Genomic DNA, 72,089 nt, shown 5'->3' on the forward strand with positions numbered 1-72,089 from the left:
GGAGACCAATCAGCTAGTCGAGCCTATAACAGTAGGCCATGCTGCACCAGCATCCTGTTAAACAGCAACCGGATCAGTCCATTCAGCCTCCTCAAGTCTGTAACATAGGAACTGGAAGAGGTCACACAGTGACTGGGGATTGTTACGCTGGGATAACAGGAGGCCATTCAGACCCACCAAGCCTATTGCAAGGGAATTGGATAAGGATAAAAACTATCTGAGACTTCTTTCATGAGAAAGGAAAAGGTAATTTAGACACGTGTCTGTTGTATGGGAACAAGAGAAGACCAATAAATCCCTCGGTCCCATCTCCGGGATACATGAGGAGACCGTTCAGTATTTCCATCTGTTATGGAGAAGTATGATAAGATCCATCAGCTCCTCACAATGTTACCCAGCAACAGGAAGATTCCATAATCTCCCAACCTTCGAAAGTATCAACAGGAGGAGGGCATTCTGGCCTTGGAGATGGCAACATGGGAACACCAGAAAGATGTCAGCCCATCGAGTTTGTACACCAGCAGGATGATGAGTCCATTCACCCACACGTGCTTTTACACAGCAATTGGAGCAGATCTCTTAAAAACGTTTGCCCATTAAATAGGAATTCAAAGAAAACATAAAGGCTGAGTAAAGGGAAGAACTTATAATAATGTTATACATTAGGGACTAAAGTGTAACAATAAACTATTGTAATTTAAAGCAAATTTTAGAGCCCATTGTTCAGGACATTTGCCATGTTAAACCACAATCCATCAGAGTCAACATGGTTTTACGAAACTAACCCGTGTCTGAATTATTTGCTTAAGTTATGTCACAACCAAAGGGGATCATGGGAATCCTGGAGATGGAACATATCTGGTCTTCCTGAAGGCATCAGATATGTCACTTCTCCAAAGAGTAAGTGGTAAGATCAGACAACATGGGTTTAGGAGTAATTTATTAGCTTGGATGAAGGATTGCTTAACCAACAAAATGGAGTCAGATGGAATAAATGTGTCATTTTCTTTTGGCAAATGCAATTTGTGGGGTGCCATTGATTTCAGGACTCATGCCTCATACATTTGCGATCGATGGTATTACTGCACTCGGTTGATGGGATAGAAAATGCGATGCCACATTTTCAGATGACACTAACATTGGTAGGAAATTACTTCGGAATGATGATGCAAGAGATTTAAAACTATATGGATAGGTTTGGGGAATGGGCCAACATTTGCAAGGAAAATTAAAGTGAATAAATATGGGGCTATTCAAGTTGGCCAGTATAATAGAAAGACAAATTATTATCTAAATGGAGAGAAAGTTCAAAGTGCATAGGTGCAGAGGGATCTGGGTGTCTGCTTGCATATCACAGAAAACCTGCCTGCAGATACTGCAAGTAATGAGAAATGCAAGCATAATTTCAGTGTTTATTTATAAAAGGATAGAATAGAAAGGTAGGGAGTGTTGGTGTAGCTAAGCACGGCATTAGTGAGGCTGCCACTGGAGTACAGTTTGGGTGTCCTGCAGAATGAGATATTTCCATTGGAGGCAATTCAGAAGAGCTTCATTAGATTGATTCCATTTTTGAAGTGTTTGTCTTATGAAGAGAAATTGAGCAGTTTAGGCCTATACTCTTGAGTTTATAAGAATGAAAGGAGATTTCCTTGAGGTCCGTAAATTGCTAAAAGTGTGCAGATGTGGAGTGGATTTTTTTTTCATGTGACACAATCTACAACAAGAGGCTAGAGTTTTAGGATGGAGAGATGGCAGGAAAGTGGACCAGAGGCCGCGTTAACATCAGCCTCATCGAGGGGTTGGATTCCTCACAGATGCTCCTTGTTCTTATTCAACTCTACGACTGTGTTGGACAGGAATGGGGGAATACTGGGTATCATACAGGAAGCAGGCACTCAGGATAAATCAGTCTCAATCAGTTAGACAGAACGTAACCAGTAAGGCCACACAGTGACCAGCACTGGGTTCTCAACTATTTACAGTCTATATTAATGATCAGGAGGATGGAACAGATATACAGATGCTGAGTTTGGTGATGTCGCTGTGGTAAGCAAGAGACTAAATTATCAAGAGAGGGTGGAGAGTCTACAAATAGATTCAGAGAGGTAAAGGCAATAGACAATTGTTTGGCAGGTGGAATTTAACATGATATAACCTGTCATTTCATTTACAAGAATAATGGAAGGCAGTATGTTACTGAAATGGACAGGGATTACAGGATTTAATGATACTGTGTACTGGGGGGTTCACTCAGATCCGTTCAGACATGGGAGGTTTTGCTCCATCCCTGATCGTCTGCTCCTTGATGCTCCAAGTGACCCCATTGCTCTCCGTACACATGGAATACTTTGATGTGGTTGATTGGTGGTGGGGATGGTATTTTGAAACGTGCATCAAGGGGACAGAAGTTATCCAAGATATATTCATTTCTTTCTACGTGGAGACCCGATGACAATGGGAATGGCTGACTGCTTCTGAATGAGGAGGCCGTGACTGCTGCCAGGACAGTGGGTATTCACCAACATGATGTACTGTGCATGGTCACACTGTAACATTAACAGAATGAGAACTCCTTCAGTTCCTCTACCTCTCCGCATTGACATGCGTACTCTGCAGATGGGAGAAACAATGTAATACCTCATCCATCATATATATCCTCCATCACCGAATGGTGACATTGATGTTGAGATACTGGGAAATGATGGATATGTCACTAGTCCTGCCTGGAAAGTTCTGGATCATAGAAGCAGAATGAAACTGTGACCCTAACAGCCACTGACAGCACCATCCTCCCCCTGGTGTGAAGCTGCAGCTCGTGGTGAAGGAGGTGACACCGCTTTGTGCCCAGCTCCTTGTTCAGTCAGGGTCCCCTCACTATCTGCTCCTGGGTTAAGTGTAGCTTGGGAAGTTGATCCTGGAATACTTGGGGTGGATATCGCAGATCCTTTTCCCCAAACACACTCACTTCGTGGTTTCAGAGCTTCCCCTCTCTGCAGCCTCTGCTTCATGTGTTGTTCATGTTGCAGGCTCAGATGGTGTAAATAAAGTCCCCATGCTCCATCCAGAGTTGAGTCACCAAATCCTCAGGTCTCCCTGAATGTCTGAGGCAGCTTACAGCACAACTTCCAGCAAACCATCCCCAGCCACTCCACCAATTTTTTTTTAATAACATGAGTCAGTCAGAAACCCCTTGGTTATAAGTGTTGTGGACCAGACCAGATCGCCGCAAAATATTTTAAGAAGGCCGCTTAGACCCAAACCTCCCCTTATTTTGAATATAGATGTGAATCGTGCTTTCTAGATATATTGTGACTGGTCAACCTACTCGACATTCAGCAAAATATAATCTATTCAAATACTTTAGTTAAAATACAATCAAAGAAAAGAAAAAAACGGGATGGCTTATATGTTGGAACACTTGCACCAATAATAGATACCATACCATCTTGGTTTACACCGCTTGGCACAAAGATATATTCAAATGTATTCAGATACTTACAACAGTTTTCCAATCCAGGAGGAAACAACATCAACAGAGATCTCAGAGAGAAAAGCAGCTGGGGATCATGTATTCAAACTTCCAACTCTTCTGGGATGCCCAGCAGCTTCTTAATGCTGCAGCTAAAAACAAAACGCGGAAACCAGGTCTGGGAGAGCTGGCCACTGCCCTTCCATTGTTACCACCGTTTTAATGAAACCTAAAGGCTTTCTAAGTTATTTACTTAAACTGCTTTCAGACAGCAGTTCCGCACCTCTGCCTTTAAAACCTCTCTTCAAAAAAACCCAAGAGAAAATCACCTTTTTACAGTGATAGTATACTCACAACTACACCATCAATAAAATGATCCATCAATATACAAAAATGGATTAATTTTAGACCTCCTAACCTTCCTCTATTAGCAGACTGAAATGCATATATATTACGTTGACTCTGAGCATACAAATGTTCACAACTAGATTCGATTTCAGTCATTTTACTCCTGCCACAGAATGCCTTTGTCTTTCTTCATCCAAGTCTCCACAACGTGTCATAACTTAGGTTTTCTCGCCCTGTAAACTGTATAATTTCAAATTGAATGGCAGCAATTATAAGCTCAATCGAAACAGAATGGTATTATTCTCTCCAAACCTCTCCAAAAACTTTAAGGGGTTACGGTCAGTTAAAAAAATTGCCTCAGGTATGTTATTCACAATTTAAAAGCTGAAATGTTGTAACGCCAACGTCAAGCACAAGGCCCCCTTCCCCATTGTGGAATAAATCTGTTGATGTTTCCACTGGACGCTTCAACCACACGTTACATAATGGAGCACTTCTCATCTCTCCAATAGTCCCTCTGAATGACATAGCTCCTCATATTTCAGCATTAAAGAATTACATGCTTCTGTGCCTCTCAATGCTGTAACCTCTTTCCCGGCTTCTCCTGGCCTATGCCAATAAACCTTACTCTCACAGGGATATGTTTTAAGAAGATCTTGCACATTCTCCTCAATCCCTCACGGAAACCAAACTTTGGTTTCAGAACTAGCAGCAGCCATTTCAGCTTCTAATCTTGGCATTTTAACTCTCTGCTCTTCCACACAAGTTCACACGACTGCAGGAAGTGAATTGTTGAGCTTCTCCAAAACAAGAATCTCTCTAAGAGTGTCATTGGTTTGCTCTGTTTTTAATACCCTTACCCACCTTTCAAAATTATTTTTTTCGATTCTTTCAAAGTCAATGTGCGTTTAACCAGGGACGCTATTTTAGATTCCTGAAACGCTGTCTGTTGGCTTCTGGCACGAGCTCACATGCACTTCAGATGGCTTTCTACATCTCCTCATACTCCTCAGATACCTCCTCCGATAGGGATGCAAATACCAGCAGCTTTGTTTGGATCAACTAATTCCACATGGTCACTGGGCACTGCATTTGTTTAGCCACTTTCTCAAATGAAATTAAAAAGGCTTCCCCGTCCTTCTCATCAAATTTAGATAATGCCTGCATGTATCCAAACCCATCCCCATCAGACCTTTGGCTACTATAGGGTTGCTCATCCTCACTAACCTCCTCATCCAGCCTACAGTCTACCTTCATCACCGCCTCCCATGTCCACTTTCCTCACGAATTGCTAACTTTTGAAGTTGAAACTCTCTGCTTTTCTTCTCTCTTTCTCTTTCTCTTCTTCGTGTCCTTTTCTTTTATTTCTACTTTTCATCATAATTCAAACTGTTTCAATTCCTTCTCATGTTCACAGTGCCTCATTTGAAATTGAATTCGAGACATTTCTAAAGAGTCTGATGACAGATCCTCCAAATGTAATTGCTGAGCTATAGCTGTAATTATCTCTCATTTTCTCACAGACAAACACAACCCCAACTCCATCTTGTCTGTCAATTCCTACAGCTTTGCCTTCATTACCTTTTGTAAGACTTTACTTCTTCGACACCCTGAAAACTCTTAGTGACTGAAAGAATCTTTATACACAAAACACTGACTAAACCAACCGAATTCAACATCTGGAACAAAAGACACTGACAGCTACCATACGCGACCTTTGAACCCAATAGCCTCCTGGTCCGTACTCTCCAGTGTCTGCATGAGCTTATTCTGGATTCTCTGGTTTCCTCCCACAACCCAAAGATGTGCATGTCAGGTGAATTGGCTATGCTAAATTGTTTGCAGTTTTCAGGGATGTGTGGGTTAGGTGACTTAATCGGGATAAATGTGTCATAATAGGGTAGACGAATGGGCCTGGGTAGGTTACTCCTCGGAGGGTCGGGTGTAGACGTGTTGGGTCGAATAACCTGTTTGTACGCTGTAGGGATTGTAATTCTAAACCCAATTACCGATGTCGAACCAGACAAGAGACCCCAGTTTGGTATAGACCAACCAGACTGTCTCAAACCATTTTAAGAAGGTAGCTTGGATGCCAACTTTTCCTTAATAACAAGATAGATGGGAATTGGATGTCCCAGATGTGATTCCACTCAACAAACCACTCACCATTATGCAAAATACACTATATTTAAACCCTCTAATGAAAATTTATACACGATGAAGAGGAGTTTAGAATAACTTAGCAATTAGAAACCTTAACTGAATATGGACACAAAACCTGCTACAAATGAACTGTTCCAATATACTAACATCACCTAAACACACCCCTTGGCAAAAATGAGCATTCAGACATACATTCTTGCATACAGTTCTCCAATCCAGGAGGAAACAGTATCAAGTGAGGTTTCAGAGAGAATTGCAGCTAGGGATAATTTATTAAAACTTCCAACCCTTCTGGGACCCAAGCACCTGGTGACTGTGACATCTGCAAGGAAAAAAAACTATAAAGCCTGGTCTGTGCCAGCTGGCCATTGTTACCACGATTTATTAAAAAAAACATAAAAGCCTCAAAAGTTTTTTCGTTGAGCCGTTTTCAGTAGGCACTTTGGCCTTTAAGGCGTCTTACTAAAAAAGTAGAAAATAACCTCTTCTTTTAAAAAATTGACAGCATTGCTACATAATTTAAATGACTGTTCCTTTATTCAAGGGGCTTCCTCGTGTTCCTGACCGCATGAACACCTGAGAATGACAAACACAGGCACAGACCAAGTTACAAGGATGTGTCTCATAACTTCTGAAACAAGCCTGTCCATGGGCCATCACGTGGGACATACCGGGAAGTGAACAACAGCCTGACACACACCATTTCACTGTTTCTGAGCTACACAATGCCAGCAATCGGTATACTACAGAGCCAAAACCCGAGACCCAGGGAAAGATACAGAGGGACAGAGAGATTCACATTAAAGACAGAAACAGACAGTTAATTAACTGGGAGGAGGTTGTGGAAATATGGGGAAAATGACATGGCAGTGGGACTAACTGGAGAAGTGAGATCTTCGAGAGTAAAATTATAAGAATGAGAACATTGAATAAAGGCATTGTCAGATCAGCGGAAATAGTTTGTTACATCAAATTCTGAATTTGCTTCACAGAACATCACAAATAGCATAAACTAGGACAAGATGACAGCCCCGTATGGAAGGCTGTGCAGACCATGCTCGAGTGTTGCTCAGTAAACTGCACTATCTGCTCAGCATGGAGAGCATTGCAAATTTACTATCATATGCAAACTATACTCGCAACAGATTACTGCCTACAATGGGAAGATTTGCTGCGTGTATGTGTTCATCAGAAACTGAGGGACAGTGCGCGTGTGTGCGTGCGCGATTGGCGTGGTTGAATGTGAAACTCAATGTTTGAGAAGGAACGCACATGGAAGAAATTATTTTAAATACGAACAACTGGCAGGCTTTTTGTTAATCAACAGAGAGAATGAGAGAAGTTTCATGGACAGATGAGGTAAAGTGTTTGAGAATGTTAAAATAAAGTCATTGCCAGACACAATAGCAATATACATCGGTGTGCACATGAATGGCAGATGGATGGGAGTTTGATGTGAGGTCGAATCAGATTTGCTTGGGCAGGTTTGAAGCCGAGAGTGTCAGCAGCAGATTATTAACTTCATTAAGACTGTACTTCATAGCTCAAGGTTCAAACAGCAGATGGAATAAACCAGTGAGATATATTCTGGGGTGGTGAGTGTTTCAAGTTAGAAATGGTCAGGGTATGGTGTCAGGAATCACCTCATGCTCAAAGGGATCACCCACAGTTGTGACTTTTCTGTTTCAATCGCAGATATTGGCCAGGGATGGGATGGAAGTGGAGTTTGTAATCAGAACAGTGGAGAGTGATCTCCATGCTGTTAATATTTAAATACCAAAGGCAATGATACAATAAATTTTAGATCTCCGCTGAAACTGAGTAGGTCAACATAGAGACCCATGAGTAACACTGCCAGAGCAGAGAGGGAGACAGTAATTGAACACATTCCTTGATGTAGTTATTAGTGGTCTGTAGAGTGAATATCTGGATTGAGATTTTCAACAGGAACAATAATAATGACAAGAAGTGTAGACTATATGAAAGAACAGTAATACAGTCATAACCGGTTTATAGAAAAACAAATATGGACAGTGACACTTACCAGGAACACCAACGATAGCCAGGAAAGGGTAATAAAAATATTGAATAATGAGAAGAGCGTAATAGATCCGTGTTGATAATGACCTCCAATAAAATACAGAAAGATACCAAACATAATAGGATATACTCCTGTCTATTTTTGGAACACGCCAGTCTAATGTTCCCAGATTCGGATACATTTTTGGAACATTCCAATCTAATGTTCTCAGATTCGGATCTCTCCGCCCCCTCTCTCTAAATCTGCTGATCCCTGTTAGTGCTGTCGGTGATGCTCCCGCTCATGTTATGGGATAACACATTGAACGGCGCCCATTTATCATTAAAAAATGGAAACCCTCCACTGGGATAATTAGAATCCATGGAGATTGGCATTAATCACAGTCACTGAACAAACACTGGGAAACTGAGCAAAGGCTACAACAATGGATGAATGGGCACCGCACAACAATCAACAGACAGGAGTGTTCCCTTCCAGTTGGGGAATACTTCATTGGTCATTAAACCCCGGACCTTCTGGTGACCATCCTTCAAGGTGGACTTCGGGACAGGCAGCAGCGAACAGTGGCTGAACAGAGGCTGACAACTAATTTCGGGACCTAGAGGGAGGGCCTCAACCCGGACATTGGGTTCACGTCACATTACAGGTGACCACCATTGCACTGTACACACACACACACACACACACACTCTTATACACACACATGTATATGGACACACATGCACACAGACACTCACACACACACTTACAGACACCCACACTCAGACAGGTATCCGATCAGAGATTTAGACCACTCTGCACTCATGCACACACATATACACTCTCTCTCTCTGATACTCAAACCACCCCCCCACCCCAGCCACGCACACACACTCCCACACTCACATATGCACCCCTCACAGACTTAAGAAACTCTACATCACTCACACACATATACACTCCCTCTCACACTCACAACCCCCAACCAAGACAAACACACACACACAAACAAACAGACAAAGACCCACATGCACGCGTATATTTTGTGGGGTGAATTTGTACTTGCAGAGTTACATTGTACTTTGCTCAAAAACTGCATGAATTCATGTAAACCTCTGAGCTCAACAACTGCATGAATTCATGTAAAACTCTATTATCTCACTTTTCAGATTTGAATCAATCTAAACATCATGGTATAGACAGAGAACACAGGGGCGAACACCTTCAACATATTGTCTAGCTATCAATCTATGTTACAGCTAACCTGAGAATGCAACTTTAAAAGAAAAAGGTTTTGTGATTTACACATGAAAGAAGTGAAACTATCATGGTATTCGAACAGATGAAAGACTCAAAAGACAATCAAGGCATTTTTCAATGTATAATTTCAGTTACATCACACTGTTAAGTTTTGCTATAAATGCTGTGCCTTAGAAGTGTGTCCTCCACTATCACCTGATGAAGGAGCGTCGCTCCGAAAGCTAATGTGCTTCCAATTAAACCTATGACTATAACCTGGTGCTGTGTGATTTTTAACTTTGTACACCCCAGTCCAACACCAGCATCTCCAATTCATGACAAAACAAACAGTCTCAGATAACCAGTTCCACACATCACTTTTCATATCACTATAAAACAGAACATTTACTGGGTTTGGATAGAATGGATGAGGGTTGCTGAGGGATGGACCATAAATCTTTAAACCTTTTAAATCTTTTTTTAACTTGTATATGAGAGTATTAACAAGACACTACAGGGGTCTACATATGTTCCACTCTGTTTATGAAAGAAGGCAATTATAAAATAACAGATCTGCTGCATAAAAAAAACACTCGGGTGGGTAAGTTTCTAGATACCTCAACACAAAGTACGGTACTTATTGACCAGTTGTGAGGCTACTCATGGTTTTAATGCCCTGTTGTCAAATCCTTACATAACCTTGAGACAGAGCAATGAGACTGCTGCTCAGAAACAGGCCGAAGCAATTCTGTCCCTATGGACCTATTACAGAGGGATAGGAGAAATCCATTCAGCTCATATTAGCCTGTTGCTACTTGAAAAGGTGGAAATCTAGAATATTGGCACATTTTGCCAACAGAATCATTCAAAACAAAGAGCTATGTCGCTGCAGCTGTATGAGGTGTTACTGAGAGGGCATCTGGAGTACATTGTGTTGTTTGTGTTTCTGTAACTGAGAAGGGATGGAACTCCATCAGGTCGAGTTTACCGGCTGCTCGTAATCCATGGGTTGCTGTGTCATTTAATGTCTCGGGTCTGTTCCACGGGGACATGAGGAGGCCATTCAGCCTTTCCAGTCTATTACACAGGGCCACGAGGAGCCCATTCAGCCTCTCGAGCCTGTTCCAGAGGGACTGGAATTGTTTATTTAACTTTCAGGTCTGTTACACATAAATATTAATTTTGAATTAGTTTTGGAATAGGAAAGACCTAATGTAAATATTAAAGTTCTAACTTTGAACAAGGGCAATTTTGAAAGTGTTATGGAGACCTGTGAAAGGCTGATTGCAATAACCTATTCACAGGTAAAGGGATGGTTGGAAAATGCAAGGCCATTAAACTGGGTTTCAGCGAGTCCAGAGCCAACGTGTTCCCATTAGAGAAATGGGCAAAACTGGTGGGTGCAGGGAGTACTGGATGGCTAGATATATTGATGCTCTGGCCAAGGTAAGAAAGGAGGCATATGACAGGTAAACAGAGCTGAGAAATTGAATCCCTAGAGGTGTATAAGGGCAGCAAGTGTATAGTCAATGGGGAAATCGGGTCAGAAAAGTGTGGACAAGGGATGGCTTTAGAAATAGGGTTAATGAGGCATTGAAGAAATTCTACACATCCCTTTATGGCAAAAGATTAACTCGGGAGAGAATATGGCCCATTAAAGATCAGTCAGGCTACGTATGTGTGGAACCACATATACATAGTTTGGAGGGATACGAAACAAGTATTTCTCCTCAGTATTTAATGTGGAGGAGGTTACAAGAGCGAGAGAATGAAGAAATATATAGTGATACCTTGGAAAGTGTCTATGTTACAAGGAGGTGTTGGACATTTTAAAACACATAAAGATGAACAAGTCCCGGGAACCTGAGCAGTTGTATCCCAGATATTTGTGGGAAGCTAGGAAAGAGATGCTCAGCATTTTGCTGATATATTTGTAACATTGATTTCCACAGGTGAGGTGTCAAAAGACTGTAGGGCTGCTAACATAGTGTCATCAGTTAAGAAAGTAAGGAAAAAACAGGTAACTAGAGATCGATGAGCCTGACGCTAATGGTGACTAAATTGTTGGAGGAGATTTCGAGGAAAAGGATCGATATGCATTTGGAAAGACAAGGGCTGAAGGGCTTTGTACTTTGGAGATCACATCTCACTGACTCGGTGGAATTTTTTGAGGAAGTGATGAAGATGATTGATAAAGACAGGACAGTGGATATTGTCTTGATGGAATTCAGTAAGAAAACCAAACTGTTCTACATGGTAGACTGGTTAGCAAGGTCAGACTGCCTGGGCTCCAGGGAGAGCTCACCATTTAGATCCAACATTTTCTTGAATACTGGAGACAGGGCGTGACAGTGGACATTTGTTCATTAAACTTGGAGACCTGTGACCAGTGGTGTGCCGCAAAGATCAACAGTGGGTCCACTGCCTTTTGTCACTAATACAAATCATTTGCATTTGAGTATATGAAGTATGATCAGTAAGTTTGTAGATAACGCCAAATTTGTTGATGTAGTCGGCAGTGAAGAATGATCTGTCAGATTATAATGGGACTTTGTTGAGGTGAACCGAGGAGTGGCAGATGGAGTTTATTTTAGTTAAATGTGAGGTGTTGCATTTTGGCAAGACAAATCAGGGCAAGACATATAGGTAGGGTCCTATCGAAATCTGCCAATCAGGGAGAACTCCATCGAAATTATCGAATCCCTCCAGTGAGGAAACAGCCTATTCGACCCATTGAGGCCACACCGAACCTCGAAACAATATTCCACTGGACAAACCCCTATCCTAAACCTCTGATCCTGCATTTCCCATGGCTAATCCACCTCGCCTAAACATTCCTGGGTACTTCAGCATGGCCAATCTACCATTATCTGTATATCTTGATACTTGCAGAGGAAAACATAACATCCGGATGAAACTCATGCAGACACGAGGAGAATGTGCAAACTCCACACAGGCAGTCATTCAAGGATGAAATTAAACCCAGATCGCTGTGCTCTGAGGTAGCAATGTTAGTCACTGAGCTACTGCGTCACCTTGTGGTGCAGGTTCTCCGTTCCTTGAAAGTGCTGTCACAGGTAGACAGCGGAGTGAAGAAGTCAGTTGGTGATCTTCCCTTTATTGGTGCGTGCTTTGAGTCTAAGCGTTTGCAAGACATGTTACATCTGTACAGGACATTGGTTTGGCCACTTTTGTAATACTGCCTTTAATTCTGGTCACCCTGCTGTCGGAAAGATGTTGTCAAACTTGAAAGGATGCAGACGCGATTTAAAAGAACGTTGCAGGCGTTGGAGGGTTAGAGTTACGCGGAGAGTTTGAATAGGCTGGGACTATTTTCAACTTTTGAGGCTGAGAGGGGATCTTAAAGAGGATTATAGAATCATGAGGAGCATAGATAAGGTAAACAGTCAACGTCTTTTACCAAGGATAGGCGAGTCGAAAATTAGAAAACAAAGGTTTAAGGTGAGAGGGGAAAGATTTAACAAGGGACATGAGGTACAACATTTTCACACAGAGACTGCTGTGTGTATAGATTGAACAGCCAAAAGAGGTTGTGGAGACAGATACAGTTACACCATTTAGAAGGCCTTTGGATGGATACATGCATGTGAAGTGTTTAGAGGGATATGGGCCAAGTGCTGGCAAGGGGGACGAGATTTATTTAGGATAGTTGGTCGGTATGGATGATCAGACCGAAAGGTATTTTTCCATGCTGTACATCTCTGAGACTCTATTGTCTCTTGAGTGTATAACGCAGGAACAGGAGGAGGCTATTCAGATTCTGAATTCTGTCAGTCAGCTTGTTTGCTCAATTACTGTGAGTAAAACACAAAAATACATCAATCAGATTTTGATGGTGTTTTACAGAAACAGGAGAAAGGCTTTTAGTCAAGAGATGCTGTAAGGAATGGGAAGAGGCCATTCAGTCCCTCAACTCCATACCACAGGAGCAGCAGGTGAGCACAGAGATATTGGAGCCTGTTACTCAGTAGCAGGAGGAGGACATCTACTTTCACAAACCTTGTATCAGGAGGCAGTCACTCAGTTGCTCAAGATTGGGACATAGGAACAGGAGGCAGTCATTCAGCTGCTTGAGACTGGGGCACAGGGAAAGGAGGGAGTCACTCAGAGCTCGAAACTGGGACACAGGGAACTCTGGAGGCTAGTGAGGCCCGAGGATCCTGTTACACAGGAACAAGAGGAGATGACTCAGTCCCCAACAGTATGGGACACTAGGAGAGATGCGGAGTTTTCTTGGAACAAACAGAAATATATGAATAAGTTGCATTAGTGATCCATTCAATTCTGCCCCACCATTCATAAAGACCACGTCTGATCTGATTATGATTCCCTCATTCCATTAAACCGAGACTGCCCTCTCTGCAGCCTCTGCTCCATTTGTTGGTCATGTTGAAGACCCAGATGCTGCAACAACACTCACCATCACTCATCCAGAAGGATGGATCTAACAGGATGAATCAGGATTTGAAGGGTCCAATCACAAGAATGAAAATACAAAATAAAGATATTGCCAGATGTTTACTTCTCTCACATTCGCAATCCAACTCACATAACCACTCCATCCATTATACTTTCAGGATGGAGCACTGTGTAGATCCGGCTAGTGACTGCTGAGTGCAACCCAGCAATATCCAGAATGGAACTCTGTGCAGCCCACACCAATGCTTGATCCATAATCCTGGACTAAATATCCAGCGTGGGGAACTGTGCAGTCCGCACTGGTTCATTCATATATAAGCCCAGGCTATTGCATTGTTCGGTAACACTGTGTTAGATCACTGCCCAGTGTGGGGAAACTTGCAGCCAATTTTGGAACTGACAGGATATGCAGTTCCCATCCATTTACAGCTCCATATCTCCACTGTACCTTGATAGGGGGTGCTGCGAATATAAAAATCACTGCGAGGAAGAGATGCAAATGGAAACAATTTAAATACCAATAGTTCTGATAAAGACGCATATCACTCTAGAATTTAATGATGAAATAACTGAGATAATATCCAATGAGGTTTTGTGAACTGGGCAAAGAAGTAAGAGCGGTATGGTGATGTTATAGTGGTTGCACTATTAGCCTCTAAATAATCAATGGGAATTAGAGGAACAAATATGCAGGGAGACTGGCGAGACTTGCAGGAGCAATAGGATTGTCATAATAGGTGATTTTAATTTTCCTAACATAGACTGGGACTTCCAGATGATTAAGAACTTAGATAGAACGTAATTTGTTAAGTGTGTTCAGGATAGTTTCCACAAGCAATATATAGAGGGTCCTACTGGGGAAGGGACAAAATCAACCTACTGTTGGGAAATAGGGGTAGGATAGGTGACGGAGGTAAAGTGGGGGAGAATTTTGCGAAAAGTGACTAGAGCTTTATTATTTTAAAAATAGTTATGGTGGGGACAAGATTGGTACACGGATTCAAGTTCTAAGTTGGGGAAAGGCGTATTTTGTTGAAATTAAACAGGGGATTGCTGGGGATGATTGGAGTAGTTTGTTTCCAGGTAAAAGGATCCCGGGCAACGGAGCGGGCTTCAAAAGTGAGATAGTTCGAGTTCAAGGTCTACATGTTCCTGTGAGGGTGAAGGGAAAGTGAGGCTGGAAGGGAGAACCCTGGATGACAAGCGATATTGAGGCTCTGACCAGCAAAAAAAGGCGTGGCTCCGTTACAGGCAGCTGGGACCAAGGGAATCTCTGGAGGTACACAGGGGATACAGGAGTTTACTGAAGGAGCAAATCAGCAAGGCGAAAAGGGGGTATGAGATAGCCTTGGCTGAGCAGATTGGTGTGAATCCAAATTCAGTATAGTAAAGAAAATGGACAATCAGAGAGAGAATAGGACGTCTAACAACCAAAATGGGCATGCATGTGTAAAACCTCAAGAAATGGTTGAGTTCCTCAATTCCCCCTCTGTGTTTATCATGAAGAAAGACATGAAGACCTGTGACCTTTGGGGCGTTAATTGTCTTATATTGGGACAGTCCATATCATTAATGGTACTAATGGACATATTAGAATGCTTACATTCAGATAAATCTCTTGGTCCTGACCAGACAAATCCAAGAACACTGCAAGAGGTGAGAGAAGACAGTTCAGGGTCTAAGGACCCGGAAGGCTGGGCCGTACCAAACATGCCCTTATTCAAGAAGGGCTGCAAATAAATGCCTGGGAAATATAGACCAGTATGCTTCACATCTGTTTTCGGTAAACCACTTGAGAAGGTTCTGAGAAAGAAGATATGCATGCATTTGGAAAGACAGAGTTTGACTTGGAGCAGTCAGCATAGCTTTGTGCGTGGCAGATCATGCCTTACACATTTGGTTAGAGTTTTTGAGGAAATGACCAGAAAGGTTGACAAGGGCAGGGTGGTGGACATAGTCTATATGGATTTCAGTAAGGCCTTTGATAAGGTTCCACATGGTAGGCCCCTCTGGAAGGTTAGATCGCATGGACTCCAATGTAAACTGGCAAATTGGCGACACAATTGGCTTGACGTTATGAAGCAAATGGCTATTGTGGAGGTATGCTTGTTGGACTGGAGGCCTATGACTATTGGAGTGCCTTAGGGGTCGGTCATGGGCCCATTGCTGTTTATTATCTATATCAATGGTTTGGACCAGAGAGCACAACGCAAGGTTAGTAAGTTTGCAGATGACTCTAAATTAGGAGGCATCATTTACAATGAGGAATATTATCAGAAATTGCAGCAGTACCCTGGTAAGCTGAGGAAGTGGGCTCAGAAATAGCAAATGGAGTTTAATATAGATAAATGTGTCGTCTTGCGTTATGGAAAGTCAAATCCAGGTTGGAGTTTAATGATGAATGAGAGGGTCTTAAGGAGTGTAGTGGAACAAAAGGAGTTTGGAGATCAGGTGCACGGCTGTGTGAAATTTGAGTCCCAGATACACAGGACAGTGAAGAAGGCTGTTGGGGTACACTGGCCTTCATCAGGGCATTGAGTATATATGTTGGGACGTTATGTTCCTGTTGTACAGGATGGTGGTAAGGCTGCAGTTGGAGTATTGTGTTCAGTTTTGATCACCTTGCTCTAGAAAGGATATTATTGAACGAGAAAGAGTGTAGAAGAAATGTACAAAGATATTTCCCGAGCTAAAGGGTCTAAATTATAGGCAGAGGTTGGACAGGTTAGAACTTATTTCCTTACAGCGTAGGAAACTGAGAGGGTTCTTATAGAAGGGTAACACTTATAAAATCATGAGCGGCGTGCATGGGGTGAATACTTCAATTTTTTCCCCAAGATTGGGGAATCGAGGACTAGAGGACATCCATTAATATTTGGAAAGGAAAAAATATATACAAAAGAACCTGAGGGGCAACAATTTTACACAGAGTGTGGTACGCATATGGACTGAGCTGCCAGTGGAAGTGGTAAAGGCGGGTACAATAACAACATTGAAAAGGCATTTGGACAAATACAGATAGGAAAGGATTAGGGGGATACAGAGCAAGCGCAGGGAAATGGGGTGAGTGTGGATACAGAGCAAGGGCAGGGAAATGGGGTGAGTGTGGATACATATCAAGAGCAGGGAAATGGGGTGAGTGTGGATACAGAGTAAGGGCAGGGAAATGGGGTGAGTGTTGATACAGATCAAGAGCAGGGAAATGGGTGAGTGTGGATACAGAGCAAGGGCAGGGAATTGGAGTGAGTGTGGATGGACATTTTGGTTGGCATGTACCAGCTGGGCTAAATGGTCAGCCATACTGGCATTCTCGTGCAGTATGACTGTAAGTGAGTGTGTTTTGGAGTGGAGACAGGGTGGGGGGGAGACTGAGAAAATATGCCATGGAAGGATATGTTCACAGGTGTCAGAATACTGAAATGAAGCCATTTCGATAGTATCATGCAACACGGGTCATTATTATGAAGAATTATGAGTGAAGGGGATATTTCTGTGAGTTCAGGCGATGGAGAGTTTTGGATGAGCATTTGTTCTGCAGCTTTGTAACTGGGAGTGAGGACAGTAGAGTCTTCGCCTCACTGGGCTGAATCTACCAAAAAACTGTCTCAGTGACATTTTCATTGACTGTGACAGAGGGGTTGTATGCACGAGGCCGAGCTAGTTTCCTGGTGCTATCTTACCAAACTCATCACATTAACTACCCAGCCCACTCCATAGTGTCCCTCTCATTCAATGCCAGCCCGGTTCTCCCACACATCATGACTGGAGGTATTCACAGTCGCCTGGATGCCCCTGGATATTCTGTGATTCCTGGCAATGGTGTCATCTATAAAAGGCCAATTGTCACACGGTTGCGCTTTCTCAGTTTGGAGCTGCCCTGCACAGTTTACCCGAGCATGGCAGCTAAGGGGAAATTACACCATGGTTTGTTGACAGCAGCACGAAGGTCGCGGTGGATGGGCTAGTACAGAGGGGGACCATTCTCTTCCCAGAGGGGGCCACACCACCAGACCCATCGAGCATGGTCTGACTTCACCACCCAGCTCAGTGCAGTATCTGTGGTCTGAAGAAATGTCCAGCAATACAGAACCTGCAACAATAACCTTCCCGGCTCTGTCAGGATAAGTCACCGTATTCTCTCTGCTCCCTCGCACTCACTGTATATCTGTTATAGCACCGACCCACGAACAAGGCTCATGCTCCACCACTCTCAAAGCTGCATGCATCATCTTCCCTCTCTTTCTCTCTTGCATTGCTAATGCCTCCCACACAGTTATAGAATATTCTGGAGAATGCCAATTATGGAATGTTCCAGATAATGTTCCAACTTAACATCTGGATAGGAATAACGTGATCAAGGATAGTCAGCATGGTTTGGGAAGGGCAGGTCGTGCCTCACAAACCTTACTGAGTTCTTTGAGAAGGTGACCAAGGAAGTGGACAAGGGTAAAGCAGGAGATGTGGTGTATATGGATTTTAGCAAGGCGTTCGATAAGGTACCCCATGGTAGGCTAATGCAAAAACTACGGAGGGATGGCATTGAGGTTGCATTAGAGGTTTGGATTAGGAATTGGCTGACTGGAAGGAGACAGAGGGTAGTGGTTGATGGTATAGTTTCATCTTGGATTGCAGTTACTACCGGTGTTCCACAAGGATCTGTTTTGGGACCATTGCTGTTTGTCATTTTTATAAATGATCTAGAGGAGGGGCTTGAAAGCTGGGTGAGCAAGTTTGCGGATGACACGAAAGTCGGTGGATTTGTGGACAGCGAGGAAGGATGTGGCAGGATACAGCGGGATATAAATAAGTTGCAGATCTGGGCAGAAAGGTGGCAAATGGAGTTCAATGTAACTAAGTGTGAAGCACTTCACTTTGGTAGGAGTAACAAGAAGATGGATTACTGGGCTAATGGTAGGCTACTTGGTAGTGTGGATGAGCAGAGGGATCTTGGTGTCCATGTACACAGATCTCTGAAAGTTGCCGCCCAGGTAAATAGTGCTGTGAAGAAGGCATATGGTGTACTGGGCTTTATTGGTAGAGGAATTGAGTTCCGGAGTCCTGAGGTCATGTTGCGGTTGTATAAGACTCTGGTGCGGTCTCATCTGGAGTATTATGTGCAGTTTTGGTCGCCATACTATAGAAAGGATGTGGAGGCATTGGAACGAGTGCAGAGGAGGTTTACCAGGATGTTGCCTGGCATGGTAGGAAGATCATATGAGGAAAGGCTGAGGAACTTCGGGCTGTTCTCATTGGAGAAAAGAAGGTTTAGGGGAGATTTGATAGAGATGTTCAAGATGATTAGGGGTTTAGATAGGGTTGACATTGAGAACCTTTTTCCGCTAATGGAGTCAGCTGTTACTAGGGGACACAGCTTTTAATTAAGGGGTGGTAGATATAGGACAGATGTTAGGGGTAGATTCTTTACTCAGCGAGTTGTGAGTTCATGGAATGCCCTGCCAGTAGCAGTGGTGGACTCTCCCTCTTTATGGTCATTTAAGCGAGCATTGGATAAGCATATGGAGGTTATTGGGCGAGTGTAGGTTAGTTAGGCTTCGGTCGGCGCAACATCGAGGGCCGAAGGGCCTGTACTGCACTGTATTTTTCTATGATCTATTATTCCCAATTTCAGGAAAACGGCTGTTCCCGAGTGTGTAACACGTAAGCGGGTGGAGTAGAGATGTACATTTTTGAAATCACACACAATTAAAATCCATCATGAGGCCATTCAGTGCTTCAAATATGCACATACATTCATTACGTTCGGTGGTGATCTGATGGTTTTCTCCGCTCCATGTCACAGGAGCTTTCATTCATTCAACCACCAGCTTCCTGTTACCGAGCAGACGATTCTCAGAAGTTTTTTTTACCCCGGTTTTCTTTCAGCTTGCGTTCAGATGGCATTTCGCATGGGAAGGGATTCTCCGAACAAAATATTTCATATACATTATAAAATCGTGCAGCAGTCAGCATGCTTTCCACAGACCAATCAAAAACATGCACTTATTTTATGGTTATCAATATCCAATCACAATTAGTCATTCTGGTGATTTCACTTGTCTTACCTTATTGTATTCAGCCAAAGACACCTTCCAAACACTTGTCTCATTATAAAATACAATTTCTAGCAGAGAATATTTTTATCCTCAGCCGTTATCATGACCGTTACATCAAATATACATTTTACCTTGTCATGAAAGTTTATCTTTCCCCTTGTCTGTGACTGATTCTGTGTGTAACAGTTACACAGTCTCCCACTCAATTGGCTGGATGGTTGGTTTATGATGCAGAGGGAGGATACCAGCGCAGGTTCAATTCCCCACGTTGACACAGATTACCATGAAGGGGATGCTCTCTCAACCTCACCCCATCACCCAAGTGGTGATCTTCAGCGTAAACCACCAATGAGAGTTCTTTGGGTCTCTATTCTATCAATGTTAGCATTTTAATTTTTGTAACAAAAAGTTTTATTGAAGAAGAGATTTTTATTATTATATTAAACCAATAACAAAGCAACTCAAATAACTGAACAAAATTACACCCTTGTGCACGTAGATCCAAAATAAGTTAAAGTCTATAAACGGACAGAAGAAAAACAAAAATAAACAATAAATAATTCGGCTCAGCATAACACAATGATAGCTCTCATTCTTCGAGAGCATTACACATTCATATGTTCATAATTCTTCATGTTTGATTCATTAGAGAATATCGTCATGGCTATATAAATGCCCTTATTACAGTGGTGGATAAACCTGTATCGCGGTAATCCAAAAAGGGTTGTCATATCTTATATAAATCTGCTTTCCGGTGCACCACACTGGTGAGAAAGTCCAAAGGGATATTTCCCATGACGAGCTTATAATGACCCAACAGACCCAGGGTGGGGGAGCTTTCAGACAGCCAACACAACAGAATATATTTCCTAGCACAGGAAGTATGGGGGAGATACTATACGAGTATTTTGCATCAGTATTTACTGTTAAAAAGGATATGGAAGCCGTAAAATGTAAGGAAATAGATGCTGACACCTTGCAAATTGTCCATATTACAAAGGAGAAAGTGTTGGATGTCTTGAAACAGGTTCCAGGACCTGATCAGGTGTACCCTAGAACTCTGCGGGAAGCTAGAGAAGTGATTGCTGAGCCTCTTGCTGAGATATTTGTAACATGGCTAGTCATAGGTGAGGTGCTGGAAGACTGCACGCTGGCTAACGTGGTGCCACTGCTTAAGAAGGGCAGTTAGGACAAGCCAGGGAAGTATAGACCAGTGAGCCTGATGCTGGTGGTGGGCAAGGTGTTGGAGGGAATCCTGAGGGACAGGATGTACGTGTATTTGGAAAGGCAAGGTCTTATTAGGGATAGTCAACATGGCTTTGTGCGTGAGAAATCATGTCTCACAAACTTGATTCTATTTTTTGAGGAAGTAACAAAGACGACTGATGAGAGCAGAGGGGTAGATGTGATCTATATGGATTTCAGTAAGGGTTGTGATAAGGTTCCCCATGGGAGACTGATTAGCAAGGTCAGATCTCATGGAATACAGGGAGAAGTAGCCATTTGGATACAGAACTGGCTCAAAGGTAGAAGTCAGAGGGTGGTGATGGACGGTTGTTTTTCAGAACGGAGGCCTGATACCAGTGCAGTGCCAGAAGGATCGGTGCTGGATTCACTACTTTTGTCATTGACATAAATGATTTAGATACGAGCGTAAGAGGTACAGTTCGTAAGTTTGAAGATGACACCAAAATTGGAGGTATAGTGGCAGCGAAGATGGTCACCTCAGATTACAATGGGATCTTGACCAAATGGCCAAATGGGCTGAGAAATGGCATATGGAGTTTAATTAAGATCAATATGAAGTGCTGCACTTTTGAAATTTTATCAGGACTTATATACTAAATGGTAAGGCCGCAGGGAGTGTTGCTGAACAAAGAGACCTTGGAGTGCAGGTTCATAGCTCCTTGATAGTGGAGTCGCAGGGAGATAGGATAGTGAAGAAAGCGTTTGGTATGCTTTCCTTTATTTGTCAGAGTATAGAGTACAGGAGTTGGAAGATCATGTTGCGGCTGTACAGGACATTGGTTAGGCCACGGTTAGAATATTGCGTGCAATTCTGGTCTCCTTCTTATCGGAAACTTGAAAGGGCTCAGGAAAGACTTACAATGATGTTGCCAGAGTTGTAGGATTTGAGCTATAGGAGGAGGCTGAACAGCCTGGGGCTGTTTTCCCTGGAGCATCCCAGTCAGAGTGGTGACACTATAGAGGTTTGCAAAATTATGAGTGGCATGAATAGGGTAAATAGGTAAAGTCTTTTCCCTGGGGTCGGGGAGTCCAGAACGAGAGGGCATAGGTTTAGGGTGAGAGGAGAAAGATATAAAAGAGACCTATGGGACAACTATTTCACACAGAGGGTTGTGCATGTATGAAATGGGCTGCCAGGTGTAGTGGGGGAGGCTGATGCAAGTGCAACATTTAAGAGGAATTCGGATTGGTAAATGAATAGGAAGGGTTTGGAGGGATATGGGCTGGGTGCTGGCAGGTGGGACTAGATTGGTTTGGCATATGTGATTGGCATGGATGGGTTTGACCGAGGGGTCTGTTTCCATGATTTACATCTCTATGCCTCTATGACTCTATGAATTATAATAATCTCTGTTTTTGGTGCACCATTCTGTTGAGAAAGTCCAAGGGGATATTCTCCATGGTGAGCTTACAAAGATCCAACCGCCCCGGGGAGTTTTCAGACATCCAACACAACAGAATATTTTTCCTAGCACAGAAAGTAAGGATGTGTATATATATATATATATATATATATATATATATATTTTCCAATGTGCGTCTGTGAAGGATACTCTGGACAGTTCCAGGAAAAGAGAAACCGGGTCCATCTCCAATTCGGTCCCCAAGACCCACTCTACCACACCTGACACAGTGCTTCAATATATATGAAGCCTGCAGTAGGGCCACATGCAATAAGTAAGAGTGTCTGTAGTCATTCTGCATTTAGGACATGCTGAAGATAATCCCACTTTGAATTTTGAGAGAAAATCTGGTGTCAGATAGACCCTAAGAAGAATTTTCAACTGCATGGAATGGGGCCTATTACAGATAAAATCCTTTGAGCATTTTCACAAATATTCTCCCATGTCTCCGAAGACGTCTAAACCCCCAACTCTCTCGCACCGACGTCACGAAGCTGCACAGTCTTGTCTGAGGGGACACTCTCCAACTCATGATAAAGGGTACTGACAGAGAGAGTATTCTTAACAGTATAAATCAACTTCTCTATATCGGATCGATAAGTGTCTGTTAAAAGTAATTTTTTAATCAAACCTCTAATCTGAAAAAAAACAGAAGAAGTCTCTACTAGATAGTCCATACTTACGAGTTATTTGATCAAATGATATCATTGTTTCTCCCTCTAGTAACACGTGGTGGCTCAGTAGTTTGTATTGCTGACTCAGCACCAGTGTTTGGTTCCAGCCTTGTGTGAGTGGCTGTGTGGAGTTAGTATATTGTCAACTGTGTCTGCGTAGGTTTCCTCCCACAGTCACAAACATGTGCAGGTTAGATTAATTGGTCATTGCTAGAGAGCTCATAGTGTTCCATAATCTGTAAGTTGGGGAATTAATCAGGGTAAATATAGCATGGTAGGGAAATGGGTCTGGGGGAGTTACACTTCAGAGGTTGGAAGTGGACCTGTAGGGTCCAAGAACCTGTTTCCATACTGTAGGGATTCTACTAATTCTAAATCACCCAAGCAATGTACCCCCCTGCCTGCCCACAGTTTACACCTGGAATCCACCATCCTCGGTTGACAATGCGGTATACCAATTATGGGGTAAGAAACATGGTTTTGGCTGTATTGCCCTCAATCTGACGCATTGTCCTTCATTCTTTAACAGTATTGATCATCATTAATTTATGACAATACTACATAAAGGTTGTCATTTTATCTAATAACAAGGCACTAATAAGGGTTCAAAAGCACAATCCTCCAGGGTCTTCCTTTCAGAGAGGTATGAGCCTCTCTTAAGGATGGAGGGAGGGATTCGTTATTGTATGAGTGACGGAAAATGTTAAACATCAGCCTTGACAATAGGTTCATATAGGAGAGCTCAATGTCTAGCCATATTGATGCCGAGACCTCAGCGGCCCAGGCACTCAAATATGATGAGAAAAAACTTACTTGATTGTTTTTAGTCGGGAAAATCAACTCCCCACAGTCTGTGAGACAGTTGCAATTTTGTTAGCTCGAAAAAGAATCGCTTCTAGTGCCAAATAAAAGAGCTAAACCAGTCATTCTTTTCCTAAAAAAAACATGTTAGATTAAATTACTTACAGTGTGGAAACAGGTCCTTTGGCTCAACAAGTCCATACCGACCCACCATTCACCCAGACCCATTCCCCTACATTTATCCCATTCACCCAACAATTTGGCATGACCAATTCACCTGACCTGCACATCCTTGGACTGTGGGAGGAAACCCACGCAGGCACGGGGAAAATGTGCTAGCTCCACACAGTCAGTAGCCTCAGCCAGGAAACGAACTCGGGTCATTGGCGCTGTGAGGCAGCAGTGCTAACCACTGTGCCACCGGGCCACCCACATGCGTCATCTGTTTGGGAATTTTCAAAGAAAGCATTCACATGGGGTGTAGGAAATGAGAAAGGACATTCATTTTAATAACAGCTATCTGACCTAGCCAGGATATTGGAAATGCCTCCCATCTTTGAACGTCTTGTTTAATTTTGTCAAACAAATGGACATAGTTCACGTTAAATAACTGATCAAAGGCAGATGTCATGAATATACTGAAATAGGGAATCCACCCCGTGACCATTTAAAAGGAAACCAGGATTTGGCCTCAGTATCAGGGATTTCCATAAGACCTCCCATAGGCATGGCCTCCAACTTTGTAAAATTAATCTTATCACCCGGAAAGGCAACAAGTGATTTAATGCATTGCATCACATGGACTACCGAAAATGCGGATTTGACAAAAATACATAAGACCCTCATCTGCATACAATGTAATCTTACGAGACTTCTATCCCACTTATGGGTCGGATGGCCTCCGCCAGTGGCTCAATCACCAACGTAAACAACAATGGTGAAAGGTGTCAACCTTGTCGGCTGCCTGGAGAAATATTGACATTACTGATTGGCACACAATTAGTGAGAACCGCAGTCAGAAGATCGCGGTAAAGGACCCTCACCAACCTGATAAAAACTTAACGTAGACCAAACCGTTCTAATGTACAGAAGAGATCCGGCCACTCAAATCAATCAAATGCTTGCTCTCATCTAAAGGGATCAATAATCCCTGGATAGATTGTTGTTGACACTCTAGATCATATTGATTAAACTCTTTACATGTCGGAAGATCTGCGGCCCTTTATTTAACCTGTTTGTTCCTCTTTAGCAACGGAAGGCAGCAAAGATTTCAGCCTTCATGCAAGTGTCTCAGATAGGATTTTGAAATCAACATTTAAAAGTGAGATTGGCGTGTAAGAAGCACAATCCTCCAGGGTCTTCCTTTCTTCAGCATCAGAGAGGTATGAGCCTCTCTTAAGGATGGAGGGAGGCGTTCGTGACTATATGAGTGATGGAACATGTCAAACATCAGCCTTGACCATAGGTTTATTAATTATTTATAAAATTCACTAGGAAATCTGTCAGGAATATATGCCTTTACTTTCTGCAGCTGCTTCACACCTGCTGCACTGACAATGGTGCATTAAGACACACAACTTATTCAGGGGTTACTCCTGGAGACTCAGGTTCTTGAAAAATGACTCCATCTTAATCCATCTATCCTCATTATGGCAAGTCTGAAAAATCTCGAACAGGAGACTTTTTTTTTAATTGAAGGTAAGTATCCCAGTACCTTCCCTAATTGAGGTAATGGTTTGAGAGGGGCTGTCGTTTTCCTGGCTAAATACTTGCCTGGCTTATCACCATGTTCAAACTGCCTTTGTTTTGCAAAAGTAAGTACCTTCTTGGCTGTCTGTGTGAGCTTGGAATTCACTGTAGACCGAAGCGTTGTGATCCTCTGCAGCTTAGCTACTGAGGGCCTATCACAGTATGCCCTCTCGGTTGCCCTCAGCTGTGCCTCAAACCAACGTTCCTGCTTCCCCTTCTGCTGCATCCTCAGGAATAGTTATTTCCTTGGCATAAACCTTAGCAATTTCCCATAGAATGGATGGGTTACTGGTTGAATCTGAATTAACGGCTAAGAAAGATCTGAATTAATTACAGAAATATTCAATGAACTAACTAGCCTTCAGAATAAAGGGATACATTCGCCGGTGTCTCGAATCTGTTATATTGCCCTTAACCTTAATCAATAAGTATGGTCAGAAATGGTAATATTCCCAATTGTGCAGCATGCCACCTGATCTAAGATTGTTGCAGGGATGGGGAAGAGATAAACCCTTGTGTGGTAGTTCAGCGGGTTAAAGAAGAAAATAAAAGCCCTACTTGTGAGGTAGATGTGCCTCCAGACATCCACTAACTCTAGTTCTGCACACAAATCTTCCAATTACTAACATTATAACGAGGATTTTGAGGGACCTTTGGACATTCTGCCCACCGTCGAGTCCATAAGACAGTTGAAATCTCCTTCTACGATAATGTGCCATGTTGCAAGATAACTGCATTTGGAAAATGCATCTACCAGGATTTTTAGAGTGTGCGCCCGGGGTGGGGGGTGGGTCGCAAATACCATTTAAAATATTGGATTATTTACCATAGTTCAAGGCGTGGGGTATTATGATCCTCCCGTGAGTATCAAATACAATCTAGTAATTTAAATGGAAGATTCTTCTTATCCAGTATGGCTTCTCCCCTACTCCTAGTATTAAAAGACGCAAAAAAAACATTCAAACCCGCCCTGTTGTAACGTCAAATGTTCCTTGTCATCAAGTTGCATTTCCTGCAATAGGAAACATCCACCCTCTCTACTTTTAAGACTAGAAAGTAAATTTTTCCTCTTGACCGGCCAGTGGATCCCCTTAATGTTCCAGGTACACCATTTAAGCACATCATTATCCCCAACACACTGTAGCAACATTTGAACTCGAGAGAGGAATAACTCTAATTGCTAATTAATAAACAAAGTCTCATCGAGCTTAACAATTACACAATCCAAAACTATTACAACTGACAAGCTCTCAAAATTAAATATATTAAAAAACCAAAAAACTGAACAAAATCGATCGGGGAATTTAAAATGTCCACAAAGTTTTTGCTTTCTCTGCACAGTCAGACAAGTTTATGGATCCATTAAATGTAATACGGGGAACTATTGGGCACCAGAGGGAATACTGATTCCCGAGTTCCCTTACTCTTCTCTTGCTCGGTGTTAGTTTTGGAAGTAGGTGAGCACTTTTGTGATAGCGATCACAATTTCTGTTATGCTTTCTTTAGTGATAGCAAGGGATAGGTGTATAGCAATGGGCAAGAGTTACAGCTGGGGGAAAGGCAATTACGATGCGATTAGGCACGATATAGGAAGCATAGGAGCGAGAAGGAAACTGAAGGGGATAGGTACATTAGAAATGTGAAGCTTATTCAAGGAAAAGCTACCGTTTGTCCTAGATAAGTATGTACCTGTCAGGCAGGTAGGAAATTTAGAGTGTGGGAGCCATGGTTTGTGAAGCAAATGGAATCTCTGGTCAAGAGGAAGAAGAAGGCTTAGGTTAGGATGAGATGTGAAGGCTCAGTTAGGGCGCTTGAGGGTTACAAGGTAGCCAGGAAAGACCTAAAGGGAGAGCACAGAAGAGCCAGGAGGAGACATGAGAAGTTGTTGGCGGATAGGATCAGGGTAAACCCTAAGGCTTTCTATAGGTATTTAAGGAATAAAAGAATGACGAGAGTAAGATTAGGGCCTATAAAGGATAGGAGTGGAAAGTGGTGTGTTGAGCCAGAGGAAATACGGGAGCACTAAATTTTTTCAACAATATTCACTCAAGAAAATGACAATCTTGTCGAGGAGAATACTTAGATACAGGCTACTAGACAAGGTGTGATTGAAGTTCACAATGAGGAGATATTAGAAATACTGCAGAGTGTGAAAGTGGATAAGTCCCCTGGGCCGCGTGGGAGTTATCCTAGGTTCCTCTGGGAAGCCAGGGTGGAGATTGCCGAGCCTTTATCAATGATCTTTAAATCGTCATTGTCTACAGGACTATTGCCAGAAGACTGGAGCATGGGAAATGTGGTTGCCCTCTTCAAGAAGCGGAGTAGAGATAATCCTGTTACTTATAGATCAGTGAGCCTTACTTCAGTTGTTGGTAAAGTGTTGGGAAAGGTTGTAAGGAATAGGATTTATAATAATCTAGAAAAGAATAAATTGATTAGGGATAGTCACAACGGTTTTGTGAAAGGGAGGTCGTGCCTCACAAACTTTCTTGCGTTCTTTGAGAAGGTGACCACACAGGTAGATTAGAGTAAACCGGATTATGTGGTATATATGGATTTGAGCACCGCATTCGATAAGGTTCCCCATAGTAGGCTATTGTACAAAATGCGGAGTAATGGGATTGTGGGAGATATAGCACTTTGGATCCGTAATTAGCTTGCTGAAAGACGTCAGTGGGTCATGGTTGATGGGAAATGCTCATCCTGGAGTTCAGTTAGTAGTGGTTTACCGCACGGGTCGGTGTTGGGTCCACTGCTGTTCATCATTTTTATAAATGACCTGGATGAGGGCGTAGAAGGGTGGGTTAGTACATTTGCAGACAACACTAAGGTCGGAGGAGTTGTGGATAGTGAGGAAAAATGTTGGAGGTTACAGAGAGACATAGATAAGCTACAGAGCTGGGCTGTGAGGTGCCAAATGGAGTTTAATGCGGACAAGTGTGTGGTGATTCACCTTGGTCGGAGTAACAGGAATGCAAAGTACTGGGCGAATGGTAAGATTCTTGGTAGTGTGGATGAGCCGAGAGATGCCGGTGTCCAGGTACATAGATCACTGAAAGTGGCCACCGAGGTTGACAGGGTTGTTAAGAAGGCATACAGTGTTTTAGCTTTTATTAATAGAGGGGTCAAATTCCGGAACCATGAAGTTATGCTACAGCTGTACAAATCTCTAGTGCGGCTGCACTTGGAGTATTGTGTACATTTCTGGTCAACACATTATAACAAGGATGTGGAAGCTTTGGAAAGGGTGCAGAGGAAGTTTACAAGGATATTGCCTGGTATGGAGGGAAGGTCTTACGAGAAAAGGCTGAGGGACTTGAGGCTGTTTTCGTTAGAGAGCAGAAGGTTGAGAGGTGACTTAATAAAGACATATAAGATAATCAGAGGTTTAGATAGGTAAGCCTTTGTCCAAGAATGGTGACGGTGATCATGAGGGGGCATAGCTTTAATTTGAGAGGTGATAGATATAGGAGAGATGTCAGAGGTAGTTTCTTTACTCAGAGAGTAGTAAGGGTATGGAATGTTTTGCCTGCAAAGATAGTAGATTCGCTATCTTTAAGTGCATATAAACCGTCATTGGACAGGCATATGGACGTACATGGAATGGTGTAGGTTAGATGGGCTCAGATTGGTATGACAGGTCGGCGCAACATCGAGGGCCGAAGGGCCTGTGCTGCGCTGTAATGTTCTATGTTCAATATCATCAAATGATTTTTTTTTCAGAATCACCGCCGCTGAAAATCCCGATAGGACATAATCCTGGAGCCCGTGATTTAAAGCCATTGGATCTTTCCCCTGGGTTCTGGAAGCTTCCATTAGCCTTTGTTTATCCCCATAACTATGTAACCGCATGAGGACAGGGTGAGAACGCTGGTCTGAGCCTGACCTGTGCACCGTAACCCGATGAACTGTCTCAGTCTTCATCCGTGTCTCTTCAGTTTCGAAGTGAAGGAATCACTGCAGCCAGTTCTCGAAAAATACTGACTGGCTGACCACCTGCTGTCTGGGCCAACAGACCGACGATGTGAACATTCTTCATCCTGCCCCTGTTCTCAATGTCGTCATCATGTTCAGTAAAGATACGGACCTGTTTTTCAGTGATGAGGATCATCTCTTGTGAGGAATTGATCACAGACTCTCTCATGCAGTTTGGCGCTTGACATCGTCCATTTTGTTTCCAAGACTGTCAAGTTGCTTCTCAAGTTTTTGGAGCGCATCTGAGAGCGGTAGTATTTCTAGCCGCGGCTGAACTTTTCTTTAATCATGGCTTCAATCATTTTACGTAACTTGATGAACTCAGTGACCAAGACCTGGGTGAGTAACTGGGTCCAGGGAACGAGCAGAGTGGGTTGCAGATATCGCCTCAGGTATGCTCGATGCTTCTGACGGGTTTCTACGTGTGTTACGACTTACTCATCCTTTTCCAAATTCTGTCATTTCCACTTGATAAAACGGGATTAATAAAGATTCTATCACCCTTTTAGTGTTGAATTTTATGTAAATTGCTGGAATAGAGTAGGTTCGGGAACCACTTTGCCCGTGCTGTGATGCAGGGCCCAACAAAGAAGACCTTCTGGATCGCCGCCATCTTGGATTTCTCCTTTAACATTTTATCGATATTATCATTTTGGTTTGCATTATATCCCTGGATGTTCTGGAGAAGTGTGATTTTGTACCACTGTCTACACTTTCCCCCACACTGCAAATTGCTGCCCATTCCTCGATAATCCTTGACCCTGTTGTTACTTATGAACCTTCTGTCTGTGCCTCAAAAATATTCAATATCTCTGCCTCCAATGCTCTGTTGGGAAGAGAGTTCCAAATAGTCTCACCATAGAGAAAACAAAAATTAACCTCAAGTGAGTGTGAGATTATTTTTGTCTCCTTACCTGAGAAAGGATATAATTAATTTGGAAGCAGTTCGGAGATGCTTCACTTCATGTATTCCAGGGAAGAGTGTTTTATATTATGAAGGCTTTAACATGTTACTCTTGGAATGAGAGGTGATGTTATTGAAACATACAAAACCGAGAGGAGAGTGGATCAGATAGATACCCACTGGGTGTTTGTATAATCCAAACTTCTCGTCATTTTTATAGAATCTCTACAGTGTAGAAGCAGGACATTCCATCTATCATGTCCACATTGACCCTCGGAACTGTATCCCCCCTGGACTGCCCTCCCGTACTCTATCCATGTAACCCTGCATTTCCCATCACTAACCTATCTAATGTACACATCCCTGGGCACTATGGGCAATTTAGCATAGATAATCCACTCTAAGCTGCATATCTTTCGACTGTGGGAGGAAACTGGAACACTTGGAGGAAACCCACGCAGACATGGGGAGAATGTTCAAAATCCAGGTTGTCCGAGGTTGGAATTGAACGCAGCGCCATAGCGATGGGAGGTAACAGTGCTAACCACAGATCCACAATGTGGTGCATCCGTTAGTTCTATTAGTTACGTGTGGCTGACTAAAGAAATCTCCCTGACTTGTTCCTATCACTGAACCTCCCCCAGTCTGAGAACTTTATCATCAGCCAAATCACCAACCTGGTTACGTTTAAAATTTGTTATGAGCAGTGGAGGAGTGGGACGAGAAAAGGAAACAATAACACCCTCCATCCTCATTCAGAGCATGAATTAGGAGAAATTCATAAAGTGATATTTCATTCCAGTGGGAATTCTCTTTCCCTGATGTTTGGGATGGCCAGATATTTATATTATACCGAGGCTGGCTTTGTCTGATTGTCTACAGACAGGTGACTCAGGGATAATGGTGCATGGAGAGCAAAGTGCAACTGGGACCACAATGAGATGTGCCACGACCTTATTTACTGGTGGAGTAGTGCCAAAGGGCCGAATGGCCCCCTCGTGTCCCTTTGTGTTCTGATGTTCCATTCAGCCCTTCGGATCTGCTACATAGGGGCAGATTGAGGCCACTCCCATGGTTAGGTGCAGTTGTGGAAATGTAGTTGGAAAATGTAGGCTGGGCCAGAAAGTGCCCCCACCACCCCCCAATCACTGTTTCCAGGCTTCCCCTCTCTGTAACGTCTGCTCCAAATGAGGGACATATTGCAGCCCCAGATCCACTGGGAATACAGCCCCATACTCCACCCAGAGTTAAAACAACAAATACTCTGCTCTCCCTGAATGCAACATTTTACAACACGATTTCCAGGAAAATAACCCATTACTTTCCAATAGCAGAGCGTGTTAAATTAATAAATAGGAACAGGAGTAGGCCAATCGGCCTCTCAAGCTAGCCCTGTCATTTAATAAAAACATGGCTGATCTACTCCAGGGCTCAGCTCCACTTCCTTGCCGATGCCTTGTATCCCTCCATACCTCTCTGGGTCAGGAAATTCCAGACATTCACTACTTTCTGAGAGAAGACATCGGTTTGCATCTCAGATTGAAATCGATACTCCTGATTCGGTATCTATATCCTCGAGTGTAACAGTCTGCCCAGGAATGTGTCTTGTATACTTCAGCAGTGTCACTCATCATTCATTTAAACCCCAATGGATGATCGCCTCACCATTTTAGAAATTCTCAATAACTAAACCCTTCCATCGTAAGAAGCTGCCTAATGCAACAACCTAGTTACTTGCTGCATAAGCATGCTAACTTTATGTTTCATACACAGGAAGGCTCCAATCCCTTTGTACTGCTCCTTTTCTGGAAGTCCTCTCCATTAAATAACAACCTGCCTTTTGATTCTCAGTGTCATCCTCAAACTCGGATGTATATTGCACTCAGCTCCCTCCTTCAGGCTATCAGTATAGATTGTCAATAACTGATGCCATTGGACTGATATTTGTGGTCCTCCAGCAGATTCCCTTATAATAAAGATCCATTAATCCTGACTCTTCGATTTCTGTGTTAACCAGTCATCATCCCATGTTACTACAGTATCCGACGTCCTAGGGCTTCTGTTTTGTGTAAGAACTTTTATTTTGTGATACCTTGTGGAAAATCTCTGGAAAGCCTGGTGTCTACCAGATCCCCTTTTATCAAGTCGACTTGTTACATTCTCAGGCATCTCCAGAAACACTTTACATGATTTTACAGGGTAAAATATAATTTCCCATTCACAAACCCACACTGACTCTGCGTGAAGCTTTTCCAAATGTCCATGCTGGGCAAGTTTTCCAAACTATACTAGTCCCATCTGCTTTCATTTGGTCCATATGCCTCTAAGTTTTTCCCAGTCATATGTTTGTCCAAATGAGTTTTAAATGTTGCAGCTGTATACACATCTACCATTCTTCCTCTGGCAGCCCATTCCATACCCACACCACACTCTGTGTAGAGACGTTGTCCCTTCGTCCCTTTTAAATCTTCCCTCTTACACCTTAAACCCATTCCCTCTATGCCTGAACTCCCCCAGCCCGTGGAAAAGATCCTGGCTATTCACCCTATCCATTCCTCTCATGATTTTATAAGCTTCTACAATGTCAGCCTGCAATCTTCTACACTCCATCTGATACTAACTTCAAGAACAAGCATTTAAAGATAAGCACTGCAAATTTGGAACTTTCTTCAACATGACAGGTAACCAACACTCAGCCCAAACTTCATACTGTTATTTGTTTTTCTCCATGTTACAATACTAAGGCGGCATGAAACGCTTACTAGTGCCAGTAAGAAGTCAAGCATCTGAATTTCTTTGTCTGAAGGGTGTGATGATCACTATAGTGAAAACGTATCTGTGGCCAGACCTATATAATACCTCATAGTCAACATTCTCCCTCCTGGCCTCCCTATGACCGTGAGTGGTTGTGTCTTCTTTATCTTGCAATCAATAGAGAGAACACCTTTCCCCCATTCACAACTTAATTTAAATCCGTTTTTCAGTATTTCTCATTCACCACTGCCAAAAGCCCGTTTATCTTTTGTTACACTCTCTTTTCCCTGCAACCCACCCCCTCTTCTGGCAAGGGATTAAAAGACCATTTTGCAATTGTATTCAGTTTTGAAGAAGTGTCACACTGGACTTGAAGAGCTAACTGTTTCTCTGTCTCTGCAGATGCTGACAGACCTGCTGAGTTTCACCAGAAATGAATAAGCACAGAACAAATTTTCAATTAAACAAATGACTATGGATACTGGAAATAAGACTATAAAAATGTTGGAGATGCTGGGAGCTTTACAGAAGGTTCACTGGACCTGAAAGTTTAACTCTGCATTCACTCCAGAAAATGCTGCAACATCTTTAGAAATTTCTTCAGCAATTTCTGTTTTTGAACAATTTCCAATGATGTATGTCAAAGATGCCCAAACATCTTGTCCACCATGGAGCGCTGTACACTGGGAACTGAACGCATGGTGCAGAAGTTCGTTGATTCTGAAATTGCATAAGGTTGGCATCACTGACACTACAGAGCTCTGAATCATGGTCAGGGAGAAAAACAGAGGGAAACAAGTTCACGTTGAACACAGAACATTGGAGGCGTGGCACCAAGGAAAGACTTCCAACAGAATAAGAATATGAAAATGGAAGTATTTCCACATCATAAAACAGAGTAGGTCACTGAATACAGGGCTGATGGGTGAATGGGTCTCGGTGTGAAATGGGGAACAGTCAGTAGAATTGAATTGTAAATATTCAGGCTTAAACTGGATTATCATCTGATGATGTAGATCACAGCAGCAGAAGAAGCAGAATTGTTTTCAATGACAATCTGTAACTATTTCCTCAGGATAATCCATCCGCCCACCATTACCATCAAGCCGGTCCATGGTTCAGTGACGAGTGTGGGTAAACATGCCAGGGTGGGAATCACGTGCACCTAAACCTGATGACAACACATTAATGCGACCACACTTGACTGGTTACACTCCAAACAACAGGACTAACATCTGATGCAGAGGGAGAAATGATCCCAAGCCTAACAAATCAGATCTAAGCTCTGTCGGCCTGTCAAATCCATGCATAACAGTCGATGGACCATTAAATAACTTACTGGAAGAGAGGACTTCACAAATATCCGCATCCTAAATAAAGGAACAGCCCTGTACGTCAGTGTAAAAGATGCAGTATCTGCACCATCCTCAGCCAGAAGCGTTGAGTCGATTGTCCACCTCACCCTCGCCATGATGCCCACAGAATCACAGAGGGCAGTCACAAACCAATTCGATTCACTGCACGTGAGATGAAAAAAACAGCTGAACACAATAGATACGACACAGTCAATGGGCCCTGACCCTATTCCTACAATAGGACTGAAGACTTGTGCTGCACAACAAGTCCTGTCCCTGGGGAAGCTGTTTCATTCCAGCTCCAACTCTGACATCTCCCTGGCATTGTGGAAAATTCCTCAACTATGTCCAATCCGCTAAGAGGAGAATTACTGCAATCTGACTATTTACTCGTCCTTCAGTCCCATCAAGACAGTTAAATTGGTGGGAGTTCTTTTTGACAGAGCTGTCAAGCAGCACAGAAATGATCTGCTCAGTGTGGTTTCCGACAGGTCCCCATGTGGAGATGGTGCTGTTGTGGAAATGTCACTGGATTACTAATCCAGACCAGGCTAATGCTCTGGCAGCTGGTGGAAATTAAAAACAATTAATAAAATATCAAGATCTAAACTCTGGTGTCAGTAATAGTGATCTTGTGTGCAACATCAATTGTAAACATCGATCTCCTTCCCCAACATACTTTCAGGAAGTGAATCTCTCATGCATCCCTGGTCTGGCCTAAAAGTGACTCCAGAAACACAGACATGTGATAAACTCTTTAATGGTCTCTCAATCGGCCAAGCAAGACACTTAATTATATCAAACTGCTCTAAGGTCTTAAAGGATGAACCTATAACGAACACCAGGCCCCAGCCTCGCTATTAGAAAAGAGAAATAGGAAACACAATCCCATCTAGCCTGCAGAGATCTCCTTCCTAACAGCTGAGAGCTTGTGACAATATTTGCAGAGCTTTCCCACAGACTGCACAGAAACATTGTGACAGGAGTAGGTCATGCAACATATTGAGCTTTCCCTGTGCTCATTAATGGCGGAATATCTCCTCAGTGAAGTTTTCCCCATAAAATATTCATATCCCTTAATATGTTTAAACATTGTGAAATATAAAAAGAGAACTTCTGTAGTGCCTTCAGCCCATCAGTTTTGCTCCTCCATTCAATATACAGGCAGTTCTCTGATAACGCGTGTTGATTAAATACAATTTGGCTGCAATGTGATTCGGGTATCTTTTTCTATAAAGCGAATTCCCATTCACTGTGACGCGATTCCTTGCCGGCAAGCAGCTGAACAGCAAAACCCTGCCTCAGGATCCTCTCTCTGCAAAATGTACCAACAACGTGTTCAACTAAAACAGGAATGCAATGCGCTTACGAAGGCTTGAAACTGAGCCTGAAACTGGAAATTGTAGGCTACATTTAGAAAGAACTTTATTCCAAACTGTGGAGAGAATCTTGCGGAGACCTGGAATTCCCCATCGGCATCACGTGGTCAGTCAACCCCCACGTGCTTTCTGGTGAAAGGTACAGTGCTCCAGTGAGTGACAGTAGTGTGAAAGTGTTACATTTACAGCACTTTTCCATTACAGCATGTGATTTAAAGATTTATTTAGACTGTCCTAGTGTGTGTGTTAGACCAAATTTAATTTTTGGTTTTTACTTACATTTTTGGGGCTTCAAATCCCACAAGTCTGTCATCCCAGATATCAGTCTGCTCATCCTTTACTGCTCTCTCTCAATATCAGGTTTGTCCTCTATTAGAAACAGAGATCAAAACTGCACACAATGCTGCAGAATGTTCGAGATGGTGTCTCACCAAGGCCCTGTACAGCTGCAGTAAGATACCCTTACTCCTGTACTCAAATCCCACTGCAATATTGCTTTCAGTGACTGGTGTACAGTGAGATCCAGATTCCTTTCAATGTTACAGCTCCCCACTTGCAGGGTCTATATACACTGGTCAGCGTGCCAATGCCTTTCCCAGTATTGACCCCTGGATTCAGAACTCACTGCCTTAAATGGACTCGGAGGACTCTACAGAAATAAACAAAAATGCAGCTTAAGGTACTTTATACAGCAACATTTTTCAACCACTCCCTTTACAACTGATAGTCTGCCATTCTATTGTTCCCATCAAAGGATACAACATCATATCTCTCCCATTGCTCTCCATCTGTCAGGTATTTGCCCAGTCATTTCACTTGTCACAGTCACCTTGGAGCTTTTTTACATCCTTCTCACCCACTCACAAGCTGACATTGTTTCGTGCTATCAGCAAACTTGGGAATATTGCATTTGAGACACACAACCAAATATATGATGTGTATTTGCAATAGCTGGCGCCCAAGCCACGATCCTTGCTATATCCTCCTAGCCTACCATAAAAAAAACATTGTTTTATTCCTACTCACTGTTTCCTGCCAGCTCTGCCCTTCGAAAACTACCAGGTATTAGCCCCAGTCCCACAGGATTCGAATTTGAACAATAGGCTTGGGGCTTCATCAAAACTTTTTCTGAAATTCCACTCGTACTGCACTGACAGCTTCTACATAATTTTTCTAAAAGTCACTTTCTCAAATATGATTCCCATTTCATAAATCTCTCTTGACTTTGTCAATGCCCATTAATTTCAGTCCGATACTTTCTCTAAAGTGTTTAGTTGATAATTTCATTCTATTCCCTTTTTCTCACCAGACTAAATTTCCCTAGTATTGCTAGGAAGCTTTATTTTTTGTTTTGTTTTCCTCTGTGAATGCATAACTGAAGTATTTGCTCCATAGTTCTGGCATTCCCCGGTCCTCAATTCTCTGGTATCAAACTGTAGGAAAGCTGCACATTTTTTCTCTTAATTTTGCTATTGACATATTTTCAGAAAATATTACAAGTTCTGTCTTATAAACTTTGTGAAGATATTCTTCAGAAACCGAACAATTCCTATTTTAAAGTACTCAGTGATTGACCTTCCACAGCCACACAATCACAGAAGCAAAGACTCTGTACTATCGGAAATACAGCACGGTCTACATTAGACCCACTTTCCAACACAATAACGCCCGCCCCCTCACCCACCCCCGCCGTCCTCTTTCTCACCTCCCTCTCACCCTCCCCTCCTTCCCTCCCCTCACTCGCCCTCTCCCTCCCTCACGCCCTCCCCTCCCTCCCTCCCCTGTTATGCTCTCCATTCCCTCTCTCCCCTCTCTCGCCCACCCCTCTCGCCACCCCTCCCTCCCCTCTCTCGCTGAATGAGGCCATTCAGCCCCTTCAGTCACTTACACAGGAACAGGAAGATACCATTCAGCCCCTTGCGTGTATTATACAGGAACAGGAAGAGGGCAATCGGCCCGTTGAGTCTCTTACACAGGAACAGGAGGAGGCCATTCAGGCCCTTGAGTCACTTACACAGGAACAGGATGAGGCCATTCAGCCCCTTGAGTCACTTACTTGGGAATAGGTGAAGGCTATTCAGCCCCTTGTGTCACTTACACAGGAGCAGGAGGAGGCCATTTATCCCCTTGAATCACTTACATAGGAACTGGAGGAGGCCATTCAGCCCCTTGAGTCTCTTACACAGGAACAGGAGGAGGCCATTCAGTCCCTTGAGTCATTTACACAGGAACTGGAGGAGGCCATTCAGCCCCTTGAGTCACTTACTCAGGAGCAGGAGGAGGCCATTGAGCACCTCGAGGCACTTGCACAGGAAGAATAGGAGGCCACTCAGCCCCTTGAATCCCTTACAAAGGAGCAGGAGGAGGCCATTCAGCCCCTTGTGTCATTTACACAGGAACAGAAGAAAGGCATTTAGCCCATTGAGTCTCTTCCACAGGAGCAGGAGGAGGCCATTCAGCCCCTTGAGTCTCTTACACAGGAGCAGGAGGAGGCCATTCTTCCCTTGAGTCACTTCCACAGGAGCAGGAGGAGGCCATTCAGCCCCTTGAGTCTCTTACACAGGAGCAGGAGGAGGCCATTCTGTCCCATGAGTCACTTACACAGGGATATCAAGAGGACACCATCAGTCCCTCAACGCTCTTACACAGGGACAGAATGAGGCAATCAATGCTGATTCCAGATGAAAAGCTTATGCCTGAAACAATGATTCTCCTGCCCCTCGGACCCTGCCTGACCTGTTGTGCTTTTCCAGCACCACTCCTGACTCGGACTTCCAGCATCTGCCATCCTCACTGTCTCCTGATTAATGCTCTAACATGATGAAAAAATGGAGCAGAGGCTGCACAGACTGCTCCATGTTGTTCCTGTTGGCTATGTTTCTGATTATATATATGTGGGACTTTAACGTGTTTTTTTCGCAGTGAGGACAGAAGCGAAATGCTTTGTGTGAAGTCTCAAGGAGGCACCTTCCATCTCCGACAAGACAGCCTGGTGTTCTCTATGTAGGGCAGAAGCTGTTGGTAATGGCTATCTGTTTCAGAAGGAAGGTATTGTGGCTGCTGTTGGGGATTATGAACAACATGGCGTTCGGTGCAAGGTCACACAATAACTGCTTATTAATGTGGTGAGGTGTTAATTAAGGCTTAGAAACAATTAGGAAAGCCATGTTGGACTGATTAATGGATTCTCTGAGTGCAAATAATGCTGATCTTGTTCATGTTGATCTTGTCTAGTGCACGTCCTGTTCAGTGTAACCTGTAATGCCTTACTCTGTCCAAGTCTATTTCCACCCTATGATCTGTCAGGCCTTGCTTACTATGATCAGCCTCCACTGCTCATAAATAAAGTGCTACCTTGTACTGACGTACACGTGACAATAAATCAAACCAATCAAACATGGGTAAAGTATGGTATTTCTCAACGTATCACTGTCTCTTCTGGAAAGAAGAGATCACAACCAATTCTCAAGCTTCAGTGCAAGCATCTCTATTCTCTCATAGCTCTACAGATTAACCATTCAGTTTCTTCACTCTCATTTCATGATACAAACATATGCGTCTGTGATAACGAGATTATTGCTTACAAAGGAGATCAAATCTGTAGAGATTTCCTCAAACATCTCTCGGCATGTATTCATAATTGTAGGAATATGGCTTTACTTAGATTCTTGAATCAGTTGACACAGAGAGCAGTAGACGTATTCGGTATAGATTTCAGTAAGGCCTTTGATTAGGTTCCACATGATAGACTGCTCTGGAAGGTTCTATCGCATAGAATGCAGGGGGAGCAGGCAAATTGGATCCACAATTGGCTTGATGTTAGGAAGGAGAGGTTAATAGTGGAAGAATGCTTGTAGGACTGGAATCTTGTAACGATTTTTTATTCATTTTTTTCTGGATGAGTGCATTGCTGGATAGGCAGCATGTATTACCCATCATAATTGCCCACAGGGCAGATAAGGGCCAAGCTCATTGTTGTGGGTCTGGAGTCACATGGAGGCCAGACCAGGTAAGGATGGAATTTTCCTTACCCGAAGGATATTAGTGAACCAGTGGAGAATCTCAGCGGTTAGTGCTGGGCCCTTTACTGTTTGTTATCTCTTACCAATGACGGGAATGAGATTGTAACAAGCATGATGATTAAATTTTCAGATGACATTGAAATATTCAGAATTGCGGACAGTGAGGAAGGTTATCAAAAAATACAGCAAGACCCTGAAGTGGACCGAGAACTGGCAAATGGAGTTTAACATAGATAGGTGTGAGGTCTTGCATTTTGGAAAGACAAATCAAGGTAGGTGTTTCATGGTGAATGGGAGGGCCTTAACAGGGGGTAGTGGACAGAGAGACTTTGAAGTTCAGGTTCACGGTTTTCTGAAAGTGGAGTCACAGGCCGACAGAAGGCTTTTGGCACACTGGCCTTCATCAGTCAGGGCATTAATTATAGAAGTTGGGAAGTTATGTTGCAGATATACAAGACATTGGCGAGGCCACACTTGAAGTATTGTGTTCAGTTTTTGTCACTTTGTTATAGGAAGGGTGTTATTAAACTAGAAACAATGCACAAGAAATTTACAAAGATGTTGCCACAACCCAATGGCATGAGTTAAAGGGAGAGTTTGGATATTCTCAGACTTCTTCTTTAGAGCAGAGGAGACTGAATGGGGAACTTATAGAGGGATATAAGATCACGAGGGGCATGGATATGGTGAATGCTTGAAGGAAATGGACCAATTGCAAGGAAATGTGGTAGTGTGGATTGATATTTACGATGTGGAGGTCGAACCCCTCTGTTAATTAAAGCAAACACCCAGAAAAGCTCACTTTGCTGCGTAATTTGCTAATATATGATTGACAAAACTCTGACATGCCACTATTTAAAGAAAAATAAGAATTCAATTTCTTAACTTTAATAGTCATCATTAACAACAACTATTCACAAATACAGGATCCCCTTTTCTTAACTGTTGTCTATCTGGCTCCACCTCGAAAAAAACGCTGTTCCTATGACCCACGTCTGAAACATTACATTCAATTAATCTCAAGACCACAGTGTCTCTGCCTCTTCCGCTGTCTTCACTCTTCCAGCTGCTGATATCCAGGAGTCATATTCCTTTGTTTTTAAGTGCAACTAGGTTTTACATGAGAAGGTATCTTAGAGAGTGTTTTAGGTGGCCAGTTACCTCTCCGGCTCTACAGCAGTTGCTCTGCTGTTCAATGGTAGTTACTCTGCATTTAGGTTTCAAAGTGCCAGGTGCATATACTCTTCACGACACATTAAATTCTCATAATTTGATTATTTTCACGTGTCGGAACAATGATATTCAAATACCATTGTCTTCTGGTATCCTGGGCATTATTTAAACTAATTCTTATCAAAACAGCAACCAAAACTCAGGTATCCATTTACCAGACAATTGTTACATTTGGAAAAGCCTGACCATTAGCTGGCAGTTCTGGCTGTACATTATATTCAGCAAAATCAGTTCTGTCTGAAAGTGACCAGACATGCTTTCAGCTGCATAACACCTTCCCCCACCCCCATCCTTTTCAGGAAAAAGAAATGAAAGTTCAGTATGAAAAGATGGCTTCATTTCCTTTCTAGTAATTCTGAATCCCAAAACTACGAAATGCAGAAGTAATTAATCTAACTTATATCTTTAATATTAATTCTACACACATATGTAACATTGCAATATTCAAATGTAATCTGCACTTTTTCCTTTAAATCTGCGATAACATATCTGCTATCACAATTGTATGGCCCACAACATGGATATTTTGGCAGTTAAAAGTCGATAACGTCAGACTCCAATGAAATATTTACATATTTTAGTCTTTAAATCTTTCAAAAAATTCAAAAGGATTGTATTTTATACATTCATCTCCGACAACCCGTTTGTCACATGAACAATCATGTATTGTTAGGCCAATACCAAACTCAATAATCTTCTTTCAATCGTGGAGCACTTTCTTTCTGGTGGTTGTTCGGTTTCTTTTGGACAGGTAGCCAATTGGCCATTCCATTCCATTATCGTGTTCCTGCATCAATACCTCTCCAACCCCTATGTCGCTAGCAACAATCACAATTTTGAAGTGTTTCAAAATATTTGGTGTAGCTAAAACTGGTGCGGTAATTAATGCCGCTTTTGAATTCTCAAATGCCTGCTGGAACTGTTCTATACACCAACATTTTACGGCTTTTTCAGTAAACCCATCAGCAGTTCCACAACACTGCTAAAGTTTTGAACAAGCTTCCAATGGAATCCACTCAGTCCCAAAAATCGAAACTCCTCTTTCATCGAGGATGGTTGTGGAAATTCCTCAAAGCCCTTCGTCTTTGTGTTCCATGGGGTCAACCTTCTATGTCCAATGTAATGTCCCAATAACTTCACCTCTGCCTTCGCAAATTCTGTTTTCTTCTAATTTATTATCAGTTTTCCTTCTTGCAATCGTGCAAGGAGCTCTGCCAACTGTAACATGTGATCTTTCCATGACTTGCTAAAGATCACTGCATCTAACATATAAACCGCACAATTTGTTATTCTGGTCACAACTCTGTTCATGAGTCTTTGTAATGTGGCTGGTGCATTATTCATTCCAAAGAGCATCACTTTGAATTTAAGTAACCCTTTAAGGTGACAAACGCAGAAACTTATTTCACTTTCTCTTATAAAGTTGCCTGTCGCCTGCAGGAGTGTTGTTTATCAGAACAACATTCTCTACTTCCACCCCATACACAAAAGCGTAAGTCCTCCCATCTTGGTTCTGCAAATGTCCTCATACTGCTGCAATGAAAATCAACTGGGTTCATTGCTCCTGCAACAGACAGCTCGCTATCCAATCCCACTCCTCAAGGACTTCCTTGTTAATTAAAGGATTGTGCGTCACATCAAACTCCATGACATCCGTATTTGATCCTCACTCTGCAGGGCAGTGACTACCAGCTGTTTCCACAGTTCCTTATCCCAATATTTGTAAGATTACAATGTATTCACATGACATACCTGCTATCTTTTTTTTATATCCAGCATCTTTACCAGACAGTTTACCTGACTCTACTTCTTCTCCATTTGGAAGGGGACACTAAACCTGGATTTGAAGGGATTTCCCACTATTGGTGGCAAACCCACGAAAAGATATAGCATCAAATTTCATACTTTGTACCTGCCACTTACTTCATTCTATGCTCTACCCTATTCATGTGCTGTTTAGCTAACTCACATACTCTAATCTCTCACTCACTTCAGATACATATTCCAAGTGTGAAATCCCCAACTTTGGACCTGCTAATTTCTCTTTAATTAATTCCAAAAGACCTCACACTTCATGTCCGAATACTAAATCAAAGGGAGTAAATTGAGTAGATCGGGGCATCTCTCATGGCAAACAATTTAATGGGACACCTTTATCCCAATCATTTGGCCAACCCTGACAGTACGCTGTTAACATGGTCTTCAGCACCTGATGCTGCAAATGTGTTGCTGGTCAAAGCACAGCAGGCCAGGCAGCATCTCAGGAATAGAGAATTCGACGTTTAGAGCATAAGCCCTTCATCAGGCATCTGCAGACCTCATTTTTTACTTCAGCACCTGATGCCAACTTTCCAAGGTTCCATGTGATTCAGGATGGGACGCACATCCCTCAGCCTGATCAGGTTTTTCCTGCACTATTACATGAACAGCGGGACAGTTAATGACACTTCTGCTCCTTTGTCTTTCTCTTTACTTTTTGCTTCTTGCTGTAACCTATGACAGTGAGATCTTGTTATTACACAGTCTGCAACATTTCCTGGGTATTTGCCTTTTAACTCATCAATCCCCTGGTCTTCAATTGACTTCGCCACCACAAGAGGTGTCACTCCCACCTTGGATCCTGCTAAATTGTTCTCAATAATAAAGCGGTATTTCTGAAACTGACGGTCTGTCACTCACTCCCACTGTTACGTCCCCAATCTTGATTTGGATCTCTAACTCGGTCTTACACAGGGGAGCACTACATTTCTGTTTGCATTCCACAAATTATCACTCTCTCAGGTAACATGTCAGAAAGAGTACAAATACATTTATCATTTACTTTTACATGCTGAGAGAATGTGAGGATTACAGATACCGGAGATCACAGTTGAAAGGTGTGGCGCTGGAAAAGCACAGCAGGTCAGGCAGCAACCAAGGAGCGGGAGAATCTTCGTTTCAGGCATAACCCCTTCATAAGGCAATTGGGGGATGGGGGTAAAGAGTTCTGAGAGATACGTCGGTGGGTGGGGGAGGAGCTGGGCAGAAGGTAACTTGGAAGGCGATAGGTAGATGCAGGTGGGGGGCGATGGTGAAAGGTCAGAGGACTGGGTGAAAGTGGATGGTAGTAGGACAGCTGGGACCCTCCAACCACACGGCATCAACGTCAACTTCACCAATTTCCTATTCTCTCCTCTCCCAATCTCATCCCAGATCCAACCTTTCAACTCAGCATCACCTTGTTCTACTCTCCTGACAGTCCACCTTCCTTCCCACATGTCCACTCCACCCTCCTCTCTGACCTATCACGATCATTCACACTTTCATTTTCCTATCGCCTTCCCACTGACCTTCCCCCAGCCCCACTTCTACCCTCCTAGTTATCTTTTACCCCCTTTTCACCACCGCCCACCTGCCACTTTCCAGATGATATGTCGATGTTCAGACACTGCCTTACCTGTTGTGCTTTTCCAGTGCCACAAGATTTGAATAATAGAGACTGAGCAGATCCCGTATCTCACAGAGTTATACCTTGTTATCCTTCTCCCCCTGTTCTTTCTGAGTAAACCTTCTCCCTAGAGGTGAATTCTTTGTAGAGAACAGGTACTAACTCCATACCCGTCCCCTGCCTAAGTTGAGCACTCTCCTGCAGCTCTTCAACTTTTCTTGGGTTCCTTTACTACTTCCACTAATGCCACTGGTTTAGCCTCTTTTACCACATTTTTTACCACAGTGCCTTTCTTCAACGATTTGCATTGTGACTTTGTCTATCCCACTTATTGCAGTGAAGACAGCTTTTCCTAGTGCCCTTCTTAAACCACCTGCACTGTAATTCTATGTGTTACACTCCGGTATTGTGAAAACATCTGAGGCTTTTCACCTCCTTTCAACCCTCTTGGGCTTATTTATTAACCGAAATAAACCATTCCCAGTGTGCTCTCGATCTTTGTTTTGTAGAGTGGGATCTTCCCTTCTCCCAATTTCTATCCCTCACAGGAGGGAGATCCTACCTGAAGATAAATTGCAGCTCATGCACCAATGCGTATTGACCTGCCATCTCTGCCGTGCTTCTCACTTCTCGAACTTGCTGTTCATTCGCATGAACTCTGATCACCTCTGGAAGTGAGTCTTTAAATTCCTCCAGCAAAATGATCTGTCTTGTCTATTTTTAAGGCCCATGCTCATCTATCAAAATGACTATGTTTAACTCTTTCAAACTGAATATAAGTCTGACCTGGTTCCATCATTATGTTTCTGAATCGTGCTCAATATACTGCTGGTACCAAATGTTCGCCCTTCCTCTGTCTTTCTAAACTTTATTGGCAAATTTGGAAGCATTTTCAAATCCCAGAACCTCTTTAGTAATGTTAAATCCCATTTCTCTCACTTTTCATTGAATCATCCACATGTAACCAAAACTAAACATATTTTCCAACCTAAGTTTTATTTAAAGATCTTTGACAATAATTGCCAAGTGTTGGAATCTGCTGAGACCTTTTGTTCACCTAATCTGTTCACATATGTCCCAATCCTGAATGACAAGCCCTTAAACTGTTATGACATTGACATCGAACCCCTATGTTAATAAAAACCAAACATCAAAAAAACTCATCTCGCCTAGTAATCTATTAAAACATGAGTGACAGAGAACTCCCAAATTCCACCATTCAAAGAAAAATAACAATTTATTGAATGAACACGAATAGTGAACATCAAACAACAACTATTCACATGTACAAGACAACCTTTTCTTAACTACTTACGATCTGACTACAACTCCAAAAATATGCTGTTCCATTAACCCACTTATTGAACATTACATTAACGTAGTCTCAACATCGCACAGTCTCTGTTGTCCTGTTGTCTTCAGTCTTCCAGCTGTTGATGTCCCTGGGTCACCTTCTTTCTGTTTTATTTTAAAGTAAATCAAGTATATTGGAAAGAATTTTTTTCTAATTTGAGACCAAAATGTTAGCTGTCCAGTTGGCTTTCCCAGTAATTTTCAAAATACCAGGTTTATATCCTCCCCATGACATATTCAATTCTCATTGTTTGATTGGTTTCTAGATGTTAAACAATAAAGTTTATCTTCCAGTGGTTTCTGGCATCCTGGGCATGATTCAAATTAATTGGTTACATTTTAAAGTAATTTTTGGAATCGCAAGTAAGAGTCACAACACTCTCTCTAATGGATGTGATAGATTAGGGGGCATTCTTCTTTCTGGCCAGGTATGTTAGATATCTACCCCGTTTATCACCAGACTCAAATAACCTCTGTTTCGCAAGGTAGATTTCCCTCTTTGCTGTTTGGGTGAGCCCAGCATTCAAACTAGCTCTGAGGGCTGTAATCTGCTGCAACTTGGTTACAGACGGTCTGGCAAGGTATGCTGTTTCAGCTGCCTTCAGGCAAGCCTCGAGCATATGCAGCTTCTCTGCCTTTTGCCACTTCTGGGTCACCGAGTAAGAAATTTTCAAACTCCTCGCACAGGCCTTGGCAGTCTCCGACATTTTACGAGCTGTACCCAAATTAATGTCCCAAAAATTTTTAAATTCCCCCGAAAAATATTCAATAAACTTGCTATCCTTCAGGAAGAAAGGAGCCATGTGCCAGTGCCGTGAGTTTGTCCCATCGCCACCGATGTTTACCTCCATGTACACTGCTGCATGGTCAGAAATGTCTCTCTTCCAAATTCTGGAGGACAGCACAGAATTCAAAAAGGTCAACAGGGCAAAAAAATGCCAATTCTCGAAAAGCACTTACGTGGCTGAGAGAAAAAGATGAAGTCCCTCTCCTCAGGGTGGGGACAACTCCACACACTCACCATTCCCAGCTCATGTTCAGGTACACCAACTGCCTGGATTGCGGGGACGTACACGCAAGACTCCGAGGCTTCCTGTCCCCTGTTTCTGTGTGAAGTGCCCCAAGGGCCAGCACCCAGGAAAGGGCATCTGTTAAAAATTTGAGGACGCAGGATATATTCAAATTCCCATACATATTTCCATGTATTAAAATTTTACGAATCAAAAACCACCCATATTCATTCTTAGTTTGGTCTCACAGCTGAAATAGAAGATTCTTCTTGATGAGTTAGTAACCCCTCTGCTTTTCAAATTAAAGGATGAGAAATAACACATGTCTGAACACTGAGACAGAGCGTTGAGGAGAGAAGGCAGGGTGAAGCGAGGGCTGCCGGCAAGGTAAGGGCTTAATTTATATTTGGGCAGTGGATAAACCCGAATACTGCACATGTAGCATCACCCTCCCGCCCTCCTACTCTAACCGGAACGGGAAGACTCAGTAAGATAAAACTTTTATTTTTATCTTTATCTTTCTTTTTCATATATTTAAGTGCGTTATTTGGGTTAAGTTAGTTAATATAAAGCTATGCTTCCCATAGCAGGGGACCTCAGACCGTGGCACGTTGTCTCTTGCTTGAAGTGGGAGCTTCAGAACGTGTCTGATATTCCTGACTCTTTCACCTGCAAGAAGCATGTCTCGCTGCAGCTCTTTTTTGACTGCATGACGGCCCTGGAGCTGTGGATGGACTCACAGTGGAGCATGCGCGATACTGAGGAGGTAGTGGACAGCACGTTTAGTGAACTGGTCACGCTGCAGGTTAGGATTGCTGAGGGATATAGTGAATGGGTGACCAAAAGGCATAAAATCAGTAGGAAGGCAGTGCAGGTGTCCATCTCCCTCCAAAACAGGTATACCATTTTGGATACTGTTGGGGAAGATTGCTCATCAGGGGACAGCAGCAGTTGCCAGGATCATGGCACTGTGTCAGGTACTGCTGTTCAGAAGGGCGGGAAAAACACTCGTAGGGCCATGGTTATAGGGGATTCTATTGTAAGGGGAATAGATAGAATGTTCTGTGGCCGAAAACAGGACTCCCAGATGGTATGTAGCCTCCAAGGCGCTCAGGTCAGGAATGTCACCGATTGACTACTGAGCATTCTAAAAAGGGGAGGGAGAACAGCCAGTTGTCTTGGTGCATTTTTTTTAGATTAGACTTACAGTGTGGAAACAGGCGGCCCAACAAGTCCACACCGACCCGCCGAATACCCCTACATTTACCCCTTACCTAACACTACGGGCAATTTAGCATGGACAATTCACCTGACCCGCACATCTTTGGACTGTGGGAGGAAACCGGAGCACCCGGAGGAAACCCACGCAGACACGAGAACGTGCAAACTCCACACAGTCAGTCGCCTGAGTCGGGAATTGAACCCGGGTCTCAGGCGCTGTGAGGCAGCAGTGCTAACCACTGTGCCACCGTGCCGCCCACCAACATATAGGCACCAACGATATAAGCAGGAAACGAGATGACGTCCTGAAAGAAGAATTCAGGTAGCTAGGAGAGAATTTAAAGGGGAGTGATCTCGGGAATACTACCGGTGCCACGTGCTAGCCAGTGTAAAAATGAAAGAATAGGCAGAATGAACACTTGGCTTGAGAGATGGTGTAGGAGGGACGGATTCAAATTTGTTGGACATTGGGACAGGTTCTGGGGAAGGTGGGACTATTACAAAATGGACGGTCTACATCTGAACCAGACCGGAACCAACATCTTTTGGGGGGGGGGGGTTGGTCCTACTGTTGGGGAGTTTGTAAACTAATGTGGCAGTGGTCTGGTAACCAGTCGAGACTGGAGATTGTAGAAATTGTGAAGATGGCATTAATAAAAAGAAGGGTAGGCAGAGAGCGGATGATCACAAATATCTAGTGGCATGAAATACGTCTACTTTCATGCAAGGAGTATAGTGTGTAAGGCAGATGAACTTAGGGCTTGGATTGGTGCCTGGGAGTATGACATTATTGCAATCACAGAGACTTGGTTAATGGAAGGGCATGATAATTAACAATGAAATGTTTCAGGATATAAATGCTTCAGACAGGACAGAGAGGGAAGCAAAAGCGGGTGGGGGTTGGGTGGGATGGAGTTGCATTGCTCGTCAAGGACGATTTCACGGCTATGCTAAAGGAGCACACTATGGAGGACTTGGGTAGCGAGGCATTATGGGTAGAGCTGAGAAATAAGAAGGGTGCAGTTACATTGTTGGGGCTGTATTACAGACGTCCCAAGAGTGAGTGTGGGGTAGAAGAACAAATATGTAAACAGACAATGGAAAGATGTAGAGGCAATAGGGGAATGGTGATGGGAGATTTTAATTTTCACAACATTGACTGGGATACACTTAACATCTGGATGGGGTAGAATTTGGAAGAATTCCAGGCGAGTTTTCTAGTGCAGTATGTCAATAGTTCGACGAGCGAAGGGGCCATATTGGACCTGGTACTGGGGAACAAGACAGGACAGGTGGTAGAAGTTGCAGTGGATGATATCTTTGGGAACCGTGACCACAATTCTGTAAGTTTCAGAATATTCACAGATAAATTAGAAAGTGGCCCTAAGGGAAGAGTACTAAACTGGGCCAAGGCCAATTATATCAAGATTAGACTGAAACTCGGAAATGTGGATTGGACATAGTTATTTGAAGGGAAGTCCACATTTGCGATGTGGAAGGCTTTCAAAGATAGGTTAAAGATAGTGCAGGATAGGCATGTCCCGTTGAAGGCAAAGGATAGGAAGGGCAAGATTCATGAACCATGGATGACAGGAGAAATTGTACGACTAGCCAAGAGGAAAAGGGAAGCATACATAAGGTCTAGGCAGTTAAGAACAGAACGGGCCCTGGAGGAATATCAGAAGAGTAGGACAAGTCTTAAACAAGAAATCAAGCGGGCTAAAAGGGGTCATGAAATAGCATTAGCGAGCAGAATTTAGAAGAATTCCACAGCAGTTTATTCTTGTATAAGAAGTAATCAGGTAACTAGAGAAAGGATTGGTCCACTAAAAGATAACGAAGGAAGTCTGTGTGTCGAACCTGGGAGAAGGGGTGAGATTCTGAATGATTACTTTGCATCAGTGTTCACTGAGGAGAGGGGCATGGTGAATGTTGAGATTAGACATCGAAGTTTGATTAGTCTGGATCACGTTGACATAAATAGGGAAGATGTGTTGGGTAGTCTACTGGTTATTACCATGGACAAATCCCCAGGACCGGATGTGATCTATCCCAGGTTGCTGAGGAAGGCGAGAGAGGAAATAGCTGGGGCCCTGACAGATGCCTTTATGGCATCCTTCAATACAGGTGAGGTGTCAGAGGCCTGGAGGGTTGCTCATTTTGTCCCCCTGCACCAGAAGGATAGTAGGGATATTCCAGGTAATTCCAGACCAGTGAGCCTGACTCGGTGGTGGGAAAGTTGCTGGAGAGGGTACTGAGGGATGGCATCTATTTATATTTAGAAAAGAATGGGCTTATCAGTAATAGGCAACATGGTTTTGCGCGGGGGAGTTCGTGTCTTATTAATGTAATTGAGTTCCTTGAGGATGTGACCAAGGTGATAGATGAAGGAAGGGCTGTTGATGTCATATACATGGACCTCTGTAAGGATTTTGATAAGGTTCTCCATGGTAGAATAATGGAGAAATTTAAGTCATATGGTGTGCAGGGTGTTCTAGCTAGATTGATAAAGAACTAGTTGAACAGCAGGAGACAGAAGTAGTAGTTGAAGGGAGTTTCTCGCAATGGAGAAAAGTGACCAGTGACGTTCCACAGGGGTCAGCGTTGAGGCCACTGATGTTTGGAATATAAAAAGATGATCTGAAAGAGGGCGCTTTTGGTATGATCAGCAAGTTTTCAGATGACATGAAGATTGATGGAGTAGCAGAAAGCATAAGGGAATGTCAAAGTATACAGAATGATATAGATAAACTGAAAAATGTGTTGCTGGAAAAGCACAGCTGGTCAGGCAGCATCCAAGGAGCAGGAGAATCGCTTCGGGCATAAGGCCTTCTTGAGGAATCGAAGATATTCCCGAAACATCGATTCTCCTGCTCTTTGGATGCTGCCTGACCTTCTGTGCTTTTTCAGCTCCACCATCTGCAGTCCTCACTTTCTCCTTTTTGATATAGATAGACTGAAGAGTTCGGTGGAAAAGTGGCAGATGGATTTCAATCCGGACAAATGTGAGGTGATGCATTTAGGCAAGAATAATTCTAGAGCGAATTATACAATGAACGGAAGAGCCTTTGGAAAAGTTGATGAGCAGAGAAATCTGGGAGTGCAGGTCCATTGTACCCTTAAGGTTGCTGCACAGGTGGATAGAGTGGTATGTAGTTTGCTTGTCTTCATTGGACGGGGTATTGAGCATAACAGCTGACAAGACATTGGTTCGGCCGCATTTAGAATACTATGTACAGTTCTGGTCGCCACTTTACCAAAATGATGTGGACGCTTTGGAGAGGGCGCAGAGAAGGTTTACGAGGATGTTGCCTGGTATGGAAGGTGCTAACTGTGAAGAAAGGTTGAGTAGGTTAGATTCATTTTCATTAGAAATAAGGAAATTGAGTGAGGACCTGATTGAGCTTTATAAAATTATGAAGGGTTTAGAAAGGGTGGATAGAGACAAGCCTTTTTCCAGGGTGAAGGATTCAATAACGAGAGGTCACACTTTCAAGGTGAGAGGTGGAAAGTTTAAGGGGGATACACGCGGTAAGTACTTCACACAGAGGGTGGTGGTGTTTGGAATGCGTTGCCAGCAGAGGTGGTAGAGACAGGCACGGTAGATACATTTAAGATGCGTGTAGACAGATGCATGTGTAAGTGGGGAGCAGAGGGATACAGATGCTTAGGAATTGACCGACAGGTTTAGACAGTACATTTTGATAGGCTCCAACATTTGTTGGAACACAAACGAGAAATTCTCAAAGGGCTATTCAAGTGTAAGTTCCCTTCCCCAGAGGACTGTGGTGCCTAGATGGTTGCATTTATTCAAAGTTGTTTTGTATGTAGTAAAATGGTATACAGACAGAAACGTGCTGCTGAGACCGAAAGCACATGGAATGGTGACAAAGTATCTAATAGCCCACTCCTGCTGCTCAGTCCTGTGTTGCTATGTTCTATTCAACTCCTCAAGCTCCTACAAGGAGCAGATGGAGGCCACTTGCTCCAAATACCTGGTCAACAGTAACACAGCATCTCATTCAGTCCCTCAAGACTGTCACACATGGTTTGGTGTCCGTTGGAAATGTTATTTGGTTCGAAAGACGCCTCTGGTCTCATTACAGAGTGTTTCCTCTCTGCAACTTGTGGTTCATTTGTTGGTGATATTATAGACCCAGATTCAACGTGAATACAGTCCCCATATCTCAACCAGAGATGACTCACAAAATACTTTACTCTCTCTGATTGCAACGCTCAATAAAAGAACATTCAGGAAAATTACAGCCATTAACTTGGCAATTACTGAATATGAGGACAAAAGGAACAGGATCAGGTAAGTCGGATGATCAAGCCACTGTATAACATCATGGCTGTTGACAGTAACTCCTCTTTAATGCCCAATTCCTCATCCCTTCGCTCTCTGACAGGTCAAACATCCACCTACCTCCTCCTTAAATGCTTTCAGTGATATAGCTCCCCTAGCTCTCTCGCCCAGATAATTCCTGACAGTGATTACCTTCTGTGAGAGGAAAGCACGCTCTACACATACACCGTCACCTATTGATATGAACAAGAGACGAACACAGGGGCTCAGGAAAGAGCGAATAGCTTTGATACCAAAGCAGTATATTTGACTGAGGATGGCATCGGGACCACCTACTTATTTGAGCTGAATGTGCATCAAGTGTAACCTTCCCACTTTCAGAATACAAATAAAGAGATTTGGGGTCAGTCGCCAACAATCTCTTCTGTCCCAGGACATCTCTGCAGGGGATCGTCAGGTTAGCCCCCTCAGCACAAACATCTTCAGCTGCTCCATCAATGTATTTTCCCATCATAAGATCGGAAGTAGGTATGATGACTGAAGATCACAGAATGTTCAGAACATTTTGTCCCCCATCAGCTCCTGAACCATTCTGTGTCCAAGTGCAGCAAGACCCGGACAGCATTCCGGTTTGTGCTGGTAAAGTGTCGGTAACATTTATGTAACAGCACGGCCAGACACAGCACATTTCCACAGTTAAAAGAGGAGCTCATTCAGCATCTCCAGCTGGTTGCACACTGGTATGGGCTAGCATTCAGGAACAGGAAGAGTGACAGCATATTCAATACTCCTGCCTGTTACACAGGAAGAAAAGTGGTCTGTTCAGTGCATCGAGCTGTTAAACAGGAACAGGCAGAGACCAATCAGACACTTAAACCTGTTCCATGAGACCAGGAGGAGGCTATTCATCCACATGAGACAGTTATACGGAACATGAGGGGGTCATTGATATTCCAACATGACAAACCAATGAAACCGAGACGGCACTGATAGAGGACTCCATGATGTTAATCATGGTTCCATTGTTTGTAGAATGTGTGCTGCTTTAACATAGTTTTCTGGCAATGAGGAGGGAAGCCAAATGATTCGTGCCAAATCTCAAGGATGCATCTTCCATCACCGAGAAGACACACCTATGTTCTCCATGGAGATCAGAATCTTGTGGGAACAGTTAACTGTTTTAGAATGAAGGTATTGTGGCTGCTATAGGGATTGCGGATAACGAGACTTTCAGTGTAGGACAATACACCAAATGCACTGTATTAACGTGGGGAGAGTTTATTCAAAGACTGGCGCTCTGTCTCTCTCATGCGACATGGGGATTGGGTGTGAAGTGAGGGGAATATTCTCAGAGGCTCTTAAACTATGGACAATCATGCAACCCAAGTAAAAAAGAAGCCATGGAATATTTCACCGTATCAGTGTCTATTTAGATATCGTGAGTGACTGTCCCTCCCCCTCAAGTTTCAATGCAATCGCCTCTCATTCTCTCACAACGCCAGAGATTAATCTTCACTGTTTCCTCATGGCACCATCATCCCAGGCATTAGTCTGGTGAAACTCCATTGCACACTATCCGTGGCAAGGCGATCATTCCTTATAAGGGAGAGAAAGTCTGTCCACAACATCCCAAATACTGCCCCAACAACACTCTCAGCAATGATCACAATAACTCTTTTTCCTCTTCGACATCTACGTTTCTTTCCTGTGGCGTAAATAGATTTTTCTTCTCTCTTTAATGGAAAGAGTTAACACTTTTATAATGAAGGTATAGTTGCTGCTGTCAGGATTATGGAAAACATGACGTTCATTGCAGGATCACGCACCAATTGAACTGTATTAATGTTGCAAGAGTTTATTCAACAGCCAGAGCCTCTCTCTCTCTCAGTCTCTCTCTCTCTCTCTTCTCTTCTCTCTCTCTCTCGCAGTTGAAATAAGGAGTTGGGGTGATTGGGTGGAACGTTCTCAGAGGCTGTTAAACGATCGAGAATCATGCAATCTGAGTGAAAAAAGCCATGAAACTTATCACTGTGTCAGTGTCTGTTTAGAACATCATGAGTGATTGTCCATTCCCCTTAAGGTTCAATGCAATCACCTCTTATTCTCTCACTGAGCTTCACTCACTGCTCATGTTGCCATCATCCCAGGGATTAGTTTGGTGAAACTTGAGAGAAAGTCTATCCACAGTACCCCAAATACTGCCTCAACAACACTCTCAGGGATTGTCACAAAACATATTTTCTCTCACTTACACTTCGCCATTTCTTTCCTGTTTCACAAAAAGCCATTCCTTCTCTATGCACTACGACTGAGATGGGATTTATAAGTCGCTTACATCTGTACGTCAGCATCGATAAAGCCAGCACCAGAGATTCCTATGGAGATTTGCATCACTCTCGGGGAGAATTTCAATGAGATTGAATACACATAAAAAAGCCGATTATCACGTACCTGAATGGAAATAAGATGTAGCAATACAGAAAACAGGCAGAAAAAGGGAGCTATCTTTACCTTTATTCTTCTCCCACAGGATGTATGAAGCCCTGGTCAGGGCAGCATGTTATGCAGATCTTGAACTGAGTGGCTGGTTCAGCTGTTCCACAGTACCATAAAGAGTAAAACGCATAGCTTGGATTTGTAGTGTCACAACAGAGGATAGATCTTCCTGCTTAATTAAAACCAGCAACAGAGAAAAGATTTATCCCATGCAGTAATCTGTGATAATTCTAGACTCCAAATCTATTTAAAATAAAAATAAACAACTTTATTTCTTAAAATATAACAGAGAATAATAAACGAATGACTATTTACAACTTCTTCCTTTAACCTGTCTTTGACCTTCACCCTCCACAATACTAGTCCGATAAGACTCCTAATTAAGATTTATAAAACAAAACTTCTTATCTCAAAACCAGGAAGCTTTCAGTTCTTCTCCATATTCCTGTCTTCTTTTCTTCTTGGGGACTCTGCTTCACCAGTTACTAGTCAATAAAGGTACATAGAGGAGAGCTATTTTTCAGGCAGTCTTTGCATGCTGGTACCTTGGCAGTTCTCCTCTCAACTGTCTAATTTTCTATGGTTTTGTTCCGCCAAACTATTGGAATGTATCATTGGCTGTTACGATTGTCAATATAATAAATTAAACTTGGTTGGAGGTGGGTATTTTTGGGTATCATTTAAAACTTGTTACAGTTGAATTTGTTTCGAGACAATAAGCTAATCGGGTTGTTCGACCAAATGTTCCATTCTATCTATTTTTCAGAACTCATGGTGCTGTCAGCTAGTTATTGTTGGTTTTTCATTCCCTCAAAGGTACAGTACTCCCACGTGTTCATCACAGAAGTCACATGGAAACCTGACGAGGGAAGCATGACACATTGACTTCCCTAAAGGACTTCAGGCAAGCAGATTGGTTTTTATAAAAATTAAAATGGTTGCTTTTAAACTCCCCAATTTCCTTCATGAAATATCAACAGACTATTATTCTGTGGCTCTAGATTTTGAGTCAATGGCTTGATCACCATAAACTGTCTTCCCTTATGCGCAGAGAACAAGTTAAACATTCTCAATAACAATTATTTTGTGACGGACATGTGACTACAAGGAATGTGAAACTATTGCATCCGGATTGAACAAAGGCACAAACAGTTTATTCAGATTACTTACAGTGTGGAAACAGGCCCTTCGGCCCAACAAGTCCACACCGACCCGCCGAAGCGCAATTCACCCATACCCCTACATATATCCCTTACCTAACACTACGGGCAATTTAGCATGGCCAATTCACCTGACCCGCACATCTTTGGACTGTGAGGAAACCGGAGCACCCGGAGCAGACACGGGGAGAACGTGCAAACTCCACACAGTCAGTCGCCTGAGAGCAGGAATTGAACCCAGGTCCCTGGCGCTGTGAGGCAGCAGTGCTAACCACTGTGCCACCGTGCCGCCCGTTATTGCACTGAGACTGAGGACGAGACTGGGATATCATGATGCTGGTATTGGACCGGATTGGTGAGTGGGGAGGACATGGAGTTGTAAATCTGTGAAGGACAAAATGGTTTATGGAATTTGAGAAGAGTCTGATTCCTTCTCGCATATCAGTGAATAATGTATAAATCGTAGTTTGATAGTTGTAATATGTAAGGAAATACATTTTTGTTTGGAACTGAAGATATTGACTTGCAAATTTACATATCATGAGCAGAAATTCAGTTCAACCCGGTTTAGTAGACAAATATAAAGACTTACCAGGAACACCAACTATCGTGAGGATGGGATAGTAACTACCTTGAATAATCCAAAGGATATCCTGGATCCAATATGCTAATGATATCCAAGGCTGAGAAAGCCAGTAAAGACCCCCCGGATAAACTCCTGTCAATTGTTGGAACATTCCAGTCTAATGTTCTCAGATACTGATCCATTGTTGGAACATTCCAATCCATGGTCCTCAGATTATGAATCATTACGGTAACGTTCATGTCTAATGTTCTCAGATTCTGATCTTTCCTCCCGCTCTCTCTCTCGAACTGCTGATCCCTGTTAGTGCTGTAAGTGATGCTCCTACTCACACTATGGGATAGCACATTGAATAGAGCCCATTTATCTTTCAACGATGGAAACTCTCCACTGGGATAATTAGGACTCACGGAGATTGACATTAATCACAGTCACTGAACAAATAGCTCCATTTAATCCCTTTGAGTTCAATATTGATTTTATTAAAATTCAAAAGAACATTTCAAATTTACTCATTTAGCTTGGGATATGTGGAGGTGGCTGAGGGAAGGAATATTGGAGATGGTCGATTGATTGCGTGTAATCATTCAATATGCCTTGGATAAGGGAGTAATGTCAAAGGATTGTCAGAACATAAACAAGTTTCTCCGTTTATAAATGGAAACATACAGTCTGCAACTACTGATCAGTGATTATAATGTCAGTAAAATATGGAGAGACATTTTCTAGTCCATAATCTGACAGGCAAATGTGCCTACGACTACATGAGTTGTAACAGGCAAATGGCATGGATATGTTAACAGAGAATATGATGTGACACACAATTCAAATGGTTAGCCAAGGATCAGAGAGGGCAGGTGAGTGTCGTGCTGTTAATGTTGTCAACGTCAATCAACTGTGATTAAGTACCATGCATTGGTTTTCAATTTCAGTGTGATTATGTTCTTGGGGACATGGCTGCAGAGACTGGAGGGCGGGGAGGGGGGGGGGTGTGGGAGGTGGGGGGAACATGATATTTCCCAGTCATCAGTATTGGGATGTTACTCTTTATAAATCATAAGAAAATCAATTCCCGGATACATCTCCAATGAGGAATGAGGAGAGCCAATATTACGACCAGAAGACATTGGAGCAGAAATTTGGCCATTCAGCCCATTGAGCCTGCTGCCCCATTCAATGATGGCTGTTAAGCTTCTCAATCCCATTCTTCCGATTTCTATCTGTAACCATTCATCCCGTTTACAATCAGGAACCTATCTGTCTTACTCTTAAATATACTCAATTACCTGGCCTCGACAGCCTTCTGTAGTAGTGCATTCCCTAGATTCACCACTGTCTGGCTGAAGAGGTTCGTCTTTGACTGTGTTTGGAAAGGTCTTCTCTTTACTCTGTCCCTTTGGGTCCTAGTCTCCCCTCCATTGGAAATATCTTCCCAAAATCCACCCTCTCCAGTTCATTCAATATTCTGTAAGTTTCAATTAGACCTCCTAACATCCTTCTGAACTCTATCCAATATAGACCCAGAGCCCTCAGATGTTCTTCATACGTTAAGCTTTTCCTTCCTGGGACCACTTTCATGGATCTTATTGAAAAATGCTCCAGGGCCAGTACATCCTTCCTGAGATATGGGACCCAAAACTGTGCGCAATAATCCAAATGTGGCCTGGTCAAAATCCTATAGAGCCTCAGAAGTACATCTCTGCATTTATATTCAAGCCTTCTTGAAATAAATGGAATCATTTTATTTGCCTTCCCAACTGCTGACAACCTGCAGGTTTACCTTTCAACATCCTTGGACTAGCAAAACCCCCCGTCCCCCGGAGTCTTCTGAACTTGCTCGCTATTTAGAAAATAGTCCATGCCTTTATTTTTCCTGGCAAACTGCATGACCTCACACTTGCCCACGTTATACTCCACATGCCACTTCCTTGCTCACTCCCCTAACCTGTGCAAATCCTTCAGCAGGAGAAAGTGAGGACCGCAGATGCTGGAGATCAGAGTCAAAAAGTGTGGTGCTAGAAAAGCACAGCCAGTCAGGCGGACTCTGAGGAACAGGATATTCGACGTTTCAGTCATAAAGCCTTTGTCAGGAATGAAGTGGGTGGGCGGAAAGGGGTTGAGAGATGAATGTGAGGGGGTGGGAGGAAGTTAGCATGGAAAGCGATGGCTCAATGGAGGTGAGTGGTGAGAGTGGAAGATGGAGTGGATAGATGGGAAGGAAGATAGGCAGGTAGGACAGTCCAACAGGTGGTGCTCAGTTGGAGGGTTAGGTCTGGGATAAGGAGGAGGGAGGGGAGATGAGGAAACGCGTGACATTGCGCTGGATACCATGTGGTTGAAGGGTTGCAAGGTGGAAGACGACGTGCTCTTCCTCCAGACGAATCATGGCGAGAATGTGGCATTGGAGGAAGCCAAGAACTTGCATGTCCTTTGAAGAGTGGTAGGAGGAGGCGAAGTATTCCGCCACAGGGAAGTGGGGTAGTTGGGTGTGTGACGGAGAGTGTTACCTGAACCGTTCTGCAAGTTGACGTCCTGTCTCTCCTATGTAGAGGAGACCAGGAGCAATGGACAGAATAGATGACGTGTTTGGATGCACAGGATATTCTCTGCCTGATGTGGAAGGATCGTTTGGGGCTTTGGATTGAGGTGAGGAGGAAGTTGTTGGCACAGGTCCCATACTTCTTGCAATGGCAAGGGAAGCTGCCGGGAGAAGAAGGTGGCTTGTTGGGGTGTGGGAAGGGGGACGCGTGAACCTAACGAGTGGTGAAGGGAATGGTCTCTGCAGAATGCTGGTGGGGAGGGAGGTATATCTCTGGTGGTGTGATCTGACTGTTGGTGGTAGAAATGCAGAAGATAATGCGTTGTTTCCTGAGGTTGGTGGTCTGGAAGGCGAGCATCAGAGGGGTGCTAGAGGGTGCTACTGAACCCTCCTGCAGCCGAACCACCTCTTCGATTCTACCTATTCCATCTTTGCACTGTTTGATAACTTAGTCAGAATGACCACAGTTCCTTCATGTAGACCATTAAGGCACAAAGGGAATTGTTGTGATACCAACACTGAGTCTTGAGGAATACCACTTGTCACTGGATGCCATCCTGAGAAGGGCACGTTTATCCCCACTCTCTGCTTTCTGTCAGACAGCCATGCATCTATCCAAGCTAGCACCTTGCCTGTAACACTTGGGGCCCTAATCTTTCTCAATAACCTCCTGCGTGGCACCTTATCAAAGGAACTTAGAGAAGCAGGTGGATAACATCTACTGGTTCCCTTTGGTCAAATCTGCCCGTTACTCCCTCAAAGTATACCAACAGGTTTGTCAGGCATGACCTCCCATTGATGAAACAATGCTGACTTTGCACTATTTTACTAAGTACTTCCAAGTATTCAGAAATCCCATCCTTCACGATGGATTCCAGGATGATACCCACAAACAAGGTTAGGCTAATCAGTCTGTAATTTTCCATCTTCTGCCTAACTCCCTTATTAAATGGACTGTCACGTTAGCAATTTTCCAGCCTTTTCTGATTTTAGTCATTCCTGAAAGATTACCATTTTCACTTTCACTACCTCTTCAGCTATCTCCCATACAATGCTGGGGTGTAGTCCATATGGTTCAGTAGTTTATCCAAATTCAGGCCATTCAGTTTTCTAGCATGTTCTCCTTGGTGATGATCACCATACTCAGCTCTGCCCTCTCACTCTCTTCCATTTTCAGAAATTACTCGTGTCTTCCACCATGAACATTGATGCAAAGTTCCTCATTCTTTTCTTTGTTTTCCACTACTCTCTCAGCAGCATCATTTTCCAGTGGTCCATATTCACTTTTGCCTCTCCTTTTCACTTTATATATTAAAGAACCTCTTACAGTCGCCGTTGTATTACTGGTTAGCTTACCTCCACATCTAATCTTCTCTGTCCTTTTTTGGCCCCTGTTAGTCTTTGTAAGTTTCCCAATTCTCTAGTTTCCCACTGCGCCTCACCACATTATACACTTGCTCTTTTGCTTGTATGCAATCCCTGACTTCCCTCGTCAGCCCTGGCTGTCTCATCCTCCCTGTACCATGCCTTTATTCCTCGGCAAGAATCCCTGCTATGTCTCCTGAATTAATCTTGGAATCTGCTGCCACGGCTGTTCCCCTGTCTTTCATGCTTGACCTCTCTCCCAGTCAATTCTACCCAGCTTCTCCCTTATGCCTCTGTAGTTGCCTTCATTCAGCTGAAATACTGTTACCTCTGATTCTATCTTCTCTCTCAAATTGCAGAATAAATTCAACCATGTTCTGATCATTGCTTCCGAAGTTTACCTTCACCCTAATCTCCCTTACGAATCCTGCGTCATTAAATCCAGTATCATCTGTTCCCGAGTGGGCTCCACCAGAAGCTGCTCCAAAAAGCCATCTCATAAACATTCCTACAATTCCTTTTCTTGTGAACCACTACCGATCTGATGTTCCCAGTGCCCCTGCATACTGAAATCACCCATGATTACTGTACTTCGCCTTTCCTACACATCTTTCTACCTCCTGGTGTATCTTGTGCCCCAGCTCCTGACTACTCTTTGGAGCTCTGTACAAGACTTCAACTGTGGTTGTCTTACCTTAGTGGTTCCTCAATTCTACCCACGCAGATTCTACACCATCTCACCTTAGTTCCTTTTTACTATTGATTTAATTTCATTTCTTACTAATAATGCAAATCCACTCCCTCTACCCACCTGCCTATCTTTTCGATATGGTAAATATCCTTAAGTATTCAGATCCCCTTGCAGCCACATCTCTGTGATGCCCATTACTTCACACCTGCCGCTTTAATTTTGCGCCACAAGCTCATTTACCTTATTCCTCATACAGCATGCATTCAGTTATAACCCCTTCAGTCCTGCATTAACCGTCCCTCTTCTCATTGTCATTCATTTGTGCAGTGCGCTTGAAGTTTGATATGTTAAACATTTCCAGATGCTCTATCCTATTTGTGTCTGTGCTGGAGATTTTAATAACCTCTCCTGAGTCTGTACTCTTACCTCCTCTTTTAATTCGGCTTTTCTAATTAAACCCTATAACTGCACCCCCACCCCGCGCACACAGACACACTCCTAATCAGTTTAAAACTCTGTCTACAGCCCTGGTTAGGATTCACTCGGACTCTGGTCCCAGCACGGTTCAGATGACGACTGTCCCATCGGAGCAGGTCCTTTCTTCCTCAGTAATAAAATGTGTTTATTCAACACAAAATGAAAGGATAAAAATGCTTTTCTGTACATACCAAAACATGAAAGTTACAAAAAGCCAATATTGTTAAATACACTTACTATGTGGAGCTATATAAATTGTAATGTGAATTACAAAACCATGGACATGGTGTACAAAGTTTATCAATCATTGTTTGACCCACAGCTGAGATCCTGATTTCCCCTCTGCCAGTGATTCCCTTCACTGAGATTCCACCCTGCCTCTCATGCAGTCTCTAGAGGGGCTATAAGTTCCTGTTGGCCCAGTCTATTTAAATTAATCCACCTTCTCCCTGGAACCAATCTATTGGTCTATTGGATTGTGTTTAGCAGTCAGCAACTCAGCTCTGGGATGTTATTGGTGATAAATGATCTGGGATGACAACCAGTATCAGCATGGTGCTCACAGCGTATGGCACCAGACAAAGAGCTTACAGTCTGTGAGAGTTTCTAAGAAAAGTTTCTGTGCATTTCTCCTCATGCTGTCTCCTGATCTGACTTCAGACACCCCTTGCTCTCATTCTGTAGCTCCTTTTTTCACTCTGTTTATCTCACTTCATTGTCTTTCTCTCTGTTTATTTCTCTCCCTCTCAGTCTAGCTCCGATCATTCCCTCTATTTTCAAGCTGTCAAGTTGGAGAGCTCATGGACGCATGGTGGGCTGAATGGCCTCCTTCTGTGTTGTATTAAATCTGAAGTTCTCTGACCCACAGTAACAAGTTTTGGTGCCTGGAGAGACAAGCTGGTCCAGACAATTAACCATTATCTCTTCCTGTTTTCTGACATGCAGCGACAATGAAATATCTATTCAAACAAATAGATTCCTCATATTAAAATCAGCACACTTCAGACTGCCAGGCCATTGTGCTCAGTACCCTCTGCCTGTTTTCTTTTGTTGTTGGTCTTAGCTGCACTAGGATTAGTCTCCAACTCCTCCTCAGTTACTGTACCTGTGGACCTATTGCTGTGGTTCCACACACCCGTCCCCACCACACCCCTCCCTCACCACAGCCACACGCTAGTTTTAACCCTCGTAAAGAACAATATCAAACCTGCCTGCCAGGAGATTGCTGCCAGTTCAAGTCCATCCCGTCCATCTTGTTTCTATCCGATCAACGCGGGAATCCCAATGATCCACACATCGGAGATTGTTATCAGTTCATGTGCATCCCGTCCTTCTTGTGTGTATCCTCCTGACCAATGAATCCCAATGATCCACACATCGGAGATTGTTATTAGTTCATGTGCATCCCGTCCTTCTTGTGTATATCCTCCCGACTCGGGAATCCCAATGATCCACATATCGGAAGTGCTGCCTCCCCGACCAGCTCTTTGATCGCGTATATAACTGGGTTACCTTACGATTCCTAATCTCACTCTCACGTGACATATTCTACTGTCTCCAAAATTCAAATATCCTTTCAGCACAACTCCAGCAAGGTCTTTCCTTTAAACTGGATAGACTTCATAATAAAAACTTAAGTGTGACGTCAGGAAAGTGAGACCACTGAATCAGTCCAATGGCCACTGGATCTGATATCTATCCCCCGCCACCAAACCTGTTTGACAAGGCATACATATGGACCATCTATTTGCAGATGGACGAGGATAAAGAAAAGATTAGAAAATGTCAGAGCAAATGGATGTAATTCAGCCTGTTTACTCAGCTTTGCTTTTCAATTGGATTCTAGTTATTCTGTTCCTTTCAATGGCAGGGTCTTTACCCAGAAACCCCAGTGGGTCAGAAAGTTCCCATTGTCGTTGTTTGCACAGTCCTGCGAAGGGAGTATCTAGTGCCAGGCAATGGGCTGTGGGGAGTCCCAAGGGTGGCACAAGGAAAGGCTGCATGTAGTGACAATGGACTGAGGGAACTGAGAGAGATGGAATGGGCATCCTGGGACACTGCACTCAGACAAGTGGCCTGGCAAGATTCCAAAACACCCAGAGGAACCCGCGAACCATGGCTGCTTTTACAAAAACCTGACACATTTGCTGCATTTCTCCATCGAACAAAAGGAAAAATACTGTAGATGGTAGAAACCTGAAGCAAACACGGAGACGTCCTATGGAGAGAGAAAGAGTTAATGCTCCCGATGCAGATACCAGAAGAATGTACAAAGTCCACACAGACCAGGTTCAGAGATTGGAAATGAACCCAAGTCCCTAGCACTGTGAGGCAGCATTGCTGTGTCACCAGGCTGGCCAATGCTGGATAATTGGGGAGAGTATAGTTAAAAGCATAGATACTGTTCTCCGTGATCGGGATTAAGAGTTCTGAAGGTTGTGTTGCCTACATGGTGCTCGGGTTTGGGATTTATCATCTGGGTTGCAGAACTTGGTGCGGGAGGAGAAAGATCCAGTGTTCAGGGTCCGTGTAGGTACCAACAGCTGGACAAACAAATGACAATGCGAAGAGCGACGGGTAATACAGGACTGAACTATTATATCGGAATGCATGCAGTGTAAGGAATAAGGTAACTGAGCTTGTGACTCATCCATAAATTGGCAGGTACGACATAGTGGGCATTACAGTGACATCGCTGCAAGAGGATCAGGATTGAGAGCTGAATATTCAAGGATATTCATCCTGTCAAAAAGATAGGCAGATGGGCAGAGAGATAGAGTTGTCTCAGTATTAAGAATGGATTGAATCAATAATCAATATTAAGAAATGAAATTAGGTCAGATGGTGTAGAATCTGTGTCGGTAGAATTGAGGAATCAAAAAAGTGGAAAAATGCAGTTGGAGTTATATACAGGGAGCTGGGGTGTAAGATAAACCTGGAGCTAGAAAGATCTGCAGGAAAGGCAACGTTACAGTGATCATGTGGGATTTTATTATACAGATGGACTGGGAATTCAGATTGATAGTGGTTGGCAGGAAAAGGAATTTGTGGAATGTGTATGAGAAGGCTTTTTGGAGCAGCTTGTGCAGGCAGACTAGATGAGGGGATCTTAAGGTGACAGTGATCATAATATGATTGAATTTACTCTGCAGTTTCAGATGGAGAAGATAGAATCAGAAGTAATGGTATTCCAGCTGAATAAAGGCAATTACACAGACATGAGTGAGGAGCTGGGTAGAATTGACTGGGAGACGGGCCCAGCAGGAAAGATAGTATAACAGCAATGGCAAGAGATTTTTGGAGTAATTCAGGATACAGTAGAGATTTATCCTAAGGAAAAAGAGGCTTGTATAGGGAGGATGGGACAACCATCGCTGACCAGGGAAGTCGGGTATAGCATAAAAGCAAATGAGAAATGTTATAATGTAGTAAAGTGCAGTGGGAAACCTTAGGATTGGAAAGTTTACAAGACAAAACAGAGGGCAAACAAAATAAATAAGGAGGGAGATTATTAAATATGGGGGTAAGCTAGCCAGTAATATAAAGGAAAACTGTAACAGTTTCTTTCACTATATAAAGTATAAAAGAGCGGCAAAAGTGAACATTGGACTGCTGGAAAATGATACTGGAGAGATAGCAGTGGGGAACGAGAAAATGGCCAAAGGACTGAATAATTACTTTTCATCAGCTTTCATGGTGGAAGGCACGAGTAACACCTTAAACATTCAAGAGATTGAGGGGCCAGAGCTGAGTATGATGGCCCCCACCATGGAGAACATACTAGAAAAAAATGTAATGGTCCGAAGGTGGGTAAATAACCCTGACCAGATGGACTACATCCCAGTATTATAAGGATGTTAGCTGAAGAGGGAGTGGAGGCAATCGTGGTTATCTTTCAGCAATCACTAGAGTAAGGAACGATCCCAGAGCACTGGAAACCCACTAACGTGACATCCCTTTTTAACAAGGGAGTAAGGAAAAAGACAAAAAAAACAACCCACCATGAATAGTTTAAACTCTGCCATGGGTAAGATCCTGGAATCCATTGTGAAGGATGAGATTTCTGAATACTTGAATGTGTTTGGTAAAATAGGGCAAAGTCGGCATGATTTCATCAAGGAAAGTTAATGCTTGACAAATCTATTGGAATTCTTTGAAGGGAAATGAGCAGCTCGACCAAGCACAGCCAATGGATGTTATTCACCTGGAATTCAAGGAGGCCTTTGACAAGGTGTCACACAGGAGATTACTGAGCATGATAAGGGTCCGTGGTGTTAGAGGCAAGGTAGTGTCATGGATAGAAGCTTATCTGTCTGGCAGAAAGCAAAGAGTGGGGATAAAAGAGTACTTCTCAGGATAGCAGCCGGGGACAAGTGGTGATCCAGAATGCTCAGTGTTGGAATCATAACTTTTTACTTGTTACATTAAAAATCCAGATGAGGGAATTGAGGGCACTCTGGTTAGGTTTGCAGACGATACAAAGATAGGGAGATGGTCAGGTCGTATTGAGGAAGCGGAGAGGCTGAACGAGGATTTGGACAGGTAAAGAGATTGTCAGATGCATTCCAACGTTGGAAAGTGTGAAGTCATGCATTTTGGCACGAAGAATAGAGTCATGGTCTATTTTCTAAATGGTGAGAAAATTCAGAAATCTGAAGTGCAAATGGACTTGGGAGTTCTAGTGCAGGGTTCTCTCAAGGTCAGCTTGTAGGTTGAGGCAGTAGTTAGGAGGGCAATTGCAATTATGATTGGGAGCATTTACTACGAGAGGAATTGAATATAAGAACTGACTGTGTACGGCTCTGGTCAGACCACATTTGGAGTATTGTGCTCATTTTTGAGATCCATACCTCAGAAAGGATGTACTGGTCCTGGAGCGTGTTCAAAAGATTTTCACGAGAGTGGTCATCGGAATGAAAAGTTTTTTGCATGAGGAATGTTTGAGTACTCTGGGTCTATACTTGATAAAGTTTGAAAGGATGAGAGGAAATATACTTGAAATAGACAGGATACTGAATGACCTGGCGAGAGTCGATGCTGAAAAGATGTTTCCATTGGATTAGAATCCGAGGGCACAGCCTTAGATGAAAGGGAACACCTTTTAGAACAGTGATAAGGAGACAGTTATTTAACCATAGAAGGGTGAATCTTTGAAAGTTATTGCCAGAAGGCTGTGGGGTCAGGTCAATTAGTATATTTGAGAGGGAGATAGATAGTTTTTGATTATCCAGGGGATGAAGGGTTATGGGGAGAAGGTCGGAGAAGGGTTTGAGAAACCTATCAGCGATGATTGAATGACGGAGAAGACACGATGGGCTAACTGTCCTAATTTATGCTCCAACATCTTATAGTCTTCTGGTCTAAACCTTGAAGAAGTACCTTGCATCTCTGAGAAGATAGATTCATGTCATTCATGAATGTCAGTAGCTGATGGGAATAGTTAACTGCTTTAGAATGAAGGTACTGTGGCTGCCGTCAGGGTGGTGGATAATATGACATTCAGTGCAGGATCACACACCAACTGCACTGTATTCATGTGGGGAGAGTTCATTCAAAACTTGGACCTCTCCGTCTCTCTCAATGGAGTGTTGGGGTTGGGGTGGGTGGGCGTAACGTCCGACCAGGCACTTAAACTATCCCGAATCATACATCCTGAGTGAAATAGCAGTCATGGAATTGATCACATTGTCTGTTTAGAATATTAGGAGTGATTGTCCATCCCTCTCAGGGTTCAACCTCTTATTCTCTCACAGCTCTACAGATCAACCTTCACTCATTCCTCATAGTGTCATCATCCCAGGGATTAATCTGGTGGAACTCCTCTTCACTCTCTCTGTGGTAAGGAGATCACTCCTTATAATGGAAAGAAAATCTGTCCACAATACCCCAAATACTGCCGCAATAAGACTCTCATGTTTGATCACACTAATTCCTTTCCCTAACTTTGCTGGCTCCATGTCTTTCGTGTGACACAGGAAACATTCATTTACAATGCACTGCCACTGATGTAGAACTTAAACACATCCTTACATCTGTAGGTCAGCATCAATAAAGCCAGCACCAGAGGTGCCCATGGAGATGGACATCACTCTTGGGAGAGACTCAATCACAAAGAATACATCTAAAATCGTGAATGGCTACCTACCTGAATGGAAATGAGCCGTTGGAATATGGGATGCAGGCAGAGGAAGGGAGCTACCATTCCTTTTGTTCTGCCCTCACGGGATGTGTGCAGCCATGGTCAGGCCAGCATGTTATGCTGATCTTGAACTGAGTGGCTGGATCAGCTGTTCCACAGGACAGTAAATAGTAAAACACATTGCCGTGGGTTTGCAGTTAAACAGAGACTTGACCAGAGAAGGATGACCCACTGCCTTCTCTAATGGGCACAAGGCAAGCCGCTATCAACAGATTATCATTCCGTGGTTCTAGAAGACGAGTCAATGACGTGACCCACCATACACTGTCTGCCCATCTTTCAGATTTTGTGCCGAGAACAAGTTAAACATCGCAAGTGCAAGTATTTTCCACTGGACACGTGGTTAGAAGGGACATGAAACAAATGTATCTGAAATTAAGAAAGGCACAAACGATGGTTTATTCAGGAATTGAACTGAGGCTGAGGAGGAGACTGGACGTCTTAATGGTGGTATTGGACAGGACTGGTATGTGGGGAGGAGATGGAGATGTACACTTTGCAGAAGAAAATGAATCGAAGAGGTTGAGATAAGTGAGTTTTACCCGCGCGTATTGGTGAGTAATTTGTAAATAATAGTTTGCCACTTATAATTTCTAAGGAATGGAATCTTTGATTGGAGCTGAAAACGTTGGCTTGCACCTTTCCAAAATTTGCATATCATGAGCATCGATTAAGTTCAGACCATTTCACTAAACAGACAGAGTGACTTACCAGGAACACCAACTATAGCAAGGATAGGATAGTAACCAGCTTGAATAACCATCAGTACATCTTCAATCCGCGATGCTAATGATATCCAAGGCTGGGAAAGCCAGTACAGACCATCGGATAAACTCCTCTCCATTGTTGGAACATTCCAGTCTAATGTTCCCAGATTCCCATCCCTCCTGCTCTTCTCTCTGAAGCTGCTAATCCCTGTTACTGCTGTTGCCCACGCTCCCACTCATACTGTGGAATACAACACTGAAAGCATTCCCTTATTGATAGAAGAGAGGAACTCTCTGGGGACGCATACAATCCATGGAGACTGACAGCAATACAATCGCTGAACAAATAGCTCCAGTTAACCCCTTTGAATTCAATACTACTTTATTAACATTCAAAATAACGTTGAACATTTATGCATTCTGGGTGTGATATGCGAGTGTGACTGAAGGAAGGAATGTTGAAGATGGCAGATTGATTGTGTGTAATCATTCAGTCTACCTTGGATATAGAGGTAATGCCAGAAGTTTAACGGAACATAAACATGCTTCTCTGTTCATAAATACAGAAATAAATCCCATAACTACTGATCCGTCATTGCAATATCTGTAAAACATTGAGAAAACAACTATCATTCATGATCTGATAGCAACATGTGTCAATAAAAAAGTGGGTTACAACAAACAAACAGCATGGATACGTTAACAGAGAATTGCACATGACAAACACAGTTCAGATTGTTATTCCAGGATCAGAGAGGGCAGGTGTGGGTCATGCTGTTGATGTTATCGATGTTAAGGAACTGTCATGAAGTGTCATTAATTGGACTTCAATTACATTGTGATTATAATATTGGGGAAAGGACATAAGGCCGGGGACATGGATGTTTAGAGTGGGTGGAGGGATAGTGACGTTTCCCATTTACCAGAATTGGAATGTTACTCTTTATAACTCATATGAAGAACAGATTCAAGAATACATTTACAATGAGGAATTAGCAGAGACAACATTAATGAAATGCGTTTATGCAATATAAAATACAGGAACAAAATGTTTTTCTGCACCCACCAATATATGCAAAGTACAAAAAGGTAAGATTGTTAAAATACACTCCTGATATTGAACTATATAAATTGAAACGTGAATTACATAACTAGGAAAGTGGTATGCAAACTTTATCAATCATTATTTGACCCACAACTAAGATCATGATTTCACCTCTGTCACTGATACAGTATCAGTGTGGGCGGGGGAGGGGGGGTCATGGAGGGCGGGATGGTGGTTATCATTTCCTGCTGCTCTTGGCACTGTCTATTTAAAAACTCGGCTTTCTCCATGGAACCAATCTATTCGCCTAATGGGTTTTGTTTAGCTGTCGGTAACCCAGCTCTGTGATATTGTTGGAAGTAAGTAATCTGGGATGACAGGCAGTATCAGCACAGTGCTCACAGTGTACGGCTCCCAGACAAAGGGCTTGCCGCCCAGAGGAATTTCTAAATAAAGCTTCTAACTTCTGTCTGTCCATATTTATCTACCGTAATGCAGTCTTCTGATCTATCTAACTTCACCCTCATCTAACATCTCTTCCTCTCAAACTCTGTCAGTCACTCCCCTTTCTATACTCTCTCAGTTGATCTCCCTTCACTTGCTCTCTCTCTGTTTATTTCTCTCTCACACAATCTTTCTTCACACACTCTCTCGATCTCCGATTGTGCAGTTGGAGAGCGTGTAACTCCACAATGGACTGAATGGCCTCCATCCATGCCATAATAATTGAGGTTCTCTGACCCACAATAAATGCTTCCTGGACAGACATGCTGGTCCGGTGACAGGTACATTGCACAATCACCCATTATCTTTTCCTGCTCTTCTCTGGTGTACAGCTGCCTTGAAATGTCTGTTCAAACAAAACAGACTGAATGAAATTCGAGCAGTCGAGAAGACGTCCATGACTGTGAATTTCAATCAGGATTTAATGAAGGATGAGATTCCAGAATAACATGAGCAATGAATGAAAAACAGGAATACACAAGAAATGGCAGCTGGGAACAACCTGTGGTTCCAAGTAGGTCTCATGGTATTACCAATAGATTATCAATCCAGAAAAATCAGCTCCTGTTCTGTGGATCCAGGTTGAATCCCGCCACTGCAGATGGTGGAAATTCAATTCAATAATGTAAAAATATCCCTGGAATTAAGAATCTACTGCTGAGAATGAAATCATTGCCGATTGTCAGAAAAATCCACCTGGTTCAATAATATCCTGCCATGAAGGAATCTTCCATCCTCACCTGGTCTGGCTGACATGCAACTCCAGACCCAAAGCAACGTCACTGACTCCCAATCGCCCGCTGAAACGGTCTAACGAGTCATTCAGTTGTTCCAATCGCTACAAAGTTTCAAACAAATGAAACCGGATGGACCACATGTCATCGAAATGGGCACCGGAAAAGTCAACATTAGAAACATCACTATAGAACCTGCAAAGTCTTCCTTACGAATATCTGAGGTCTAGTGCCAACATTGGAACAACTGCCTTACAGATTAGTTAAGCAACAGCCTGACATAGCCATAGTCACGGAATCATACCTTACAGAAACAACAGAAATTAAACATGCACAAAGGGGTCTGTTACTGATTATCACGTAACGTTGTTCCTCAGCTGAATCAGTCCTCCTCCATGTTAAACAACACTTGGAGAAAGCATTGACTGTGGCAAGGGCACAAAGTGTATTCTGGCTGGGGGATTTCAAAGTCGACTGTCAAGTGTGGTTTTGGCAGCAGTACTACAGATCATGCTGGTCGGCTCCTAAGGACATAGCTACTAGATTGGGTCGGCAGAAGGTTGTGACGGAATGAACGAGAGGGGAAAAAAGTATACCTGACCTCATCCTGACCAATCTACCAACTGCAGATGTATATGTCCATGACAGTATCGGTAACACTGTCCTTGTGGAGACGAAGTCTATTGTCTCCATAAACTCTATCATGTTGTGTAGCACTATCACCATGCTGAATCGCACAGACTTTTAGCAGATCTAGCAACTCAAGACTGAGCGTCCATAAGATACTGTGAACCATCAATAGCAGCAAAACTATACTCCAGCACAATCTGTAACGTCACGGCCCAGCATATCCCCCACTAAATCATTACCATCAATCCAGAGGATTAACCCTGGTTCAATGGAGAATGCAGGAAGGCATGCCAGGAGCAGAGCCAGGAATATATAAAGACAAAATGTTCATCTGCTGAAGCTTCCAAACAGAAATACTTGCGTGCCAGATAGCATAAACAGCAAGGGACAGACAGAGCTTAGAAATCACAGAA

The sequence above is a fragment of the Hemiscyllium ocellatum genome, chromosome 12 (genome assembly GCF_020745735.1).
Source record: "Hemiscyllium ocellatum isolate sHemOce1 chromosome 12, sHemOce1.pat.X.cur, whole genome shotgun sequence".
NCBI lineage: Eukaryota > Metazoa > Chordata > Chondrichthyes > Orectolobiformes > Hemiscylliidae > Hemiscyllium > Hemiscyllium ocellatum.